Raw genomic sequence first — 70,308 nt, 5'->3', positions numbered from 1 at the left:
GGTGGGGCGTACTCTGTGAGCAGAGAGATGCCAGCAGCGTGGCTGGGGCTCAGCCTGGGCAGGTGTCGCTGGCACAGCGTGGACTATGGGAGAGACTAAACCCCTGAGAACAGCAGGCTTGGGCCACCACAGGGGACGATGGGCACGGGGTGACACTCACCAGGAAGTCTTCCTCACAGAACACTTTGCCGTTGACAAAATAGAAGGCTTTTCCTCGCAGCTTCCGGCCTAGGGCAGAAGCACAAAGGTGGGCTGTCAGGAGGACTGTGGACCAAAGGGCAGGATCGGCGTGCGGAGCCAGCACACGGACACAGCAGGTGCAGGGGCCGGTGTGCGAAGCCCCCACCTGCGGTGCCATGCCCACTCCAGTCCCAGCTGCTCCACTTCCCACTCAGCTCCCTGCTAACGCCCTGGAAGGCAGCTGAGGATGGCTCAGAGAGACTCCGAAAAACTTCTCACCCCTGGCTTCAGCCCTGCCTACCTCTGGTGTGGAAGCTATTTAGTTACTTACTTATTTATTTATTGATTGGAAAGGCAGATGTACAGAGAGGAAGATCTTCCATCCGATGATTCACTTCCCAAGCAGCCACATAGGCCAGAGCTGAGCCAATCCGAAGCCAGGAGCCAGGAGCTTCTTCCAGGGGCACAGTCCCAAGGCTTTGGGCCATGCTCAACTGCTTTTGCAGGCCACAGGCAAGGAGCTAGATGGGAAGCAGGGCTGCTGGGATTAGAACCGGCGCCCATATGGGATCCCGGTGTGTTCAAGGTGAGGACTTAAACAGCTACGCTATTGCGCCGGGCCCAGTTGCAGCTATTTAAGAAGTGAACCAGTGGATGGAAGTTCGCTCCCCCCGCATCCCCCTCTCATTCTCTGTCACTCAGCCTTTTAAATCAATTTATCTTTAAAAAAGAAAAAAGGAAAAGAAGGCAACATGCCGAGACAGAGGAGGATCTGCCGCCGTCCGTCCTGCAAGGTGATGAGGGCACAACCAGCCCCCTCGCTAAGAGCAGCAGCGGGGCGGCCTAGTCCAGCCTGGGGGTGCAGTGCCCTGGACCCCAAGCTCCAGATGTGAAGCCGGGCTGCACCTGCAGATGCGGCCAGCAGAGGGCGCGAGAGGCCGCAGCGGCGGCAGGGGTTCCCGGGCACAGGAGGGCAGGGGCTCCATGCTGGGTCCACAGCCCCAGTACCAGTCCCAGCCCAGGCTCCAGCTCCACCAAGCAGGTGCAGGGAGTTCTCAGACATCCCAACCGGAGAGCAGCTTTTTTCTTTTAACGGGAGAGGTGGAGCAGGTCACCTCTAAACCAAACACGCCAGAGGGGAAGCCTTAAACACGCCAACATACTGAACCTTCCGGTACTTGGTCACCTGTGAGCTCCTCATGGCTGTGCAGCACGCCTGTCCGCGCACAGTGTGGAAGGATAAACGCTCCCTGGAGCAGACACTTGCCCCATCAACCTCGAACGCATTGGGCCCTCTAGGAGTCAGCGTTGGGAAGGAATTACAAGATGCGCGTAAATACAGACTCAGGTCCCACTTGGCAGCCTGGGAGGAGCGATACAAACGCCCGTGCCAGCTGCTGGGATGCCACGCAGCCATTCAGACGGCACTTCCTTGAGGGACTGGAAGATACTGCACTACCCAGAGATATCCAGGGTATATTAGGAAGGGAAAAAAGCAAGCCAGATAACTGCAAAATAGCAAAATTGCATTTCAGTAACTTCTCCCCCACAACATGTACACACACACACACACACACGTGCGGGCGAGCGCACACACATAAAATGGTCATGTAAAGGGTAAAAGTGGGGTCTGATGCAGTAGCCTAGTGGATGAATCCTCGCCTTGCACGCACCAGCATCCCATATGGGCACCGGTTCATATCCCAGCTGCTCCACTTCCCTTCCGGCTCCCAGTTTGTGGCCTGGGAAAGCAGTCGAGGATGGCCGAAAGCCTTGGGACCCTGCACCCGCATGGGAGACCTGGAAGAAGCTCCTGGCTCCTAGTCTAGGATCGGCTCGGCTCCAGCTATTGGGGCCACTTAAGGAGTGAACCAGTGGACATAAGATCTTTCTCTCTGTCTCTCCTTCTTCTACAAATCTGCCTTTCTAATAAAAAAAGAACTAAGGCTTTTAAAAGGGAGGTAAAAGTGAATAGTGGCTAGCACTTGCAGAACAACAAGATGATTTGAGTTATAAAAAACAAATTTCGTCTATTTAAGAGGAAGAGATCACATCTCCTGATTTGCTTCCCCAACGCCCCCAACAGTCAGCACTGGGCCAGGACCTGGACCTCCATCTAGGTCTCCCCCATGAGTGGTGGGGGCCCCAAATCACTGAGCCAGCACCTGCTGCCTCCCACAGCATCTACACTGCAGGAAGCTCGGATCAGGAGACATGAACCGTCGCCCCTATGGGATCCTGTGCATGCAAGGGGAGGATTTAGCCACTGAGCCATCATGCCAGTCCCATAAAAAAAATCATTTTTAAATTTTAGCAGGAAATGTGACAATATGAAAAGTAGAAGAAAATGGCTTAAATATTATTTATCTTGGGAAAGGCAGTCTGGCCCGGCAGGTTGAGCTGCTGCCAAGACACGGAGGCTCAGCAAGGCCCACTCAGGTGTGTCTGACCACAGCGTGAGCCACAGAATGCAATGCCATTCAGTTCCCTGGAGAATGTGCATCCCCCAGAGGACAAATCTAGCTCCTCACATCCCAGCAGGGAGGGAGATTTTCGCCCTTGCCGTGCTCTGGACATCTTAATCACAGTCTGTCTTGCTAGCATGCAAAGGGACCAGCCACCTATGAACCAGCTCAGAGGTGTGTAACAGAGGACATGGAGGGAGGAGGGAAGAGGCCCAGCAGGAAAGAGCCAGCACCTGGTGTTGAAAAGCAGGAAGGCAGAAACGAAGGTGTTCCCCGATCAATCCCTGCACACCCTACCAGCTAAGCAGACACCAACCAGCCCGCAAGCTTCAGGCATTCGTCATCCCAGGGCGCATGCAGTCGTCTTCACCGCCACCGGGTGGCGCCAGACCACAGCCAGGACTGGGCGGCAGGCTGGCTGCGGCCATTTCGCCACCTCGTCCAGAAGGTGGCGCTGCACTTCCAGGCAGTGAACCCTCACCTCGCCTAGGTAAGGATTCTGACTAGGTCAAGTATGTGAATCAGATGAGAAGAACACTAAAATTCATTTGCAGCGCTCGACAAGCACCTGCTGGCCACTTGTGAGGACAACAGCTCCAGAACATGAGGCACCACTGCACAAAGTTCTGCCTTCCAACAGCACTGGCAGCACTGGTAAAAGGCACCGCTGATGACAAAGGCATAGCGGGGAAACCTGTCAGACTGGCTGGGCTCAGAGGACAGACTCTGCAGCTCAGAGCCTCAGGAAGGGGCAGGACGGAGGGTAGGCAGTCAGGCTTGCTGTCCCAGAGAGGCCTCGGCACTTCCTCCACCTGACGCCTTCAGGGGCCTTAGCAGCGCTGAGGACAACACTGGGGGGTCGCTTCTGGAGACCCAGCACCGTGTGGCCCAGCAGAATGCTAATCACTTAGGAGAGTACTGAGTACTTAGGGTACTGAGTACTCAGTAGAGTACTGAGCACTTAGGAGAGTACTGAACACTTGCAGCACTAAGCAGTTCATACACGGGAGGAAAGTACCCCAGATTGGGGCCACACCTTAGAGGCGCCAATGAGGACAGCGCCTGGCATTCACTAGGGCTGGCCACTGCTCCTGCTCCCAGCAGCCCCAACGCTTAGCTGCTGCACCTAGCTCTGCTCAGAATCCACTAACCAACCACAAAGGCCGCCCTGCAGAGGAAGAGTAACAAAGTATCCAGGACCTAAGGTGGCCAGACTTAGAGTGCCTGGCAGCCAACTGGAGATCTGCTGTTAGGAGGCCCATGGCGAGGACAGCACAGCTCTGCCCCAGGGGTACAGCTCCTGCATTCCAGGTGCCCAGGATGGTAAAGAGCCACAAGGTGGAAAGCGGCTGGAATGGCAAGCACAGCCTGGGAGTGCCAGCAGCTCACCCAGGACAGAGCAGTTCAGAATCCACTGTCGGCGGCCGCACACCCAAGATCACACCTTGTGTGCGTACATTTCTACGAAATACCAAGAGGCTAGCAAGTGGCTCAGCAGGGACTCAGGACTGGTGGGAGGGGGGAGTGGGTGGTAACAGCTGATGAATACCTCCTCACAGGCAAGCGCCCACCTGAACTATTCCAGTACCTCTTGAGAGTTCAATAGGTGTCCAGAAACTACCCCGAAGGCACAAAAGGCCAGTGGAGGGTAAACCAGTGAGATGTGGGCCCCGCCTTCCTGAAACAGACAGCCCAAGAGGAGAAAGTTTCAATCGCGTCCTTTCTTAAATCCCCAAAGACAGGCAGGGGCCCAAGGTGTCACAGCACTGTGGGCGAAGCCGCCCCCCAGGACACCTGCGTCCCACAGCACAGAAGTTAAGACACCAGGGAGGGACACTGGCGGTGACAAAAGGCGCAGGGAACGGAGGTGTGGCTAGGGCACGCCAGGGTGGAAGACAGGAGGCGCAGGGTGTTATGGCACAGTGAGTCAATCACCACTGTGACAGACATCCTACATGGGTTCAAATCCCAGCTGCTCCACTTGCAGTCCAGCTCCCCTCTCATTCACCCGTGATGGCAGCAGCAGCTGGCCCCAGGGCTCGGACTCCCGCCGCCTGTACGGAGCACCTGGGTGGAGTTTCAAGCTTCTGGCTTCAGCTTAACCTGGATTTGGCTGTTGCAGTCATTTGGAGAGTAATCCCACAGATGGCAGAATGCCACCCTTGGTAACCACGGCAGGGGCTGCTGCAGCTGGCACGCAGAGGCCCAGCTGTTTCTCCACCTTGCGTGGAATTCACCAGATGCACTGGGCACCACCAGGGGTCGCTGTGGCCTGGAATTACTTCGGGGTGGGAGGAGCTGAAGGAACTTTCCAACCAAGACCAAGGGCAAAATCAGGAGCACCAAACGTAAACAGGGGGCCAAGGATGTAGATGCGAGAGTTCCTCTGCCAGGCTGCTTGAACACTGCCCTCCCCCCAGGCTCTAAACCCACGATGGGCACAGGGAAGCTGATGCATGTGGCTGTCAAAAAACAGCACAGTCTGAAGGGGGAGACCAAGTCGGGTCCCCATCCCAGCCACCACAGACCACGGCTCCCACCCCCTGAGACGCTGGCCATGGAAAGCCACCACCCTGCCCTCGTCCAGCCTGCAGCTCCCAGCCCGGCTCTGGCCCTGTCTTCCCTTCCTAGCTCCTTCAGCTGCAGCACCTTCCTCACACTCCGCCTGACTCACTCAGCTCACACACAGACATCAGGAAACACGGGGGCCGCTGCACAGCTCAGACCCCACCCACCCCGTGGCCTGGTGCAGCGGCCCCCGCTACTGAATCTGCCTCCCCGTTCCAAGCCCAAGGCCACTCTGCTGTACTGACAACCCAGGGAGAGCAGCGGGAGGAGAGGGACAGAAGTGCCCAGTCTTGCTGACACCCGGTCCCAAGGCATGGCTAAAGCCAGGAAGTCGGAGCAAGCTCCCACACTGACAGCCCCTTCCCTCCTCCTGCCTGGATCCTAAGGGATTAGACCATGGTGACCAAGTGACATCCAAGTGATGCGAGATTAAGAGGCAGGAAGTCAGTTTAGGCCTGCTGAGCTGCAAGTCACAAACCCCCATGTGGGACGGTACCCTCCTACTAGTCGTCCAAAGCCCCCTTTTCCCAGCATGCATCTGTTTCATGAAGAAGACCAACTGGTGCTGGTGCTTTGGCACAGCAGGTAAGCCGAGCTGTCTGCGACACCCCTGGCATCCCACATGGGAACCAGTCTGAGTGCCGGCTGCTGCATTTCCAGTCCAGCTCCCTGCTCATGCATCTGGGACAAGCAGCAGAGGGTGGACGGGCTAGTTCCTGGGCTCCTGCAGCATGTGGGAAACCTGGAGGAATACCCGGATTCATACTGGCCACTGCAGCCGTCTGGGGAGTGAACAGTGGATGGAAGAACCCTCCCTGTGCAACTCCTTCCAAAAAAATCCAACAGCAGGGGGCGGGGGCCCTCCCCTCCACAGAAGACCACCGCTGGAAGGGCTGCCACACGCCCTGAGCACCCTCCCACGTCCAGTCTGCTATCCCACACCCGAAATGTCCTCTCTCGCACCCCCCACCACGGCAGGTATTTCAGACTGGCGGGGCAACCCACATCTGTGCGTGTTTGTATGTGTATGTTCCCTTTTCCAGCTTTTAGCAATTCCTCTTTTTAAAGATTTACTTATTTTTACTGGAAAGTCATGTGTACAGAGAGAAGGAGAGACAGAGAAAAATCTTCCATCTGCTGGTTCATTCCCCAAGTGGCCACAATGGCCAGAGCTAAGCCAACCTGAAACCAGGAGCCAGGAGCCTCTTCTGGGTCTCCCAATGTGGGTATAGGGTCACAAGGTGTTGCGCCATCTTCTACTGCTTTCCCAGGTCACAAACAGGGAACTGGATGGAAAGTGGGCCAGCTGGGATGCAAACCCATGCTCATATGGGATTCTAGCACATGCAAGGCGAGGAGTTCAGCCACTAGGCAACCACGCCGGGCCCTTTTAAATAATTCTCACTCTATACACTTTCCTGGAGTCAGCACTTAGAATGTAGATGTTTGTGTTACGTTGCACTCCCCCAGGTAGGTAGGACTGCAAAGGGCAGGGGGGTGTGGCTTCCGGCTGGTGGCCCCCATCCTGCCGCTGGCTCATCCGGCACCACCTGCATCTCCGGAATGCGTGGACCCGGGCTGCTTACAGGATCTCAGAGGCAATGTTCAGGAAAACGGAAGAGCTGGCAGGGCCCTTGGCCGCCTCACAGTGGAACCGCCTCGTGAGTGAATGGGCCACCAAGCACTTACAGAGTCGTCGAGAACTGTGGTGGCAGAGCAGGTTCAGTTCTAATTGTTTCATTTACCTGGAAGGCCCCCCACTGTGTCCCATCAGTAACATGGATGTCTGGGTCTGACCCCTCCTCGCTCTTCATCCCCACCCACCGTCCCACCGGGGACAAGTACCAGCTCACTACACTAGCTGGCTTCCCATCAACCCAGGGGTGACTGTCGTCTGAGCCCCAGCCCTAAGGCCTGGGCGCCCACCTGTGCCTCCAGCTCCTGGGAGGATGGAGTGAGCTGGCCCCACCAGCCCAGGTTCTCTGCTCACACGGCTGCAGGGGACAGAGGCCAAGGACCCGGACATTGCTGACAGAGGCCACCTGACCTTGCCTGTTCCCTGCCTCATGGTCTGTTCTGGAAGGTGCTACAGAGGAAACTCCAGGGGACCTCACAAGCCTTTTTCCGCCTCTTCGTCCCATCTCTCTTGAGCCACAGGCAGGAGCCAGCTCCTCCTCAAACAAGCCATTTGACATACAAGGGTGTGATGGCCACTTGCCAAGGGTACTCCTGCCACCTCCGGGCACCTCCCCTACCCTCCAGGGTGTGCCAACAGCACGACCACTTCAGATGGGTGCAGCCTGCAGGGAGTGGAGCTTCCTGCACCCATGCCCACAGCCACCCAGCACAGGGTCCAAGGAGCAAGTCAAGAACACAGGACCTCAATAAACCTCACAGACGCCCACACGCGGCCTCCCCTGTGCAGGTGCCAAGGGCATGACTCAGCAAAGGGAGCAAAAGACGCAGCACAGAGACCTGCAGCCCGTCCCAGCTCCACTTCCAACTCCAGCTTCCTGTTCAGGTGCACTGTGGGAGGCGGCAGGAGCGATGGTTCACGTAACCAGGGACCTGCCAGCCACATGGGAGACCTGGGGCGAGTTCCTGACCAGCAGCTTCAACCACCCAAGCCTTCTGACCATACGGAGGGTGGTGAAGCAGTGAATGGAAAAAATCTCTCTTTGCCTTTCAAATACATCTCCACACACAAAATATGACCACTCATTTGGGGAGTGAACCAACAGATGGAAGAACTTTCTGTCTCTCCTCTCTGAATCTGCTTTTCCAATAAAACAAGTAAATCTTAAAAGAGAGAGAGAGAAGAAAAAGGAGGAGAAGAAAATGAGCAGACAGCTCAGGTTCATGTGTCTATTGTGTTTAAATAAAACCTTGAAATTTTTGAAACGAAAAAGAAAGAAATCCCAAACTCCACCAAAGTTGACTCTAGTGGGAGGCGGGCCATTTGGGAAGTCAGGTATGAGAGGGTGGCCTTCATGGACAGGGCTAGTGGCCTTACAGAAGCCAGCAAGTGGCACAGTGAGCTGAGCCGCCTTTGTCACTTACATCTCATACGGGCACTGGTTCAAGTCCCGGCTGCTCTACGTCTTATTCAGCTCCCTGCCAATGCGCCCAGTAGGCATCAGGTTCAGGCTCAACACATGGGAGACCAGGATGGAGTTCCAGGTTCAGCCTGGCCCAACCTCATCTGTGTGGCCAGTGGGAGAGTGAAGATCTGTCTCTGCCTTTCTCACTCTGTCTCTCCTTCTCTCTCTGTATACGTCTTTCAAATGGAAGGGAGAGGGAGGAAGCAAGGAGCTTGCTTCTGCAGGGTGGGGCTGTTTTTGAAGTCTGCCTCCACGCATCTAAGGAGTGGTCAGGACCAGGAACTGTGGTGTCAGATAGTGACAAAGACCTTCCCGCTGCCCTGACACTCCTGGGTTTGTCACATTATCCTGGAGAACATCAAGTGAGACCCTTCCCAAAAATGCACCTACACAATCCACTCCTCTGCGGGGCAGCAGCCATCAACCCCATCCGAGTCAGAGTGTGAGGTCGCTCACAGAGGTGTGTCAGAAGTGCATCCGTGCAAGCATGCATGCGCACACTCAAACTGCAGCCTCCAGAACAAAGACTGGCAGAGCTCACTGATGAACGGCCTCTAGGGTGCTCCCTGCAGCGGTCAGCTCATGGACCCTGGGGTGAACCTCAGGGCAGAGCACCCAGGATGCTACCAGCAATGGCCTTGAACCCTGCTCAAGTCTCCAGTACGTTCATGGCAATCCTTGGTACTTAGTGACAGAATACCTCATCCTGACAGGCCTTGTCGCAGAGATGCGACACCCCCACCCTCACAGCTCCCTGTGCGTCTGCCCCCTCCCACACACACCCACACCTGTTCCCATACTTACTGCAGGCCGCACAGGTGAAGCACGCGTCATGATAGAGGTTCCCCATGGCCTGGCAGGCCTGGCCGGCCCCAAACACGCCTTTGTTGCATTTCACACATGCTCCTGCAAGGCAACAACACACCATGAAGCAGGGGTGCTGTGTATCACCTGAGGTGCCCAGGGGTTCCCACTCCACAATGTCCCTGTCACCAAGTCAGGCAGGTGGCTCTCTCCCCTACCCACCCCCCTCCCACAGCCTCTCCAGGATCTCCCAATGACAGAAACAGCTGCCAGTTGGACCACCTGTCCCCACCCTGCCAGGCCAATGCCCACATCTGGCCCTAGTCAAACTACTCCCTCTGCCCTGAGAATTTATAAGACAAAGTCCAAGAAATGGCATTCTGATCAGGACACGCCAAGCAACCAGGTCTGACTATTTCAGCTGAATGATCTTCCCTCATTCTCAGTGGGGACCACCAATGGGACTCAGCAGCCGCACTCCGCAAAAAAATATCAGGTCCCAAGGCCCAGGCTTGCCTGGCTGCACCTTCCCAACCAGGCCCTTTGTCCCCAACAAACCCCAGGAGCCTCACCTCCCAGGATACCCTACTTGTGTCTGCTGGAACCAAGGCCTTCTCTGTGGTATCTTCCACAACCCCTCTCACTTTCTGGCTCTCTAGGGCAGAAATGCAGACAGCAGGCCTCCAATCTTGGGCTTCCCACCCAAGATAAGCTATGCTGTCTTCTAGCTAGCTTCTGCCGGCATCTAACTGAATTAGGAAGTGGAGATCAGCTCCACCTGCTTTGCTTGCAGCCACCAGAAAGTTCTAAAAAATGCACCTGCCTCACCCATGGCATGCCTACACAACCAGGACAGATGATACCAACTCTCTGTGCCGGGCTCTGTGACACGGGGATGCCAGGGTGGGCCTGCACGTGTTTGGCATCATCATACTGCACCAGGCCCTCTGAGAGCCTTCCCTCCCACCATCATGGCTGAATCACCTCACAGCCGCTCCCCAGCAGACATCTGTTTCCCCTTCTCGCTGTAGGAGACAGAAACGAACGAGACACAGAAAGCTCCATCTGCGGGTTCACTCCCCGACAGCCGTGCTGGGCCAGCAGCTAGGGGTTCAGGCGGTGCAGACCAAGGGAAGGATGGACAAACCTGCGACAAGGAACAGCCTCAAGACAGTTCCTACAGAGTGGAGGCGAGCAGGCGTGATGTTGCTGGTCTGCGCTGAGCGGGGACTTAGGGCTCGGGGCATAAAACCGGACAGCCTCTCCCAGCTCTGCTCCTAAAGCCACGACAGGGCAGACAGCACCTGGACACCAATCACGCCCCGGCCGCCCTGTACTTCCTGCCCCGTTATCTCTCCAAGCAGGCCTTCCTCCCCGTCGCTGGCCCCTGCCAGGCATCCCTCTTTGCTGGTTTCCTCCCTGCGGGGGGCCTGTGACCTGCTGCTTTCAGCCCCCGCCCCCGTCATGCCCCCGTCCTCCAGCGCCTGAGTCGCTGTGGTCTCTGACACCCTTCTCAGCATTCCGATCCCGAGTGCAGACACAAAGCAAGGAAGGAAACTGCTTGTGCTGCACACGGCGGGAGTAACGAAGACCCCATCAGGAGCCACGTCGGCCGCAGCACGGACAGAAAAGAGCTCCATGGCTGACGTGGGCTGTGGCCACCTCCATTCTAAAACCAGGCTCTGGTTCAGGGAAAGTTAGGAGGTTGCTGACGGCCTCACAGCTGAGACGTGGGCTCGGAGCCCAGGCTCTGACTCAAAGCTTCTGCTCCCCACACCTGGCTGGCAGCTGTGGATGCCCCTGCCACACCCAAGGTCCCCCATTCCAACCCGGGGCTCCCCCGTCAACTCCAACTGCCCACCCCAACCCTCCTCCTGTTCTGTTTCGCCTGCGCTTTTTCCCTCCACAAAGCCGCCTTCCTGACTGGGAGCTCAAACCACACACAAACAGGCAACCCTCGGTTCCCCTGTCCTTCTGCCAGGCCACTGCAGCTGACTGCCCTGGGATGGGTCAGCAGACAGTTCGTTCCCATACCAAGCCCTCCTCTGTCCCTCAAAGAGACCCAGGCTCTTTCCAAACATGAGCAGTGGGATGGCAAGTGAGGGGGACTGTCCTTGGGCCCTGCACCTGCAGGTGACCTGTCCCATGTGTCGCCGGTGCATCGGGCTCCACCCGCAGAGGCTCAGGTTGGGAGCAACCTCTGCACCCACAAGGTTAAAAAGCCTGCCCCAGCAGAGGAAAGCAGGAAGGCACCCCCACACGGGATGATGCCAACTCCAAGCCCAGGAGGAGAGTGGGAATTAGGATAAACCCAAAGGTGAAGAGCGATCTTCCTCCCTGCAGCCTCACTGCTCTTGAACCCGTTCCCTAACCTACACGCCAGAGTGATGGTTCCAAAAACCACGAAGCTGGGGTGTAACTGACATGCACAGATTTGACAGGTGCAATCAGCCGTGTCCTGGCGTGGGTACATACACCTGTGGGATCGCCGCCATAAGCTCGAGACTAAACCCACCACCCCAAAGGCTGGGCATCCTGGGGCTGCCTGCCCTCCTTCCCTCCCCCGGGGCAAGCAGCACCCATCTGCTTTCTGTCACCACGGATTAGTGCGTGTTTTCTAGCGTTTATACAAATGGAATCTCAAGCATGAACTCTTGTTCATCTGGTTTCTTTCACTCAGTATAATTATTTTGAGACTGCTCCGCGTCCTCACATGGGTCGAGGGTTTGTTCTTTTTTACTGCTGCAGGGCACCCCGCTGTTTCCAGTTTCTGGATATTACAACTACAGCGAGTGTCAGCATTTGCATACAATGTGCACACCTTCTTTTGAGTAAAGACCAATGAGTTGGCATGAAAGTGTCTCATGATTAATTTTTCCATTTAATTCAACCCTCTTTTAAAAAAATCATTTATTTTATTGGAAAGGCAGATTTCCAGAAAGAAGGGCAGACAGATCTTCCATCCGCTGGTTCACTCCCCGATCAAGAAGCAGAGCTGAGCCGATCCAAAGCCGGGAGCCAGGTGTAGATGGGTCTCCCACATGGTTACAGGGTCCCAAGGCTCTGGGGCATCCTGCACGGTTTTCCCAGGCCCTAAGCAGAGAACTGCTTACATGGAGCAACCAGGACATGAACCAGTGCCCATACGGAATGCCAGCATTTGCAGGCAGAGGATTAACCAAGAGCCATCGTGCTGGCCCAGCTCAAACCCTCTCTTTTCTCTCACTTGCCATCCCCACCCACATCATTATCAGTGCTTGGTTTGGACGATCTTCTCAACATCACCACTTCTAACAGGTGCATTCTGTAGCGCTATCTCACTGTGGTTTTCACTTGCATTTCTCATGTTATGCAACAGCATCTTCCCAATGCTTGTTTGCCACATGTATTGTCTAAACATTTTCTTCTTGTTCATTTTCCTTTAAAGATATATTTATTTACTTGAAAGAGTGAAAAAGAGAGATCTTCCATTGGCTGGTTCACTCCTTAAATGGGTCAAGCCCCACCCATGGGTGGCAGGGATTTGAATGCAGGAGCCCTTCGCCTGCTGCCTCCCAGGATGTGCAGCTGGGAGGCAGGGAGCTCTGCAGGCTCCACGGTTGCCACGGACAGACCCAAGCCCAGGTCTGCTGGGCAGCACAACTTCTGGGCAGACCCTCCCTCACACTGAGCGCACCTGCTGGGGAGGGCCAAAGGTCTTGGGCCGTTATCAGGTGCCTTCTGTAAAGTCTTCCCCAAGACAGAGAAGAAAAAGCAGGCAAGGAAACCAAACACAACAAACACTGTGATCTGTTGCGGGACAATGTCACGGGCTTCCCTGAGAGCCTACCACTCACTGGAGGCGGATCAGCTTTATCATGAGGGTTGCTGTCACTGTCATCGTCATTACTGTTTCACTTCCATAGCAGGGGTGACCGTGAACTCTTGGTCAGGCCAACCTAACTCTTCTTTGTGCGCAGACGTGGTTTTCAAAGGCTTTAGATGGGCAGACGCATGTCTAAAAATAAGTTGTCAGTGGGACCTCAAATATATGTAACAGAAGGAAGGGAAACCACTATGGTTTAGGGTGGGACGGAGCCCACTCCGCTTCCTGGAATGTTCTGGCCCACTACAGCGGTTCCGGGAAAATGACTGGGAACCCCAGTGACACAGTGCTGCGGTGCATCAAGTGCCTGGCCGGGACAGTGTTCCACACGTTTCAAATGATCTCCTGCGCACCCCAAAAATCCAAGCCCAGGCCTTTTCCACCCTCCTCCCACCCTGCAGAGGCAGGCTCCGCAGACAGACAAAGAGGCTGGAAAAGCAACCGTGGCATGAGAGCACAGACTTCCTGCCCAGGCCGTGGACCCCGGAGACCCTGCCCCACGCGTGTGCACAGCTAACCGTGGGGATGACCATGCCAAGCGGCGTCTGCTGTGTTGAGACGGTGTCACAGGCAAGGCTGCCAGGAGGCGCCAGTGAGTGTGGCCCCCTGCAGCTGCCCTCCAGCACCCCTGCTGACATCACACTGGATCACGCAGTCAGGAGCCACCCCAGTGGGCTGAAAGGGGGCTGAGACAAGGGCCAGGACACTTGGTCAAGGTTTGCGGTCAGGAGCAGGTGTTTGGTGTGGTGGCTTTGATGCCAGCATGGATAAACCCTAACCCTACAGCATGCTAGGGTTCAAGTCCCAGCTCCCCTTCTGGTCCTAGGTCCTGCCCCTGCTCACCCTGGGAAGTAGCAGGTGGCGACTCCAACTCAGGTCCCTGCCAACTATGTGGGAGACCCAGATGGAATTCTGGGCTCCTGTTTCTGTGGATGAAAGATATCTGAGGGCCCGGCGCTATAGCTTAGCGATTAAAGTCCTCGCCTTGAACGCGCTGGGATCCCATATGGGCACCAGTTCTAATCCTGGCAGCTCCACTTCCCATCCAACTCCCTGCTTGTAGCCTGGCAAGGCAGTTGAGGACGGCCCAAGGCCTTGGGACCCTGCACCCGTGTGGGAGACCCGGAAGAAGTTCCCAGCTCCTGGCTTCAGATTGGCTCAGCTCCAGCCATTGTGCCTACTTGGGGAGAGAATTATTGGACAGAAGATCTTCCTCTCCTCCTCTCTGCATATCTGTGTTAAGAAAAAAAAGATGTCTCAGTGTTTGTCTCTGCCCTTCAAATAAACAAAAATAAATAATTTCCAAATACTTTAAAATATAAAAGGAAGCAGGTGGGCCCACCTGGAGCACACGGGCATGAGTTATGACGGGCACAGCCTGGGCAGGGCTCCTCAGCTGACAGCAGCAGCCTGCAGCCCTGGACAGTTTCGGCTAGCTCTAGGCATCAGCAGGTTATAAAACAGGGCCCACAGCTGGACCAGGAGTCCTGGCAACAGTCCTCCCCCGGGCTACCCTTTAAGCTAACTAAAGTCCCCAGGAGGGGCCGGCACTGCAGCACAGAAAGCTAAGCTGCCGCTTGCAATTCCAGCATCCTAATTCAGAGTGCCAGTCCCAGTCCTGGCTGCTCCACTTCTGATCCAGCTCCCTGCTAATGCATCTAGGAAAGCAGAAAAAGATGGCCCAAGTCCTTGAGTCCCTGCAGCCAGGAGGGAAACATGGATGAAGTTCCAGGCTCCTGGCTGCAGCCCACCTCGGTCCCAGCTGTGCAGGTTATTTAAGGAGTGAAACAGCTCATGCAAGGTCCTTTTCTCTTTATTCTCCGTCTGTCCTTCTCTGTATCACTCTACTTTTCAAATAAAATTAATCTTCTCTTTCTTTCTCCCTCTCTCTCTGGTACTGTCCTCCTAACACCCAGGACCCATCAGTACTGCTCAAGTCTGGGCGCCTGAAAACAAGGCCAGGCCGGCATTGGGTGTGGGGCTGCAGCTCCCGGGGGCGGGGTGTGGGGGGTGTCAGCCGAGGAGCACAGGTGCAGAGGACACAGCACGTGTCCTCTGGGTGAAGCTGTCCTCAGGCCACAAAGGAAGTACTTCAGGCCCTTCAGAGCGCTGGGGCCATTTCGCCAGCCGACTTCCTTCAAGGCTGCCACTAACAAGCACCGTTTCAAAGGCAGCTACGGCCTCATTCATGCCAGTGGGGGAGGAAGTCCCAATCGCTGTAAACTTGAGCTTCCACTGCCAGGTACATTTTCTTAGGATCTGAAGGACAGATGGACAGAGCAAGAGAGACAGAATTCTTCCATCTGCTGGTCCATTTCCCAAACGTCCACAAAGGCCAGGCCTGGTCAAGCCAAAGTCAAGAGCCCAGAACTCAATCCAGCTGCTCCATACAGGTGGACCCAATGGCTTGAGCCATCCCCAGCTGCCTCCCAGGGTGAACAGCAGCAAGAAGCTGGAACTGGAAGCGAGACAAAACTCAAACTCAGGTACTCGAACGTAGATGGGCAGGATCCAAGTGACATCCTAACCACTGGGCCAAACATACACCACCCCCATCTCCACTCCCCCAAAAGCAAGAAGGACGTGAGGCATCCACAAGCAAGCCCTGCACCCAACTCCAAGTCCCACCCTCTGCTGTCCTGCAGCCAGCTTCCTCCTGCCGCAGGTCCTAGGCATGCCCATCTCTATGGGTGCCCTCCACACTTCCCTCCTCTCTCCACACAGAGCCCCCCCCCCGAGTTTTCTCAACTCCCATCTGCACAAGAATTGCCCATCAGCACATCAACCACATGTTCTACTGCACTAGATGCCAAGCGCCAGGAGGCGATGCCACTTGCCACCAGCTCGATTGACAAGCACTAAAAATAACATGTGTCCCAGAGGTGTACACTGCTAGTGGAAACATAACTCTAGAAGAGCTTTATTTTTAAATGCTTAGCTATTTTCATTTATTTGAAAGGCAGACAGACCCAGAGAACAAGAAATATCTTCCATCCACTGATTCACTCCCCCATTGCCTGCAATAGAGAGCGCAGGGCCCAGATAAAGCTCGAAACCAGGAATTCAGCTCTCTCTCATCCCTGCCTCTCCCTCTGTCATTCTGCCTTTCAAATACATACATAAATCTTACTATACAAAAAGAATGTGTAAGTGCATTCGCTGTAACAGTAAGCTGCTGATATATGGAAAACTGGCAGCAATACAAACACTCCAATGCAGAGGTGAATCAACAATTTTTCAACGTTCCGTTCTGCAGCAGCACTGCCCGCAGAAATTCTTCAAATGATGCTGAACAGGTTCTGTGTTGCAGCAGCCTCTGAACCAGTGAGTGCTGAGCCATCCCACTGCTGGCAGGTCTGTGACAGCCTCAGCTTGCATCCTCTGATCAGTAAATGCCCTTGTTTTTTGGTCATGTTTCCATTTCAAGAGGCTTACTTTTTAAGACGTATCACTCCTCCAAAATGACCACAATGCCCAGGGCTGGGCTTGGCCTGGCTTGTCCAAAGCTGGGAATCAGGAACTTCTTCCCAGTCTCCCATGTGGGTTCAAGGAACAAGGACTTGGGCCACCCTCTGTTGCTTTCCCAGGTAATTACCATGAAGTTGGATTGAAAGTGAAGCAGCTGGGGCCCGGCGCCATGGCCTAGCAACTAAAGTCCTCACCTTGAACGCACCTGGATGCCACATGGGTGCTGGTTCTAACCCCAGCAGCCCCTCTTCCCATCCAGTTCCCTGCTTGTGGTTTGGGGAAGCAGTCGAGGACGGCCCAAAGCTTTGGGATCCTGCACCTGTATGGAAGACCTGGAAGAGGCTCCGGCTCCTGGCTTCGGATCAGCCGTTGCAGTCACTTGGGGAGTGAATCATCAGACGTAAAATATTTCTCTCTGTCTCTCCTCCTCTCTGTATATATCTGACTTTGCAATAAAGATAAATAAATCTTAAAAAAAATAGAAGATGAAGCAGCTGAGCTTTCAACCAATGAACATATGGGATGCTGGCACCATGGGCTGAGGCTTAGCCTGACATTGGTGTCCTAAACATGCTTATTAACATATATCACTGATCTATTACATCCTCAGTCAAGGATGCTGGAACTCAATCCTGAACAAACCCATGGCAGCCATTAGGGTACAGTTTCGTGGCCACTTTTACACAGTGAAACACCAACAAAAACCGCAGAAATGCATAAGGCACAGCAAAAAGCAGACCCCAGGGAGGACACCTGTGTACCATAGGGACCTGAGAGAAGACACAGGTCACCTCGTCTGACCACAGCTGGGAAGTGCAGTTCAGGGGACTCAACTTTATGGCCAATCATAACAGTGCACTGAGTATCGATTTAGGGGTCACAAAAAGGTTTCAGCAAGCAGGCAGACTCGCAGAACCCACAGAGAAACTCAACTGCATATGCATACGGTACAAAGCCATTTGTAGCACGTTCTACAGGCAAAGTTAACAAATGCAGACCCAGAGCAGTGGTTGAGTAGTCCTCCTGGGGACAGAATTTTCTGTATCTTCACACGAGTGACAGGGTCACACAGACCTGCTCATTTGTCAAAACCACTCGGTGCTGTGTGTGCATCTAACGTTTTTAAGAACACAACCACAAGTTCTTACACTCCTCCTATCCAGAAGTAGGCATGTGCAGGGGCTTATGACCAGTCAGAGCCCCGGATCAGGGCAGAAATGACCCCACGTGGCTCTCAGGGCTGGGTGGGAAGAGGCTGGACAAATGAAGGCCCTGGGCCTGCCTGCCCTTGACCATTCAACTCAGGAACTGACGACCCAGTGCCCCAGCTCTGCTGGTCTCCTCCTCACTTCATTGTCTTTTGCTTTCTGGCTGTCAACTTGGGCAGAGCCACCTCTCCCGACCCCTAACATGCCCAGAGAGCTGGCAGCTGGGGCCGCAGGCAGGGCAGGGGCTGCCTGCTCGGATCTGCTCCCAGCTTCTAAGATTGACCTCCATAGCCAGCAACAAAGGGGCTTTGTTCTGTTTAAGCTGCTCCAGGGAGAGCAAAGCCAGGCCTGCCAAGCAAACCCTGGACAAACAGATCTCCGGCAGCCCCCTCCCAGCCTGCTTGCCCTTCCCCCACCCACTGTGGGGCCACCCTGCCTGCAGGCCCTGAGGGAGGCCCACACCCAGGCAGAGGCTGAAGAGGCCACCAGAGGGGCCCGCCTCTCTGGACAGGAAGGAGTAGTGTCTCTCGCTTCTCTAACCACCCCCAGGGCCCAGGCTATCTCTTGGGATGCTCTGCCCATACTGGCTAAAGCCCCAGGGTATTTTTAAGGCTCCAGACCAAGGGCTCAGTTCAGCTCCCCACCGCGCGCATATAGTCCTGAAGACTCCCACAAGTGCCTGTCCTGCTCCCCCTTACCCCCGCCCCTGGCTCTACCATCACTGGCAGCAGGCACAGGAGAGGAGGGGGTCTTCCATGGTGGCAATCTCGTGACATCAGTCTCCCCTGAACAAAATACAGCCTTTTGGTCGAACCACGCGTGGTTCTAAACAAACCCACGGGACACAGCTTTCAGACAGGGCAAGGCGAAGACGCTGGGGTACTTTCTTTTTTTTTTTTTATTTATTATTTAACTTCAGTAATTACATTGTATTATGTGACACAATTACATAGATACTTGGGTTCTCCCCACCCCTCCCCAAACCCTCCCACCATGGGACGCTGGGGTACTTTCACAGCAGCGACAGACTGCACAGCCATGGCCGCCGTCCACACTCGGCTCCAAGCACCTCCAGGCTGCACAGTCCCATCCCGCAGGCCGCTGCAGCAGCCACACTTACACAGTCAAAACAAGTGGAACTCATTTGACAAGCATAGTTTTACTCAGCCAAAATAGCCTCCTTTCAGCTTAGCACTGACAGAAATATATACTAAGGAGTTGTTTTACATTCTCGTTTTTCCATGTCAGGCCTTCAAAACCCAGGGTGGATTTTGTACCTAAAGCACATGTCGGTTCAGACCAGTCTCCCTCTGAAGCACGGACAGGTGCAGCAGGAGGCCAGTTCCCTGCATCTGTAAGAGCCGCTTCTACCACAGAGAACAGACATATGGTGCAGCCACATCAGGGCGCCCAGTGCCAGACCTGGCTCCTCTGCTCCTGTGCCTGGCAAGCTGCAGATAACGGCTGAAGCAGGGCCACGGTCACTAACCAGGGCGATCTGGATGGAAGTTTCTGGTTCCTGGCTTCAGCCTGGCCCTGCCTATTGTGGATGTTGGAGAGTGAGAAATCAGAAGATGGACGAGGCCTCCCTCTGTCTCTACCTGCCACTCTGCCTTTCAAGAAATCAAATACATGAATCTTTTTTTGTAAAGAGAAAAAAACCACCATGTGCATGCCATATTGATGTGGAAACTGAGACATGGATACCCCAGAGTTGCACAGCTACCCCAGACCCAAGGCTGGGAGATCCAAAGCCCACATGCTCAAGACGCTTCTTAATGCACTGGACTTCGCACAACAGGAACATCTTCCCCCAAGGTCTACCTGCAGCTAAGCTGCACCTGACCTCTGCCCAGGGCTCAGGCAGTACCTGAGACCCACACACCTCTTGCTGGACGTCCTCAAGCCTGGGTCCAGCTCCCTGACTCCCTCAGCAGGAGGTCTGACCACAGGTACATTGTTGCTCCAAACACTCACATCCCATACCACAGCACTCAGTGGAGTCCCAGCTTTTCTGTTCCCAATCTAGCTTCCCTGCTAATGGAGACAGCAGCAGCTTTCGGCTCAAATACCTGGGTCCCTGCCACCCACCTGGGAGCCCGGGGTTGATTCACGGCTCTTCACCCTGCTGGCCCAGCCCTGGCTGTCCCGAGCAAAGAGGAGTGAAGTGCAGGTGGGAGAAATAGATCTCTCTTCTTTTGCTCATTCCGCCTTTCTGTCTGCCTTTCAGATGGTTTTCATTCTGGTGTCTGTGTCCAAGGAGTAAGCCCCGCCCCCCTACACACACACACACACACACACAGGGCCTCAGGAACACCACAGTTGGCAGTCTGAAGCCCTGCACCTGCTCCCTGGCTGTGCAACTCCTGCCCTGCCTTGCCAGCGCTCTGAGAGGCAAGCTCTTCTGGCGGGTCACGTCAGCTTCCCTGATGATACAGCCAGGGGTGAAGGTACACCCAGGGGTGGTTCCTTGTGTTCCAGGGACAGAAGCCCACTCAGCTGGCATCCCTGGAGCCAACACACAGCCTGACCCAGGGACAAACCCTCCATAAACACACAATGGGGCAAACATGGGCGGGGCGCTGGCCAGCTCACTGTGTGACCTCACTTGTTTCTAAGAAAACTTGGTTCCTGCACACGTGTTTTCAACACCCACCCCACCCGGGTTTCCCTACTCAGCTGCTGGCTTCCCTACAAGCAACGGGAAAGTTTCCAAGTTCAACTAATGCATGTGTGGTGCCTGCTTCCACTCCCTGCACACACACACACACACATACACACACACTCACGCACGCAGAGTCAGCTCCAACCACCACCCAGCTCAAGGCCAAGAGTTGTCTGTCAGTCTACAGCCCCAACTTCACAATTCGCTCTGAGGCTCACAGCATGAGAATGGAAATAATTAAAAATAAGCACCGGCCAGCCAGTCCTCAGGAGACCAAAAGCAAAAGAGAGAAGCAAGGTGCTCAAGCTAGCACAGGCAGCCGGACCTCGGCACCCTCACACCCGCAGCCCACACGCGTGACATGGAGACAATGGCACGCAAACAGCCCGGAGCGTCCCCCAGTCACCTGTAAACCTTACGGCATCGGCAGAAAGCAATCAAAGGGGGTGGGAGACAGGCAACAATGCAACAAAAACCTCAGAAGAGCCCTGAACAACGACTGAGCAAGCATGGCCGCAACCTGCCCCGCCCTACTGGAGGAAATCCCCAAACTCAGCTGACGGAAGGCTCTGCTGAACTGGGAAGGCCCCGTTATCGGAGCGGCTGAGGACCACAGACAACAAATCTACCCCTGGATGTCTTTCCTTCTTTCCAAAGCTCCCTTTTGAACTTGACTTTGTTTGCAAGGTGGAGAGAGAGTCAGTTCTTCCTTCTGCCCGCTCACTCCCCACATGCCAGGGCTGGCTAAAGCTGAAGCCAGGAGGCCAAAACTCAGCCTGGGTCTCCCACATGGAGCAGCAGGGAGACAAGGACATGGAGTCATCACTGGCTACCTCCGTGGGAACACACTAAACTGGAATCAGGAACAGGGCTGGGACTCGAACTCAAGCACTCTGTTATGGGATACAAGCAGTCCAAACAGCATCCTCATCACTGCCAAACACATACCCTTTGACCTATCTCCCCAAATGACCATCATGTGCTGTCCAGCCCCAGAGCCTGCTAGGCCACGTGTCCACCCTTGACTCAAGAGTCTGCATCATAAACGGGGCTTTGCCCACTGGGTCCTCTGAGACCTTGCTCACTGCACCTCCCAGAGCTGGCTGGCAGGGCTGACTCTTGCTAAACGTCCATTCCCTCACCGGGAGTGACAGCGAGGCTTCCAGAACTTTCTGTGTGTAATGTTGGAGTAGGAAGGGGAGAGGGAAGTCGTGGCCTCTGACATCCTCCCGGGCAGCTTCCAGGATCCGGGAGTCACCCGTCCCCGCTCTCCTGGGACGCAGCGATGAGTCACAGAACAAGAAAGATGAGGAAGGAACTCGGCCAAGTCTCTACTCAACAGCTCACAGAACTTAAAAATAACCTGGCTGTGGCTCTCCCTCCCCTCGACAGGCTCGAGCAGAAAGGCCCCACCTTCCAGCGAGTGACCCTGAGGCTGTGTCCATCCAGCAGCTTCCCCTGGAGGGGGAGGGGGTGGATATAAATACCTGCTGCCTGGCGCAGCCCCACCTCAACATGTGCCCTTGGCCATGGGGCTGACTTGTTCCATCTCACGGCAATGTTTCTGCTGCCAGCCTGATCCACTGACTCTAAGCATCACCTCTGAGGTCCCTGTGGTCTGCCAGGGGGCAGAGGGGACACTGACAACAGCATTCGCAGGCCTGCTCTAAAATGATCGCATTTCTAGCCCCACCTGAGGTTGCCGTGACAAAGCCTCAAGACCAAACGATTTGTAGAGACCCCGGCCCCCAGATGAGGCATCGTCCAGTTGTTTTCAGTGCTGCAGCACTGGGGGGCGGGTAACAGGCAAGCCCTTTCCACAGGCCTGGACTTCTCCCCCCTAACCCTCACAGCAATGTGTGCGACCAGGGACAGGGCCACTGAGTAGCCCATGTCCCACAGAGCCTGGGCAGGAGGGCATCTCTGGACACAGGGTCCTGCACGGAGAGGAAGCTGGCTGCCACCCAGGTTTATCAGAGTTGGATGTAGCTTCTCTTGTGGGCTGGAGCAGGGACCCTCCACCCCTTGCCTCTTTATTGATCCCCCTGGGGCTCCCAGCTCCAGCAGGGAAGAACGGAGACCCCAGCTCTGCTTTCCCCGTCTGCCCTGCAGGAACCTTGGTCAGAAAGTCACAGCACATCCAGGCACTGAGAGGCAGCCCAGCAAGGCAGCCAAGATCTCCCATGCAGCAAAGCGACTTCACCCGTGCATTGGGCAGGCAGACAAGTCTGTGTGGCTCCAGCTTTCCTGTCTGTGAAATGGGAATAACAAAAAAGGTTGACAGGGAGGACTTAAGTGATTAATACATGTGGGGGTGCCGAGCAAAGCTGAGCAATCTTGCCAAACTATCTCTAAGTCACAGTCTCAGCTAAAAGCCCTTCTTGGGGACAAGAGGAATGGGGATGGCAGTGGCACAGTCACTGCCAATTCAAATCCTGGCTTCTCCAACTTCTGATCCAACTTCCTGCTAATGTGGCAATCCAGGTAAACCACAGAGGACCCAGATGAGGCTCCTGGCTCCTAGCTTCAGCCTGACCCAGGCCTGACTGTTGCAGCCATTTGGAGAATGAACCAACAGATGGAAGATCTCGATCTCTCTCTCTCTCTCTCTCTCTCTCTCTCTCTCTAACTCTGCCTTTCAAATAAATAGATCTACAGACCTTTCATACCTTTCATACGCAGACTGGGAGACAGCAGTGAGGGCTCGTGGTCGGCTGCTCGTCCTCCCTCGCGGGACAATCCCATGGAGTTTCAAATTGCTGGCTTCAACCTGTCCAACCTCAGGCCTTTGTGACCAGTAAGCCAGTGGGGGAGAGGGCTCTCTGTCTTGGCCTCTCAAATAAAAAATATACTACAAAAAAGAAAACACAGCAAGTACCACAAACCAGGGGTCCTGGCTGTGTCATCATCATGGATGCCAAACCCACGTAGAACAGGCAGCCTCCAATGGTAACCTTGGAAACACCAGCGACTCACCCCACCGGCTCTTCTCTCAGGGGTGGGAGTGTAGGCTGGAGTCTTTTCTAATCTCACTTTAATTAGAATGTCTTCTAGCACAGAGGATGATTCTCCACGTAGCCAGGAGCTTCATCCAGGTCTCCCATGTGGGTGGCAGGGGCCTCAGCACTTGGCATCATCTGCTGCTTTCCCAGGCACATGAGCCGAAGCTAGATCGGAAGTGGAACAGCCAGGACTTGAACCATAGGCGCCCACATAGGAGGCGCTGCAGAACAAAGGTCCAAGCTATTGCACCACAGTGCCAGCCCCAGTCACGATGATTTCAAAGGTTGGCAGGCATGTGAGATGGCACAGCATCTCCCAGAATATCTAAAGGAAGACTGACTCTCACGTGCTCTGATAATGTAACCGCAACTAACAACCAAGGTTGCCAGGAGCAGATGGGACACTAGGCTACTGTCCAACCCACTTAGTCATCTACAGCCCAGGTACCCAATGAGGTCCAAGGCCACATTCACAGGACCCTCAGAGGTCATCTAGACTCAGAATAGGGCAACAGGTCACCTGTTCTTAGGCCAGGACACCCAGCTTCCTGACACCCAAACACATCCCTGTGTGAACACCATAAATCAACAGATGTCAAAAAACAGAACTTTGTTCAAACTTCTGGCGAGAACAGCCACATCACAAGGCTGATTCCACTCTCTGCCTTCTTAATAGGAAGAGCAGGAACAACGGATGGAAACAACCAGGCATCCTTTCCTGGTCACAGAGGCAAAGCACACAACCATCCTCTCACCCAAGGAGCAGGACCCCCGGCACTGAGGGGAGGGGGAACAAACCAGGACAGGCAGACACTGTGGGACCCTGGACGTCCAGGGGGACGCTGGCGGGATCAGTACACGAGGCAGCACCAAGCAGCCCAGCAGGTGGGACAGGGTCCAGAGCCCAGGGAGAGAGAAGGGAGGACCCGAACACATGGCCGAGGGGACAGCGGGGGCACTAGCCTGCGAGGCCATGCCCCTCTCTGAAGGCTGGGGCTGACTCAACACCTCCCCTTGTAGAGACGGATGGTGCCGAGGAGGGAGGGGCCTGAAGCTGGGGACCAAGTCACAGCCCTTCAGGGCAGGGACACAGAGGACCAAGCTTAGACCACGCGGGAGCTGCCACTGTGATGAGGAAAAGCCTGAGCACACCCAGAGCCCCAGGGGGTGCACCCGCAGAGCTGGGCTGGCAGACTGCATCTGGTCCTGGGCCTCCAGGGGGAGTCCACTCACTCTAAAAAGGTTCCATTTTCTGATCACAGTTGGAACGGATTCTCATGCTGATGGGAGTAGGACAAGAGGTCATGAGAAGAAAAGGGGAAGGAGGTACATCTTCTAAGAGAGAGAGAGCCAGCGGAGAAGGAGGGGAGGATGGTCACACACCCTGCTGGACTGCTCCCTGCATCGCCTACAAAATGATGTCAGCTGGTTCAGCCCCCGAGGCTCCTGGAAGTGGGGCTGGGATGGGAGTAGCAGCAAAGCCGCTCCCAGGAAGTGCCTTGCCCATTTCCATTAGCTCGGCCACTGCTGTTTTCCATTGCACAGGAATGTCCACCATCGCTTCTTGGCCATTGGGCCAAGATCAAGTTCAGGAATGACCACCAAAGACAGGCAGGAACAAGACAGCCGGCCACCTCTTCCTTTCCCCTGTGGGGTGGGGAGGGGCCCAGACAGCACCCTGTTGGGTCAAGCAAACCCTGTCACCCACTTATTCCTGCCTTCCCAGACTAACAGGTCCACTGGAGCACCCTGCCCAGTGGAGGAGGGCCCACCTCTCCAGCAGGCAGCGACCACCCAGCCCCACCTACAGCCATGCAGGCATGGCACACAGGCCCCCAAACATGGTGGGGTGAAGGCCCAGGAAGGGCTGGGTTGAGTCTACGCCTGGAGGAGCACACATGGGGTATTCACTCAGACCAAGAATACCATTCACTTGCAGCATGCCAGGTCAGAGCAGAAGGAAGTCTGTGTGTCCCTCAGCAAGCCACTAACCTCTCTGGTCTTGCCTTCTCAGGGATAAACAGAGCTTACCAAGGTAGCTGTGCAGTTACATGGGAACACCTACCATGTACCAAAAACCCAATGTCAGGTGTAACAGCTACCACCAGAACCCAGTGCGGCACCCCAGACTCTAGCCTGCTTGAGACAGGAACCCGGGGCAGCCCTCCGCTGCAGGGCCCAGCTGTCACTGGGGTGCAGCTAGCAGTGGGCTTCACCTGTCAGACCCCAACACACAAGGCAGCCTTGCTGAGGTCACCACCTTCCCCATGCAGCCTGGGGCTGATGGCCGAGCCACAGGGTGTGGAGGCCAGCTTGGGGGACTTCAAACGGTGTTTCTGGCCTAACTACCTGCACAGTCAGGCCCCTTCCCGAAACTCCCCTTTCCTCCAGCTACCCCTGCACTTCTACCGAACCCCACTGAGGGGACCCCAACAGCGTTCTGTACATCAAAGTGATCCAGGCAGGGTTGGCTTCCCAGGAAGCCCAGTCTGTGACAGGGGCTCCTCCAGGTCTTTTTTCCTTACAAAGAGATAAAGACAGGCAGACACCACGGAGTAGGGCAGGCATGATAATCCAGAGCCAAGGGCACGCCAATGGCAGACAGAAGTCACAGTGCATTAAGCAGTCCATGAGCGGCATCCAGCCAGGCCAGGAGCCCCACAGCACCAGCCCGGCAGCATGCACAGCCTGTCCTTCACACTCTGCTCCCGCAGCAGCAGAGATGGTGGCGGAATGTGCCAGACGACTTGATCAAAGAACTGGAAACCAGGCAAGCGCCAGACCCTGAGGACTTGTACAGGCTCGACAAAATATGCATGGTTCTTCAAATCACATGGATGGGAATCACGGGGAAGAGCCGAATGGGTACCCTGCAACTGCACCTGACCGCAGTCACACAGACCTCAGTGAGGATGGCCAACAGTCTTTCCTGGACTTGCTGCGGATTCCCCTTCTCCTTTAGCCTCCTCCCTGCCCCCAGGAAGGCAAAGGTTATCATCTAAGCTGTTCACTGGGTATCCCCAAGGCCTGGCACACAGCACAGCCAAGGTAAGACACTCAGAAACAGATGTGGAAGGAATGCCGTCAGCTAATGCCGTTACTCTGACTGTAAACTTGCATTCCCAGAGAAATAAAACTGCCATTCTGTTGCTCGGTAAGCCTGAGATGGAAAACTAAACACAAGCCTGGGGCTGGTGGTGCACTGCAGTGACTTAAGGCACTGCTTGGGATGCAGGCCTGCCTCCACTTCCAGCTCAGGTTCCTGCTGACGCAGCTGGGAGGCAGGAGATGCTGGCCAAGCGCTTGGGCTCCTGCCACCCACACAGGAGGCCAAGATGGAGTTCCTGGCTCCTGGATGCAGCCTGGGCTAGATCTGACAGTCATGACCATTTAGGAAGTAAAACCCAGCAGACGGAAGATCTCTCTGTCACTCGGCCTTTCAAAGAATATAAAGAACAAATTGGATAACGTTACTCATAAACACTTCTAGACCCTTCCAAGGCCAGCTTTCTAGTTAGCTCTCCTGTGCGACAGCTAAGTCACCTCTCAATAGAGGGATGCACCCAGCATTTTCTGCCACCTCTTAGACTCAAGCAGAGAAAAACAGAAAAAACACAACTGAAGCCAGCAGTCTCCAAGAGCTTGCGGTTTTTAAAAAGTAAATTAAAAAAAAACAAAAACCTACAAGTTTGAGTTAAGCCAGCAAGAAGTATCTTGCAGCCTATTTTGAGCCACAACTATGGGCACAACCTTGCATCCAGCAGGAGCCTGGGGTGCATGGGGGTCGAATGAGGAGACGCCTCATCCCACAGGGCTCAAATTGCCCAACACATCTGCATCACCGCGCTGGCTGGTAAAACTGCAGCTGGCTGGCTCCCACCCCAGTGTCTGATTCTGCAGGTTTAAGGTAGAGCCCAAGAGGCCCAAATTCCAACTATTTCCCAGCAAAAGGGCCCTGGTTTAGAGATCGTACTTGAAGAACTAGCACTCTAAGACAATCTTCCACAGCAGTAGCCACCTGCCTTAACTGCACGGGATCACCTTCAAGCAGGTGTGTATACGTGCACACGCACACACAGCAGCCAACAGCCCCCAACCCAGCTACTGCTCCTCAAATAGCCAGACCCGCCCAGACACCCACAGAATGAACCTGCAAGCCACGCCTCCTCAGATCCAGTGTGAGCCCCTCACAGCAAGCAGGGGCCAGTGTCACACCCAGCAACTCTGGAATTCAAAGCCCCTCATTTCCCTCTCCCAAGAACAGCCACAAGAGCCTGGTGTGGGAGCCTAGTGGCTAAAGTCTTCGCCTATGGGTTTCCAGCTTCCTGCTTCTGGCCTGGGATAGTGCAGTATGGCCCAAGGCCTTAGAACACTGCACCCACGTGGGAGACCTGGAAGAGGCTCCTGGCTCCAGGTTTCAGATCAGCTCAGCTCAGCTCTGGCCATTATGGCCACCTGGGGAGTGAACCAGTGGATGGAGGATCTTCTTTGTATATCTGACTTTCCAATGAAAATAAATAAATAAATAAATAAATAAATAAATCAGCCACAAGCAATGCCACACTGCTTCACTGTTCACACCCACACCAAGGTCCACTTTCTGTCCAAGGAGGCTCTCAAGTTTCTGCATTCACAGAAATACCTGGAAAAGGAGCCTCCCCCGCCGCACCACCCCAATACCATTCACCAGTAGGGGCAGGACCCCCTACACACACCCAGAGAAGGGACCCCATCGCTCCCTAACTGGTCACCAACCGTGCCAGCCTTCCACTCACCAAAATAATCGGCCTTCGGGTGGGCATCCATCTCTCGCTCCAGGCGCTGGGTGAGGGCTTCCAATTTTAACTCAGCGGCTGATGGGCCTAGCTCTGGGCCTGGCACCAGGGTCTGGCAGGGCAGCCTCACCCGGGAGGAGTTCTCTGGGAACTCAGGACCCACACTACCTTCAGAGGACCACCCAAGGGGACTCTCCTTGGGAGGCAGTTCAGGCGGAGTGGACATCACAGGTTGGATAAGGCTGGCAGGGTTGAGCTTGGGAGCTGGGCTGAAATCTGCACAGCCTGATGTGACAGTGCCCGGCTGGGAACTGTCCTTGCTGGCTGTTGCTGACAACGAAGAAGATGGGATAGAACTGGACAGGTAAGACTTGGGCCCCTCCTGGAACCAGGGCTGAGGGTCCACAGCAGGTTTGCACGTCATGCCTGAGACCTCACTCCCCAGCTGTGAATCTGTTCTGGGAAGCGCCCCCGAACCAGAGCAGCCTAGGGCCTGGGATGCTGAGACAGAGGAGGGGGTCCTGGATTGCATGGGCCCCAAGCCTAGGACCCCATTCTCCAAGCCTGGAGAAGACAGAGCAGGGCTCAGCCGCTGGGAGGAGGCCGTGGCCCAAAGGCCTGTGGGCTTCTCAGCTCTGCGGCTGCCAATGCCAGCATCCTGGCCACCAAGAGCATGCTCAGGAGACCTGCTCAGGCTGAGAGAGGGCTGCAGCTGGTACAGGCGGTGGTCCCCGCAGGGTCTGGGCAACGACGGGTCACTCGCTGAGGGACCAGACCACGCACCACCTACACCCAGGCTGATGCTGTTGGCCACTGGGGGTGCATCACCCCACTGTGTGCCTGCGAGGGACACATTGTCATAATAGTCTCCGTGAGTGAGGCACGAAGGGTCCTCGCAGATGCTGGGCCGCTGCAGGGCGGACCTTTCCGAACCGGCAGGGCCTTCCCTGGAGCCACAGTCCTGGCTGCCCGGCTTGGTGCTCTGGGCACAGGGCCTGGCCCTCAGCTCTGATGCAGTGTACGAGGGCTGCACTGAGGTGGCTGCCACTGTGGGGGAAGCCAGAGGGGGACGGGCAGCAGCCTCTCCAAGTAGCCTGCCAGCCCCAGCAGCTTCATGGTGGGCCTGCGGGCCATTGACAAAGCCTCTGCTGCCCCTGGCCAGGGCCTCCTCCTGCAAGAGCTGCTGCTGCTGCTGCAGGTGGATTTTGGCCATCTTGGTGGCAAATACCCTGCGAGTCTCCTCAAATTCAGGGTTGTTGCTGGCACCCTTGTCCACGCGGAAGAGCCCGTCCTTGGAAGCCTCGTACATGTTCAGGTCCTCGATGAATTTGCTGGCCTCCAGGCCCAGGTCATCGTACTTATCCATGTTGCCGGCAGGCGTCCGGGCCCAGCCCAGGTGCCCGGTGCTGGGTGCTGAGTGCGTGGCGGAGTAGAGACACTGGAGGGCAGGGCAGGGATTCAAGTCCTGAGCAGGACAGGTAAACAATCGCACTTGCCAGGTGTGGGGGTCATGACCCCGGGGACTTTGAGTCCAGCGGAAGTTGAGGTCTCCAAGCCATCCGGGACCAAATTTGTTTGCAACTTCTCTATCCCCTCAGGGTCGTCCACGTGGGGGCGGCTGGTGGCGCTCAGCAGTTCCCAGCCCACTCAGAAACTCTCTCTTTTTTTAAATCATAAAATAGGCTAAAGAAGAATGAAATCACATCCACCTCAGGCAACCAACTTCGGAAACCGCCAACAAGTCAGCGGCTGGGGCCGGCCGGCCGCGGAGGAGGCGCAGGCGCGTCCCGGGGTGGCTGGAGTTCCCGCGGCTTTCCTCCCGCGCGGGCTGCGATCCCCGGCGGTGCGGGCTGTACGAGAGGCCCGGGCAGCTGCAGGAAGTTCACGAGAGCCGGGGCGGGCGGCCCATTGTCCGATGGCGGCGGCGGGACGCGGAAGTGAGTGCACCGGGAGCAGTCCCCGCCGCTCGCTAGCCGGTCGCGCACGTCCCCGGCCGCTGGAGAAGGCGGGGAGCCGGGAAGGGGGCGGCCGAAGGGGTGGGGTCGACGGGCGGGCGGGCGCCCCGGGGCAGGCCTAGCCTGGCCCTGCCCGGCGGCGGCGGCGTGGCGCGCGCCCCTGGCTTGAGGATCCCCGAGGTGTGCCCACCGAGGCCGCCCCGTGTGCTGCCACGGGTTGAGCGGGAGTTCTTCGCCGCTGCCGCCGTTCGGCTGTGAGTCCCGGACGGGATCGGGTCTCCGGCTTCCCTTCCAGTCCCGGGCACCCGGCCCCGCCCCGCCCCTGGCTGCGCTGGGCGGGGTCCTGCGCTCGGAGACGGCCGGGGCCGGGGCGGCCCGGGGAGACTTCTCCCACCCGGGAGACCCGCCGCCGCCGCCGCCGGGTGGGGGGAGTCCGCGGGCAGGGTCCACGGCACGCTCCTCGGCCCCTCTCCACCCCCCCAACCCCGTGCCTCGGTCTCCCGGCTGGAAAAGCAATCCGCAGAGGGACAACTGGAGATCTGGGGAGTCACCTGCGGCTGGATCAGAGTCCAATTTAACAAGGAGACTGAGGGAAACAGGGGAAAGGCCACAGTGTTACAGTGTCCAGCCGAACAGAACGGGTAGTCCGGTGCGGTGGGGCGAGCGCGCCCTACTAGGGGCGGGTTACTTTCTGGAGTCGGCTGGCCCCCCGAGGCGATCCGGGACCGCTAGACCTGACTCCTGGGCGCCCCCGCATGGCCCAGCGCGCCCTGCTCGGAGGTGACCCTGAAGAGGTTTCATTTCCCATAGGGCAGCCAGTGGGAGATGAAGAATGAGGTACTGCTGCCGAGGTCCACTTCCCTGGCTGCAACCGGATTTGGGATGGTCTAACTCTTCCCTGCGCTCCTCGCGTCTGCTGACACCCCCCCACCCCCAGGCTCTCCAGCAGCGGGACCTGCTGTTATTTTTCAATTCCCTTCTCGTTTCCTGCTTACGTCTGACCAGAGCGAGTTTCAGAAAGTTCTTGCATCCTTGTGGTGCACTGAATTAAGCCTCCATCGAGACACTGACATCCCATGTCCCAGTGCCAGGTCGTAGGCTTGGCTGGATGTTCCGCTTCAGTCCAGCTCCCTGCTAAAGCGCCTGGGAAAGCAGCAGCAGATGGCCCAGGTACTTGGACCCCTGCCACCCACGTGGGAGACCTGGATGGAGTTCGTGGCTCCTGATGTTTGTCCGGGCCAGCCCAAGCTGCTGACACTGGGGTGTAAACCGGCAGATGGAAGATTTCTCCCCCTTTCTTTCAACTAATTTTTTTTTAATTGAGTTTATTTTGGTTCAAAACAACTTTAAAACCCATGCATTGTTTTTTCTAATAATGGACAGCTTTTTACATTATTTTAAGGATTAATTGTATTTATTATTTAATAAGGCCGAGTTAGAGAAAGTCTTTCATCTGCTGGTTCACTCCCCAAAAGGCCACAGGCGCTGGGGCTGGACCAGAAGTTTGTTAAAGGTCTCCCATGTGGGTGCAGGGGCCCAAGCACTTGTGCCACCTTCTGCTGCTTTCCCAGGCCACTAGCAGGGAGCTATATCAGCAACAGAGCAGCCGGGACTCGAACCAGTGGGTGGCTTACCCCACTGCACCATAGCATCAGCCTGTAGATTTTTCATACTTCCTGTTTTCCACGTATGTTTTTGGCACATAAGCAAACTCATGCTTTGGATTTCATTTTGCTGTGAATGTTGTGAAATCCCCTTACAGAGCCAGCCTGTGGTATCTGTGGGGGACTTGATGGCAAGACTCAGGTGGCCTCCAGATTCCCAGGATGTTGGAGTCATCTAGATTTGCAGGCAGTCTACCTACACAGATGCTATGGAATACTGTTACCTACGAGGTATGTCAGTGTGTTAGATTAAGGCAGAAATGGCAAGGAGATGCATCCTTGTTCCATGAATATTTTCCATATGCTCTTGGTAGAATCTGAAGATGTGGAGGGCTGGCTGTCATGATTTGTCTGTTTGTGTTTACATGTGTCTCTGGGTTTGATCTTTGGTTTTCCACTCCCATGTACTTGACATCCATAGGCCCAGGGCCTGGTATGCTGTAGTACCTTTTGGCTGAGTCTATGTTAGGGACACTGTGTCTGCAGGGCCAGGACGGAGGACAAAGACCACGATACAAGGAAGCTGCCCCTTAGCCTGTAATCCTGGAGTGCTGTTCAGGGACTAACAGATTCTGAGAACCTCCAGGGAGTTTGTTGAGAATGTACAATCTCAAGCTCCACCCCATCTCATGCTGAATTGAATCTGCATTTTAACTAGATCCCTTGGAGAGGCTGTTTGTACAATAAAGTTGGACAGCCTGCTGCAAAGCACAATAATAGAATGAAGTAGGTTCATTCTATTGGTTCCCTCGTCAAATGCCTGCCAGAGCCAGGGCCAGCTAGGCTGAAGCCAGGAGCCTGGAACTCCACCCGGGTCTCCCGTGTCAGTGGCAGGGGGGCCTCTCAGGGTATACTCGCAGGAAGCCAGATCAGAAGTGTGCAGTTCAACCAGACGTACAATAGGAGATATGGACAGCCCAAGCAGTGGCTTAAGGTGCGGTGGGGCGCACCTTTTTTCTGCAAAAGTAATATGCATTTATAACAACTTAGAACAAAATTATCATTAAATAGGCTCTAGGACCTTGTTCAATCTAATTTACTAATTAGTAACTGGACTTACAGACACTCAGTGGGTCGCTTATGAAATCTGCTAGAACCAGGTTTCTCAAAGTATGTTCCCAGAATGAACCGAATCAACATCTCTCTTGGACAAATAAATGGTTCCCAGAACCGCACGTGCATTAGAATTCTTGGAGGTGTTTATTAAGACTCACTGTTAGGAGCCAGTATTGTGGCATAGCAGGTAAAGCTACCATTTGTGGCATCCCATACAGGTGTCAGCTGCAATGCTCGCTGCTCCACAGGGCCAAGCCAGGAATCTTGATTTCCATCCAGGTCTCCCACACGGGTGTTAGAGGCCCACTTGGGGGTCAGCTTCCACTGTTTTCCCATTGCCCCACAATGCTAGCCGCAAGGTACCACCTTCTGCTACCATCACCTTAGGGGAAGGATTTCAACTTCTGGCAGGAGTGAGAGGGGTGTGTAAGCATGAAGTCTGTAGCAAGCAGGAAAGCAGGGAGCCAGCCACTCCACACGGTGCCTATTCCCTCCCACCACCCACTCACACAGCAGGGCCCATCATCAAGCCCCCAGCTCTCCTTTAGTCCTGGGGTCTATCTTCATGAGCACATAGGTGCAAAGCTGCCTGCCACACAGATACATCCACAACATGTGCAATGGTGGACTTGACCTCTCCGGAATCCCAGTAGCATCTGTGAGACCGTATCCCTCCCTAGCTCCAAGTCCCCCTGTACCACACTTTGGAATGAGCTCCAGGAAGAGTGGATAGCCTAGTCATCAAAGCAGCACTTAGGGAGCTGGTCCTGAGATGCAGGGGGCGTTAAGGCTGTATCCTGTATAGGTGCCAGTTCAAATCCTGGCTACTCTGCTCCCAATCCAGATGGGGGAGGGAGGCAGGTGGCAAGGGCCTCTGCAGGCATAAAGCCACTTTTCGGAAGTATCATCAAATTCCACATGCATCCTAATATACACATTTTCATGATGTCTTTCTCCAGGGCCCAAACGAAGCAGTTCTATCCCAGGAAAACTGCTGTTCTGACTGACAGGTGGAAGGATAGACTTACACCAGCTAGGATTCGGACCCGGGCACTGACATGGGATTCAGGCATCCCAGGAAATGACCTAACTTCTGTCCTAAACACCTGTCTCATCTTGTAATTTCATAAGTCCCGGCACATCTACAGCTCTGGATTGCCCTGTTGCCAAAATTTCATCCAAATCCTATTTATTGACTATCAATGATCACAGTTGAAATTATCATCACTCTATATAGATACATGTGTATGTGTGTCTGCACAAAAGATATCGGACTTAGGAATATCTATCTGCAGGCATACATTTAGGTTTTTCCTATTGGTTGTATAAAGAATTATTGGCTAAAGGGCATTTGCAAAATCCCAGTCCCACAGCTTGTCCACAGTGGAGGCAGCCTGCTGTCCACATAGGGCAGCCTATGAATGGCCAGGCAGCCCCCGTGGCAATGGGCCCCTGTCTAGGGACAGAGCCCTACTTATTTTGCAGCCAACTGAAAGAGCCTTTCTGTCGCTTTTTCTTGGCTATAGGAAAAGTCCCAGCACACACACACACACACACACACACACACACACAATGGCCTGTGTGTTCCAAAGCTGAGGGCCACTTCAGGCAGAGTTCTGAAAAGGATCCTTCTATTGGGCTGAGAAGAGGATGGTGAATTCACAAGCCAAGCTCCCTTTGCAACCCACTGAGACCCAGGGCAAGCCAGGAAACCCCGGCCCCTCTGGCCCAGCTTCCTGGACCCTGGGCTTCTCCGGCCCTCGGGCTTGCTGTGGATCCTCCGTGAATGGAGAAAGGCAGCTGCAGGAAGGCCCTTCCTGGTCACTTGGAAAGAGCCTTTGTTTTGTGATTTTCAGCCCTGGAAACTTGGCCGCACCATGCCCAGATCTTGGGCCCACGACCTTGATGTGTGTGTGTGTGGCCCTGGCCAGCTGCTGGTACCCATTCTTAGCCTGTCTCAGTCCTGCTGCACCCAGCCCTTTAGCCACAAGCAGTCATGTGGCCTCCCACATACCCACAGGGGAGAGAGGCTGCTGGGGTCCCAGCCCAACCCCTCCCAAAACCTCCACAGATGCTCAGCAGGACACCAGCAGCTGATGGCTTATTCCTGAACTAGCCCCAGGCTCTGATTATGCTGTAAAACACACACACACAGACTTAAAAACACAACAAAAGTAAAAATGGAAGTTTAAAAATAAGCATATTTTGATTTAAAAACATCACTGAAGGGCAGGTGTTGTGCAGTGGGTTAAGCTGCCACTTGGGATGTCCACATGCTGGCTGGAGTCCCAGCTGCTCTGATCCAACCAGCTTCCTGCTACGTGTCTAGGAGGCAGCAAACTCTGACCTCACCAGCTAATCAAATGCTACAGCTGTGCCCGGGAATACCCAGGGCCAGTGCTGTGAGTGATAGCAAAACTCTGCAAACCGGGCCCAGTGCCAGAGCCTAGCGGCTAAAGTCCTCACCTTGAACACACCAGGATACCACATGGGTGGCGGTTCTAATCCCAGCAGCCCCGCTTCCCATCCAGCTCCCTGCTTGTGGCCTGGGAAAGCAGTAGAGTATGGCCCAAAGCCTTGGGACCCTGCATCTACATGGGAGACCCAGAAGAAATTCCTGGTTCCTGGCATCAGGTTGGTTCAGCTCTGGCTGTTGTAGCCACTTGGGAAGCAAACCAACAGATGGAAGATCTTTGTCTCTCTTCCTCTCTATAAATCTGCCTTTCCAATAAAAACAAATAAATATTAAAACAAAACAAAACAAAAAAACACTGCAAACTACCCCCAAAGCCCTCCAATGATAGAATGGATTAGAAAAGAAAGGAAGGGGCCTGGCGCCATGGCCTAGCGGCTAAAGTCCTTGCCTTGAACACACTGGGATACCATATGGGCGCCGGTTCTAATCCCGGCAGCTCTACTTCCCATCCTCCCTGCTTGTGGCCTGGGAAAGCAGTTGAGGACGGCCCAAAGCCTTGGGACCCTGCACCTGCATGGGAGACCTGGAAGAGGTTCCTGGTTCCCAGCTTTGGATTGGTGCAGCACCGGCCGTTGCGGCTCACTTGGGGAGTGAATCATTGGACAGAAGATCTTCCTCTCTGTCTCTCCTCTTCTCTGAATATCTGACTTTGTAATAAAAATTAAATAAATCTTTAAAAAAAAGAAAGGAAGAATATGCATATACACACACATACACACATTCATACATACAACTCTATGGATTACTGAGGATACTTCATGTGGTCCAGAAGTCAACATACAGGGCAAGAGTTGGGGACACCTGCATCCCATGTCAGAGTGCTGGGGTTCAAGTCTCCCCTCTACTTCTAAATCCATTCCCTTGTTACGCCACACCCTGGGAGGCCCAGATGGAGTTCCCGGACTGTGGCTTTAGCCTGACCCAGCACTGGTTATTGTAGGCATTTGGGGAGCGAAGCAGTGGAGATCAGATCTCTCTGTGTTACTCCACCTTTCAAAGAAATAAAACTTAAGAAGACTACTTACAGCAAGAGACTTTTTAGACTTTTAGAGACTGTTACACTCCTCAAGTAGCCAAATGGCCAAATGACCAGGGTTAGGCCAAGCAAAAGCTAGAAGCTAAGAGTTTTATCCTGCTCTCCTGTGTGGGTGCAGGAGCACAAGGGCTTGGGCCATGTTCCACTGCCCTCCCAGGGGCATCCGCAGGGAGCTGGATTGGAAAAGGAGTACCTAGGGCTCAAATAGGTACACATATGGGGTGCCAGTATTTTAGGCTGTGGCTTTGTGCCACAATGTGGATCCAAGAGATTGTTTTTACAAAGTGCAGGAGCAGTCAAAAGTACAGGAAAATATAAGGATATGGTAAAAAAAAATTTTAAATTTCAGGTATTGGTGAGTTTCCTGTGTTACAGAGGAGGGACATGGACTTTCGTGGGGCATATAGTTTTTGACTAGATGGTGCATTCACGGACACAATTCCTATTATGCGTCACAAGTAACTAATTATTTAGGTGTGTCTGGCATTCAAATTTCAAAATCATTAACTGTCGTGTAGAAGGAGCATATGCTAAACTATGGAAAGTATCATTTACTTTCCATAGTATCATTTACATCTTTTAGAATAACCATGTAATAGTTTCTACTGGGGGTATGGGAGAAGCAAAAGCATTTATGACAGAAAAAGAAAGGAAGAATAAACTAGCCAGCGAGGGGTGATGGTGCTGTGCCCTAGCAAGTAAAGCCTCTGCCTGCAGTGCAGGCAGCCCATAGGGGAGCAGGTTCTAGCTACGGCTGCTCCACTTCTGATCCCGCTCCCTGCTAACGTGCCTGGGAAAGCAGTGGAGGATGGCTCGAGTGCTTGGTCCTGACTTTGGACTGGCCCAACTCTGGCTGTTGTGGTGTTTATCTTGGATATCCTGTGGCCATTTATTTGGGGAGTGAACCAGTAGATGGAAGATCTCTCTCTCTGACTCTACCTTTCAAATAAATAAGTCTTTAAAAAAAAAAAAAGTAAGCTAGCCCAGAGCAGATGGGGTTTCTCTAAGGAGCTTCTGCCCGCACCTAGAGACCTAGGTTTCCTAAATCTCAGAATCTCTGTGATGATTCCCTTGGAACAAATTCCTGCAAGAACAATACTACATCTCATGCTGTCACCTGGGAACCATGACTTTTGGTAAGAAAAGAAAAGAAAAGAAAGAAAAGAAAAGAAAAGAAAAGAAAAGAAAAGAAAAGAAAAGAAAAGAAAAGAAAAGAAAAGAAAAGAAAAGAAAAGAAAAGAAAAGAAAAGAAAATAACCCTGGGCCCCCTGTGACGTTTGGTCAGAGGTAAATACATAAATATCATAACGCTGGGCCGCTTGGCAGCTAAAAGCTAAAGGTTTTTATTCCATTATCTTCTGCAGAGTACTGCTGGGTGATACTACTCCCGTGCTGCTGAGGAACACACAGAAACTCGGAGAGGGAACGGACACGTCCCAGGACATTACCAGGCCCAAGATGAGACTCCAACTCTGGTTCCTAAGAGGACCGACTAGAAAGGAGCCTTTCCATAGAGAGCACCTGTGATTTCACCATCCACAAGGTGCGTCTTCAGATACGTCCCTTCTGTCTTTCTGCTCCTTATACCTATGAGAGCCCCGGCCCATCTCAGCCTGGCTTAGGGAAACAAGAAGTGATGGGAGCATATGTCCATAGGTCATGATGCACAGGACTAAGAGAGCAGCTGGCCCCAGGTGTGTGCAGCGAGGTGCTCTGTAGGATGCCCTGCCTTACCCACCTCCTCTCTGCTCACCTCGTTGGCCCTCTCAACTTCTCCTCCCTGCTGGACATCTAGTTCTGACACTGCCTGGTCTTCCTGGCCGCAGTCCCCCTGCTCCCTGGGAGTCATCTCCAGGGGCCTTTTAGGCACAACAAAGGACACTTCCAGCACTCAGGAAATTCCAGGGGTGTTAGGAGTTCTGGGTCAGGAACCAGGGACAAAGAGCAAGTGGGAGTTTCCTGTTATCCCACACTGGGAGGCAACTGGGAGTATGCTGTTGTAGTGCCCAGGCAGAGAGGCTGATGGGCTGGATGGGGGCGGAATGCAGTGAACTGACCTTAGTCACACTGTGGGGGCTAGTAGATGGGGTCATGGAGTGAGATGATGGCAGAGCAAGAGCAAAGAGAATTCCTGTTTCCTGTTTGAGCACCTGGGGCAGATGTGGGGAGAAATGTTGTAATGACAGGGGCAGGAGAAGTGGATGCTGTGGCTAGTAGCTAGCTGACAGAAAGAAGAAGGGGGCTGGCACGGTGGTAAAGAGGTTACGTTGCTGCCTGCATGGGTACCAGTTTGAGTCCTGGCTGCTCCACTTCTAATGCAGTTCCCTACTAGTGCACCTGGGAAACCAGGTGGTCCAAGGACGTGGGCCCCTGCACCCACACAAGAGTCCTGGAAGAAGCTCTTGCTCTTGGCTTTGCCCTGGCCCAGCCCTGGCTAATGTCACCATCTGGGGAGTGAACAGTAGATGGAAGAGTTCTCTGTCTCTCCTTTTATCTCTGTAATTTGTCTTTCAAGTCCACCCCCTCATGGACTTAAATGTGTGCTTTGGTCTAGATCAATCTTCTGTTTCTACTTTACCTCTATCCGTGTCTCTTCCTTGAATTCCCTCTCGTGTGGAGATGAGATCAGCTAGGTTGAGACCAGGCTGAAGCTAGGAGCCAGAAACCCCATATGGGTGTCAGGGGATCAAGTACTTGGGCCATCTTCTGCTGCTTTCCTAGGCAGACCAGCAGGGAGTTGGGTTGGAAGGGGAGTAGCCAGGACTCAAACTGGCACTCTGAAGATGACAGTGTTGCCAAGTGGCAGCTTAACCCTGCTGCCCCACCAAGGCCGACTCCTGGCTGGAATCTCCAAGGGGGTTACGTAGTCTTGGGTTGACATGCTTCCAAGGTTAATGCAAAAAGCACATCAATTCCCTTCAGGAGGAAAGTAGTTGCAACTTATGTGCTTAAGACTCCTAGAGCTGAAGCTTAGCTGATTATGAGCTCATGATTAAAATCCACACACATAACCTTGCATGCACAGACACACACACACACAATCACACACACAATCACAAGCACCTCGGTGAAAGTCCACTGGGAGAGAGGCAGAAAAATAGGAAGCAACAGCTTTTTTTCCTTTTTTGCCATGAAACCTCATTTATAACGACAACTTTTGTGTTCCTAAGCACTACAGGCATGCTTTTCCTTTTACATTTGCTGGATTCTTGTGCAGGACTTGCCTGTGGCCACCGGTTCCTCTTGTCACACAGGTCACTAGGGCTTAACTGGCTTCTGGAGATGAAGGAAAGCTTTATCACAAATTAGGAAGTCCGGACCAGCATTGTGGTATAGATCTGTGAGCTGCTGTCTGTAATGTTGGCATCCATTTAGACACCAGTTCAAGTCCTAGATCCTCTACTTCACCTGAAGAATAGTGAAGGATGGACCCAAGTGCTTGCCTTGAGCTCCTGCACACACATGGGAGAACTAGAAGTTCCTGGCTCTTGGCTCTGACTTGGCCCAGCCCTTGCTGTCACACAGTCATTTGGGGAGTTAACCAGTGGATTGAAAAATCTCATTCTTTCTCTCCCTCTAACTTTGCCTTTCAAATAAATCAGTTTATTTTAAAAAAAAGGAAGGAAGGGAAGAAAGAAAGAAATGCAGTCTCCCGGTCCCATCCCAGACCTACAGTGTGGGAATCTGCATTCTAAGATGACCTCTGAGTGAACAGTGCTGCCTGCAGGGCCTTTGGAATCCGTGGGCAAACCCTTCCCTCCATCCCTCCTTGGGCTTCAGCACTGGCAGACACTAGTGGCTACAGAAGATGGTCCCAGTGCTTGGGCTCCTGCCACCCACGGGGAGGCCTGCGTGCAGTTCCAGCACCCCACTTCAGCCTGGCCCAGCCCCAGACTTTGGGAAATGAATCATTACACAGGAGACTCTCTAACTCTGCCTTTCAAATAAATTTTTACCAAAAGAAAATATAAACAAATGATCACACAGATCTATCCGCGCAATGAGCTCCCTGGGCAGTCACCCCATGAGCATCTACCACATGCTAAGGATGGCCTTTGGAGCCAGGGGTCACACAGGACCTCTGCTTTCTGGCTCCTGCCTGGGTCTTGGTCAAGTGTTGACTCTGCGCCCACCCAGCCTGCTTGGGGAGGGCAGTCCTAGGCCCAGACTGTGGCTCAGAATGTCTAGCTCTGTCTTGGCTGCATGTGGGCCTCTGTCTCTTGCCCCCTGTGCCGGGCAGTCCCTGTTGGTGAGGTCCTCTTTGACAGGCAGTGGCCTCCAGGGCTCCCTGAGCCTCATTCTGAGCTGGGATTTCCCCCTATGGGCTAGCTTGGCCTTTGTCAGTCGTGGTTAAGCCTGGCCATGGTCTGTGGGACACCTCCCGGGCTAGCCCCAAGTCAGGAACGGGCTAGAGGAACCTACTATTGACTGTTGGTGAATCTGGACCTGCGTGGGCTGGCTCTGTCCCTCCCCAGGTTCACTATGGGTGATTGTGGACCTGCGTGGGCTGGCAATGTCCCTCCCCAGGTTCACTGTGGGTGATTGTGGACCTGCGTGGGCTGGCAATGTCCCTCCCCAGGTTCACTGTGGGTGATTGTGGACCTGCGTGGGCTGGCTCTGTCCCTCCCCAGGTTCACTGTGGGTGATTGTGGACCTGCGTGAGCTGGCTTTGTCCCTCCCCAGGTTCACTATGGGTGACTGTGGACCAGCGTGGGCTGGCTTTGTCCCTCCCCAGCCTCACTGTGGGTGACTGTGCACCTGTGTGGGCTGGCTCTCTCCCCAGCCTCATTCTAGATCAGGGAGTGTGACCCCACCTTCTGGAGACACGAACCCTCCCTCCCTCCAAGTTACCTTCTGTTCTGTCTTGACTTTGGCATTGTAGGAGATGGAATCAGGGCCCTCGGGCATGACGGTCTGCTGCAGTTGGGTCAACTTGTCCTGCTCATCTTCTCCCTGTGGGAGAACCAACCCATCCTCACTCCCAAGTCAGCAGCCACACTGGCATGGCCCATCATCGCCCTCAGGGGAGTCACTAGCTGGGATCTGACACCCTTCAGGCCCTTGCCTATCAACATCCTCAGGAAGACCTGGAGCTCCCCCTTCCTGGACCCCTAAGGAGACATCTGTACCTGCCTGGGCAGTTGTGGGAGCTCACAGGAGGCCAGGGGCACCACCTGTCACCCAAGCTGCTCACCAGAGATGCGATCCTGCCAGAGGGCATCATACCCTGCCAGATGTTGCCACCCAGCTTCAGTGCCAGATGCACGTCCACAGGGATGACAAAGGACTCGTTGTACCAGATGTCAAACTCTACAAGGAGGCAGAGGGACAGCCCTGTGAGGCATGAGGGAGGCCTGAGGGCACAGGTGAAGACACTACAAGTCCCTTGCCCTGGTCCCCTGTAGGTCTGGAAACCACACATCTCAACCCCTTGCCCTGCCTCTGCTTCTGCCAGGGAGGACCTCCAAGGCCACCTCTGGAACCCAGGAGCCATGTCTTGCCCTCTGCAGCAGGCACACCTGTGAGCAGGCGGTGGCGACACTGGTCCACCAGGCGCTGGCAGTACTGGATCTCGGCCCGGAGGTCGAGCAGGTCCTTGTACTCGCTGCGGTACTGCTTCTTGAGGTCTTTGAGCCTCAGGATCAGCTGGAACTCCTCCTCGTCCACCACCAGCACTCCTTCGGCCTTGTACTCACCTGCCGGGGAGACAGCGCAGGTCGGGGGGGCCAATGGGAGGGGGAGGTGGAAGGGAACGTATTTTGAACCTGACCTGCATCAGCAACAGATATTTAGCAAGCACCCCTATTATCTTCCTTGTGGGTTGTCTACAGGAGCTGCCATTCCTGGCTGGCATCCACGAGGATGCAAATCCACCACTCAGGTGGTCTCTGCTGACTTTCTTGCTAGAGATGAGCAGATGTGTGCACCAGGGCAGGTGGCTCTCAGCAGGCTCAGCCATGGCACTGTGTATGGACTTCTCAAAGTCCACCTGTGCATACAGAGCTACTGGTTTAAGACAAAACAAGGCAGTCTACATAGTCACCCACTCAGCTCTGTGAATTTAGCAGAGACGTCACACCAAGCCATCTTCCTAGGTGTGGGACAAGCGTGTTATGCCTGTGACCTGAGGGGCGTGGCAGGTGCAAGAGGCAGAGCCTGAGTGCTGGAGGATAGCACTGGTACCCCCACTGATGTTGACTGGAGAAACGGAAGATGTGTTATGTCACCGGGTCCATTATCCATTCCAACTCTAAGATCTGGCATCAGGTTGGGGTGGGGGATTCAGAGTCCCCCTTGCCAGATCCCTCTACTTCAATGTGATGCGTGGCCTAGGTGCTACAGGACATCCTTGAGCTGGTTGTTGTTTTGGGCTGGCAAAGTGGCATAGTGAGCTTTGCCTCTGTCTGTGGTGCAGGCATCCCATATGACTGCTGGTTTGTGTCCTGGCTGCTCCATTTCTGATTCAGCTCCCTGTGTATGGCCTGGAAAAGCAGTACAAGATGGCCCAAGGCTGGGCCCGGCGGCGTGGCCTAGCGGCTAAAGTCCTCGCCTTGAAAGCCCCGGGATCCCATATGGGCGCCGGTTCTAATCCCGGCAGCTCTACTTCCCATCCAGCTCCCTGCTTGTGGCCTGGGAAAGCAGTTGAGGACGGCCCAATGCATTGGGACCCTGCACCCGCGTGGGAGACCCGGAAGAGGTTCCAGGTTCCCGGCTTCGGATCGGCGCGCATCGGCCCGTTGCGGCTCACTTGGGGAGTGAAACATCGGACGGAAGATCTTCCTCTCTGTCTCTCCTCCTCTGTGTATATCTGGCTGTAATAAAAATGAATAAAATCTTTAAAAAAAAAAAAAAAAAAAAGATGGCCCAAGGCCTTGGGACCCTGCACCCATGAGGGAGAGCAGGAAGGGCTCCTGGCTTTGGATTGACTCAGCTCTGGCTACTGTGAAGTAGAGGATGGAGGATCTCCCCTGCTCTCTCTCTCCTCCTTTCTGTCACTCTGCCTCTCAAATGAAGACACAGCAAGAGGGGGAGAGAGAGAGAAAGACAAAGAGAAGGCTCAGCATGCAAGTCAGAAGTCAGGCAGCTATGGGGACTCCAGGCAGAGGCTGGCTGACAGCAAGGGACTTACTTGGCTATGTGAAAGGACCCACATCCAGCAGCTCCCTGAAGTTCCCATGCTTTCTCAATCCGCTAGGGCCCAAGGCTGCCCCACTTGGAGCAGGAGGACCTGAGTCACTCCCCAGCCCCTCTAGCTCCTGGCCATTTCCCGGCCCTGCCTACCTTGCTTCTCCCCTAGTGATTTCTGGAACTCGAGCACCTCCTCGGTCTCGTCGATCTCCTTCTTGATGGCGTTGATGCGCTGTGTCACCTCGCTGGCTCTCCTGCTCCGCTCGTTCAGGATGGCCTTGTTCTCTTTGAAGATGCGGTTGATCACGCTCCCTCGCTCCTTCTTAAAGTCCTCAAAGGCCACAGCCTTGGAGGGTGGGGTGCTGGGTCTGGAGACAGAGGGGGGAGGAGGGGCGAGGAGGAGAGAGAGCTGGAGCCATGGAAAGCAAAGCAAAAACCACTTGATCTCTCCCGTCAATAATACTTTCGTGCAGTTCCTTCCAGAATTTCTTTGACACACCTTTTTTTTTTAAAGATTTATTTATTTTTATTGGAAAGGCAAAGTCACAGAAAAAAGGAAAGACGGAGAAAGATCTTCCATCCACTGGTTCACTCCCCAAGTGGCCGCAATGGCCAGCGCTGAGCCGTTCCAAAGCCAGGAGCTTCTCATATGGGTACAGGGGCTGAAGGCCTTAGGCCATCGGCCATCCTCTGCTACTTTCCCAGGCCATAATGGGAAGTGGAGCAGCTAGGACACAAACTGGTGCCCATATGGGATGCTGGTGCTTGCCAGGGGAGAATTAGCTGATACAACCATCACGTTTGGCCCTCTGACGTACATCTAAACGCTTAAGGCCACACAGAACATAGTGGTTTGGTATCTTAACTCTTCCCCACCCCTGAGTGCTGGTGCAGGGGACAATGGAAGCAGTGGGGAAGGGGACAGATGCTGCAGCTGACTTTGAAACACATCAAAACAAGATGACACCACCCGCAGCGAGCACAGTGACAAACTGGACAGTGAGAGGGTGCACAGTGCAGGCGGACTCGTACCACCTGCCTGCTTGCTCTCGCTCTCACCGTCTGGAGGCACCTGTGGCTGCAGAGGAACCTTCCGGCGCCAGCATGAGCCGAGGGCAGAGAAGTTAGTTCACACAGTGCTCTTTCTCTGATGCTGCCTGCCTCTGAAGGTTTTTCCTCCAAGTTTTTTTTTTTGCATGAATCTTTTGCATGTTTCTACTTCCTAGGATCTCCCTCACAGAGGGGTGGAGGAAGGGGAGGGACCTCGGTTCTCTCAGGCCTTTGAGAGTATGCTGTTCACACCAAAGGCATATCCCCCACGGATTTCAGGAACGGCTATCTGCAGGTTCTCAGATGGTTCCATGTGTAAGGCCGGGTCTTAGGGTTGCTACAGAGGTTGGGTCATGTCCTTGTCTTTGTGAGGCTGTGTCCCATGTCACTGCCCATTGTCTCCTGATTTTTTTTTCCTTCTTTTCTCTGCAGCCACTCTTTACATACAGAGGAGTGCACCCTGCTTTGGACGGACCTGGCGGCGGAGCTCATGTCCCTCAGTTACCTGGGTGGGCGTAACTCCTCCTTTGGGGAGTCTGAGGGAAGGCGCTCCATGCTGGGGGTCTCCTGGTCCCGCAAAACCATGTCTTTGCCATCCCCTGGGACCACCTGGGTCTTGGAGGGGGAGACATCCAGTTCCTTGCCACTCACGGAGTTGCTGGTACCCTTCTTTCTTGCTGAGGTCCTGGGGAGAGACAAAGCGTCAGGGCTTAGCCATGGGCAGCGAGGATCCTCCAGCCTCTTCCCTCCGTTTGCCTCACCTTTCTTGTACTTTCAGCAAGTGTGGGTTGGGGAATCCCAGGCCTCAACCTATCTGGTCTTGCCCTGACTGCCCCAGAGGCCGGGAAGAGAGGACCGGGAGATGACTGTCTTGCCTCCAGAGGGCAGAGGCAGCCGGAGTCCTGGGTGTCCCCTGACTCCTGTTCCAAGGTTCTGGCCTGCAGGCAGGGACTGCTTTCATGCACTCATCCTTGCGGAAACCCAGTGGCTTTGGTGGAGGCAGAGAGGCTCCTGTGTCCATGCAAGGTGACCCCTTGGGGCAGGAAGCACAGAAGCATGCAGGCCTTACCTCTGGAGCCTGCGCCTTGCTTCCTGCTAACAGCAGCCCTCAGGGCAGGGGTATGTGAGATGCTCAGCAAGCGACCTTGGGCACCCTTCCCTTGCCACTACCCATCCCACCACCTGCCTTACCCCGTGCCCAGAGGGGAGCTGGGGTTTCAGGTGACCTGACCCAGCCTGCAGAAGACCTTGGTAAAGCCAGGGGACCACATGCTGTGCACACTGGCCCTGCAGATTTACTCTTGTTGGCAGTAGTGACGCCATTGTGACCACACAGGAGCTGACACTGGGGCAGGCGGGTGAGGGTACAGGACCGCTCATGACCTCCTGTTTCTCTACAAAGGAAGGCCAGGTGCTGATAGGGAGAACTCACCTGGGCTGTGCTTTGAACATCTTCTTGAACCTGGATCTCTTTCCGGGTTTGGTAGAGAGAGGGGCAATCCCAAGTCCAAAGCCTTCTCCATCCAGCTCACCTACCAGCTGAGTGTCAGCAGTCCCGGGCCCTGACTGGAGGGTCAGGGAGGAGAGAGACACCAGCTGCAGGCTTCTGGGTTTGGGCTCCTGAGGCTCAGGGTGGGCATGGCGTCCTCCACAGACTAAGACTTGGCTGCAGCCAACCAGCTCCAGGCTGTACCCTAAAAGCTTACTGGGGTGTGTAAACACCACTGTTTAGATGCACAATACTGCTTCCTCTGCAGAGGTGTGGCAGTGCAAACTCTGGGTGGGGGGCAGGTAGTCAGGAACTAACATGCTTACCTTCTGGACAGTGGAGATGGCGGTACTGTCGCTCTTGTCTGTGAGGGTGAACTTCCTGCGCAGAGCCGATTCTACTTCCTGTTCCTGTTGGCTTGGGAGAGAGAGAGCAGGAACGCCCTGTACTGAGGGCTATGCAGAATCCACTGGGGCAAGAATCACATCCTGGGGTTCGAAGTCATTCAGGTGGGGCTGTTTACCCCAAACTGCTTGGGGAAGACCCTGACCCACATCCCCACCTGGCCATCCCTTACATCTGCACATGCCCAGTGCGCCTGCTCCAAGCTGACATTTCTCAAGGACTGTAGGTCTAACTTGGAACTGTGAGCCCTTACCTAGGTGCTGTCTCCTCCAGGCCCCTGGGAAGCAGGTGGCTACACCTCAGCCCCTCCTCACGCCCCCATCTACAACCCACACAGAGCTCTCGGGTTGTTGTGTCTGCACCCAAATAAAAACCACAAATGTGCCCAGACAAGGGGTAGGGCACCTACAGGGCTGGCACTCCATAAATACCTTCTGCCTGATGAATGAACTCAGGAAATCTCCACTGCTCGGCCCCCGCCCCACCCCCAACGGAGGACCCTGCTAAGGCGGAGCCCTGGGAAACAAGAGCCCTGGCCGTGGGCATGGAGGATGGCACTGTGGCGTGGGGTGTGGAGGGGTGTGCAAGCGCCTCACCTCAGAACCACCCGGAACTGGTTGAAGACCTCCTGGATCTGTCTGAGGTTGATGATCTGGAGAGGGGGCAGGGAGGTGGTCAGACCCTGGGCACCCAGGACCACGCTGCGTCCACGTCTGTGGGGGATCAGGCCCAACTGATGCCGAGCGTGCCATCTCAAGAAGGTGACATCTGGGATCAGGGCAGCCTCCCCTGGTTCATGGGCAGTTTTGATGCAGAGCTCACCGAAGCGTGAAGCCTTTTTTTTTTTCTAAGGGGACACTTCCTTAAAAGGGAAATAAATGGCTTTTACTCTTGAAAATCAAAGAGCCTTCCTGGGTCCAGGGTCCAGCGTGATGGCTTAATTGACTAACCCTCCCCCTTCAAGCACTACGATCCAAAATGGACGCCTGTTCGGGTCCCAGCTGTTACACTCCCAGTCCAGCTCCCTGCTTATGGCCTGGGGGACAGCCCAAAGCCTTGGGACCTTACATCCATATGGGAACCCAGTAGAAGTTCTTGGCTCCTGGCTCCTGACTTCAGATCAGCTCAGTTCTGGCCATTACGGCCATTTAGAGAGTGAACTGAGTTATGGAGAATCTTTTTCTCTGTCTCTTCTCTCTGTAAATCTGCCTTTCCAATATAAATAAATAAATAAGTTGTCCAGTTTTTTCTGTTCTCCTATGACACCAAATGAGCTGCCATGTTCTCCTTTTACAACAGGGCCTGTTTAGCCTTTTTCACTAAGTAGGACATTTTCTTGCAGGTGAGCTCAAGGACCAGGGCCAGGCAACCAAAGCCCTGCCAGATCCCCCATGCCTGAGACTCACAAACCGGACATCCACTAGTAAGCAGGTTCCAGGCCCCGGGCCAGGGGATCCAAGCCCCACCAGGTCTCCCACTGCTGGGACTCATAAATCCGGCACCCACCTTGAGGAAGGACCCAGGACCCAGGACAGGTAATCCGAGCCCCATCAGATCCCCCACCCCTGGGGCTCACAGACCCAACACTTATCTAGAAGGTGGGCTCCGGGACTTGGGCCAGATGACCCAAGCCCCACTGGATCCCCCATCCCCAGGGCTCACAAATCCAGCTGCCATCATTCAGATGACCTCTAGGACCTGAGCCAAGCTACCCGAGCCCTGTCAGATCCCCTGTCCCTGGGTCCAGGCTGGCATGACTCACCTCACCTCAGCATCCATAATCTTATTGCACAGAATGGCCTGGTCAAACCTGCTTCCTGTTACAACTCCTGTTGGTGGATGCTGCAGCCCAGCCCAGTCTGATTGCTATTCTGGCCCTAATGTGAACTGGCTGATGTTGTGGCCCGATCTGGTTCCTCCTGCCCCCTGTCCTGGTTCTCAGATCTGCCAGTGGGTGTTACACGCTGGCCCAGACTGGTCTGGCCCCAGACCTGACCCACATGTATGCCGGTGAGTACGTTAACCTGGTGTGGCCTGGGCTGCTCCTTTCCTTGCTTGTTGCATTCACCTGCATTGACTGTGTCCCAATGAAGGAGTTTCCCAAGTTCCTCCATCAAGACTCCTCCTAGTTGCAGTTCTCACACACACTAGTGGGTCCTTGGCCCAGGCTGACTTTGTCCATATCCTGTCCTGGCAAGAACAGTGGTCTTGCTCAACTGGCCCCCACCCATTCTGGTTCTTGCTGTTGGGTGTTGCAGCCTAGCGATACCTGGTCCATGCCCAGACATAGTTTTCATGTGGTTCAGCGGGAGTCAAGATCTAGCCCACCCTGTTCTACATGCAATCTGGTTCTCATGAGTACCAGTGTGGGCTGGAGCCTAGCCCAATCTGTTGCTTCCCAGACTCAGTGCACAACCATGCTGGTGGAGGCTGAAGCCATGTCCAGCCCAGCTTCCTGCCCCCATTCCTACTCTCAGCATTACCAGTGGGAATGCCGTCTCAGCTGGGGCATACCCTTAGCTCCCCAGCAGGGCCTGTTCCCATCCACAGTTCTTGGGCCCTAATGCCAGGAGCCTAGAACTCCATGTAGGTTTCCCGCATGGGTGGCAGGGACTCATGTACTTTAGCCATCACCTGCTGCCTCCCAGGGAGCATATCAACAGGAAGCTGGAACTGGAAACAAAGCCAGGACTGGAGCCCAGGCACTCCGAGAGGGGATGCTGGGGTCCCCGCAAACATCTTAGCCACTGAACTGAGGCCTCCGCTGCCCACCTGCTCTCTAAGACTAAAGTTCTAAGTGAATCTATCTCCTCGGCTCTCTGCTGCTCCCCAGACATCGTGCCGTCTACACAGGGAGCCCATTTCTGAGCCTTTCTGGTAGGACACAGACACACACAGCAACTGTGACTGCAGCAAGTTTGTCAACATCCCTTGTGGCCCCCAGTCGTCACACAAGCCCCAACCCACCCTCACCGGGCAGGCCTGAAGAGCCCACTCCCCAGGAGTGCAGGCCTGCCTTGTGCAGCTGCCTGGTGGCCTTCATGGTACAAACAGGATGCATCTGTCCCCAAGGGTCCCCTTCCTGATCCATGTGGGCCCAGGACCTGCCCTGCAGTCAAGCAAGGCAGCCGCCAACCCCTAACAGCCTCTTGTCGCATGTGTGGGAGGGACAGTCGTCAGTAAGCCTTGCTCACTGCTCCTCACGCACAGCTGTCGGACATGAGGTGAGCATGGTGCCTGTGGCCACTCAGTGAGGATGGTGAGGTCACAGCTCAGGTGGGTGGCCTTGAGCTCTCAAGACTGACCACCTCCTGTACCACATGTTCTCAAGGCCACCAGCCTCTGTCCAACCCCACATCCTTGTAACCCTTAGGCCTCATGTAACATGAGGCCGTGGTGGACTGAAGGCCCCTGACCCCCAGTTCCCCTCTCCGCACCGTGCCCACATGTAGAAAGTGTCCCCAGGACAGGGAGGCCCAGGCTGGCTGAGCGTGGGGTTCCTGTGGAGGGGCTCCTTACGTCGATCTCGTCCAGTGTTCCCTCCAGGTACCTCCGCACCTGGGAGTTGATCTCGGCGATCTGCATTTCATTCATGGGGTCGTAGGTCACGAGCGTGCGGTTAGCCTTGAATGAGAATGGAGAACGAGTGGCTGAGCAATGGGGACCTGAGCCCAGGTGGGAGCAGCATGTGGGGAGGTTGGGCACAGGCCTGAGCTGGCTCTGTTCCTTCCCCATCCGCCCCATCCAGTCCTGACCCCCAGGTCGGGGGCTTAAAGACTTAAATCCATGTTGCTGGCCCCAGGTCCTCTAGTCTTCCCCTATTCTGGGTGTCTTACCAGGCTGTCATGGATGGCCAACTCTTGCTTTAGCAGCTCCACTTCCTTCCCCAGGTTCTTGACCATTCGCTGCCAGAAAACCATGCCGAGGGGACAGGGGATGAGGGAAAGGGTCATCAGAGAAGCCACCTGCCTCTTCCACATCAAGTGTACAACTCTTCAGTCTGTGCCCCAGCATCCTGGCACGCCTCTGGTACCTCATAGGCTATGCCCTCAGCTTCTGGGGTGTCCCCCCAACTGGGGTGAGTGTGGGCTCTCAGCAGCCCCTCATTCTTGGCTTCTTCCAGCAGGGAGACACTAGCCTCTGGGATCCGGGTTCCTCCCACTCTGCCAGGACAGTGGCCACTTCTAGATGGTTCCCGTGGTCCCCGGGGTGCAGCCATGGTGTAGGCCACTTACCCCACCCCAAACCATCCCAGTATCCCCGCTGATGCCTGCTGCTTGCTCGCAGCATAGCAAGCACATATCTGCACTCACACCTGCGCGTCCCCAGGGGCGTCTACAGGAGAACGCATGGTCTCGGGCCTCTGTCCCCACCACCTCCTCTCTATTGCTCTCCTGGGTGCAGCCCTTGTCCACCAGGCTGGGAGATTCCCCCCACCAAGCCTACCTGTCCCCTGTGCCTCTGGCTGCATCTCTCAGGCACATGCATGGCTCTTGGCTCAAATCTCATTACATCTTGGTCCACAGCCTTCTGACCTAACTGTGACTCCCCACCCAGCATCTTTCATAAAAACCTTGCTCTCCCCTATTTCTTGGTAATGTCTCACCTTCTAACTTGCTCTAGCCCAAGGCTATGTACTAGAACTCTCTATGGGGATGGAAGTGCTCTGTATGTATGCTGTCCAGTTAGGGCAGGCACAAAAGCCATCCCTCAGTCTTCTGCAGGTAATACTTCACAGGATCGCAGGTTGAGGGCGGGGGGGGGGGGCGGGCGAGGCATCTCCTCAGTCAACTTTGGCCCAGCGCGGACAGCTAGTCAGACAGCTACAGATCTGGTGGCAGAGGCAGACTGGGAGGGTCTTGTCCCTTGCATGCTGCCAGTCCCACCAGACAGGTTCACTCTGCAGGAGTGACGACCACTCACTGAGAACAGGCTGAAGACGGAGACGACCATGCAGACAACCTGGGGACATGGGCCAGCAGTCTGGGGACAGTGGCTGCCAAAACAGCACCCCACTTCTCTCTCAAGAGAGCTTGTGGTTATGGAGAAGAGTGCTGATCAGCAAGATCACCACCACATGCATGCTGAGTGATGCATGGACATGGCTGTCGGGGACCAGCCAAGGCACCAAAGGTCAGATACACCAGGTCCACCCCACTGGGTGCAAAGGTCCTGTGCTCAAGTAGGACACACACCAAGGATAACAGGACCTTCAGAATCCGGGACTGCAGGGGCCCGTGCCAGGCTGGCTCTAGGCGTGCCTCCTGTTAAAGGAGTGATCCGAGCAACCTGCCCCCCATGCCTGGCCCTTTCCTACCTCGGCATCGTACTTTTCGTTGATGGCGGGCTCCGTGGTGACTAGCTTCATCCTGCTGGCGAAGCGCAGCGAGGACAGCTGAAACACAGAGCTGGTGGCCGTCACAGGGCTCTGCAAAGCGGGGAGACCTCCCCATCCATACGCACTCCCCAGGGACCTGCCTGCCTGGTGCAGGGATACAGTTAAGAAGGACACCTGACCTTGTGTCTAGCTCTTCACTTGACACCGATAGTCACCCAGTTCTGGGCTTCCAATCCAGGGCTCCCCATGGGAAAGGCGGCCACCTTTCCCAGCATGGCAGCCTGAAGGCTCCTACTTGGTTATGAGTTGAGACCAGGAGTCTCCCAAGGCCATCCCTGGGGAGGCTGCTGACATGTCATTGGCTGGCGCCCCAAGGCCCCAGGGGGCTGAGGGCAGGAACAGACCACTGGGCACACAACTAGAAGGCCATTTCCTGCCCTGGCAAGGACGCAGTTCCCCAAACAGCACTGTGCAGATGGTTGGCCTGGTTATGTGCCTTAAACCACCACACCTGAGGTAGGCAGTCATGTGACCACTCTCCTCGCCTGTTCACAAAACAGCCTCTGTGCCTCCGAGCGCTCCCCTCCCCAGGCCCTCTGGGACCAGCTGCCCACTGTACACTTACTGCTGAGAACCACACCCTGGGCCACAGTTTTGCCTTTCTTCAGCCACCTGCAGGAGGCCAGCTGGGGCCTCGCCTGCCCTTAACTGCCCTGGGCCCATCCTGATATTTCCTTCCTTCTTCTTCCCCGAGTCCCTTTGGGTGGCAACAAGATGTCCCTAGCAGGGTCACACCTTGTCCATATCACTTGTGCTGGGAAAACCTCTGCTGGCCCCATCGCTCCACTCCTGAGCTGACCCAAGGCTCCTCTAGACCGTGGCTTCCATTTGGGCTCTTTCTTCCTAGGCTGGGGACACTAGGGCCCAAGGCCATGTGCATCCTGGCTCTTCTGAGCCACTCCCCTCCCCTACCATCACCTGGTGCATGGCAGGTGCCTAGCACTTATCTCCTTGGATAGTCCAGAGCCATGCCCTGGACACTGCATGATGTTTCCAAGATGTTGGGATATGTGTGGTCAGAACAAAGACTTGACTTGTGTTCTCTATCCCACATCAGGGGAACAGCCCCTGCCCCCAGCAAGCTGGCTCCCAGTCCACCTGCCTCCTGCCTGGCTCGTTGCCCCGCAGCACAACTTGGGCTTGGGGCTTTGCATCCTGGCTCTGGATGTCTTCAGCTTGGACTCATCCCCTGGCACCGCTCCCTGACTCCAGACAGTGCCTGTGGCCAGTGTGAAGCTTGGTCAACCCTGGCGCCCGGGTGCAATGGGGGAATTTCAGCCACTGCCACAGCCTTCACACACCGTTTCTTCCAACTGGGCAGCTTCTCCGTGGATGTTTGCCACCAAGACCATGTTGCAGTTTCCCCCTGTGGGGTGCAGGACACAGAAGGGCCATGAACCATGTGGAGTTTCTGCTAGCAACTCCTGTGGAGCTGGTGGGGTCTGGTAAGGTATGAATGTTCAACCCCACAAAACCCACATATCAAGGCCCTGCTCCCCAGTGTGATGGCATTCCAGGGCAGGGCTTTGGGAGGTAAGGAGGCATAGAGAGGGTCATGAGGGTGGGCTCTCATGATGGGATCTACGTCTTTTATGCAAGGAGAGAGATAGGAGCCTTCTCTCACTTTCCATGTGATGTTACAGTGAGAAGGTGCTGTCTGCCAGGTGGGAAGAGGGTTCGTACCAGCAACTGAACCTGCTGCCCCCTTGCCCTTGATCTTCCCACCTCCACAACTTTAAGAAAGAAGTGTCTGCTGTGAAAGTGACCAGCTCTAAGACAGGGTTAGCAGGAACATGGTCAAGTCTGTGGAGGCTGGGAAGACGGAGTGAAGAGGGCATGACCACTGGATGTTCCTAAAAGGAGTTGGGAGAGGACACTCTGCTAACAGTAAGATCCAGTGACCGTATGGTCAGGTCCAACGCGGAGGCTTGGGATGTCTGTTCAGGAGCCAGCACAGAAAAAGCCCTGCCCCCAGGTCTCCAGTGTCAGGCAGGATTCGTCCAGCTGTTTGGGCATGAGAGGGGAGGGCAGGTGAACATTCCAATGGAGGCTGGGAGGAGAGACCAGCCCCTGCGTGTCAGGGGTGTGAGAAAAGGGCCTGCAGTGCTGGATTCAGCCTCTTCAAGAGTGGCTGCAGGGGAGTCCACAGCATGGAGAGGGAGTGGTTCTGGGGGCCCCAGGATTGAGGTGTGTGTTTGTGTTTTCCAGGTCTGTCCCTCCTGCCCCATGGCATCGCACAGACCACACCCTCACCTAACGAGTCCTTCAGGGCATGGGTGAGCTTGCACTGTCGAAAGGGGATGTAATCCCGCTTCTGGTCCCCTAGGGCGATGATGGCCTGCTCCAGGAACGACAGTGACTTGTTGATATAGGTGGCTTCCTTTAGGACTTGGCCATCGGACTAGAAACCAAAGAACAGCTGTGCTCACTCCATACCAGCCTGGTGAGCAGGGTGGTACTCTCCTGCTCCCGATGATGCTGCAGGGCCTTCCAAGAGCCCTCTGCATCTTCCCGCCAAATCAGGGGATTGCATTCCCTGGTGGGTTCTGCTGAAACTCAGAGGAACACTCAGGAAGTTTGTGTGAGGGTGAATCTCACACACAAGGGTAAATATGCGTCACCAAACAGACACCTGAGCATCACACCCTGCACACACACGTGCTGACACCTTCATATGGCTGCACACACTCCTGAGACTACTTGTATGAGCACGCACACACAGATTGTCCTTGACAATGCCACGTTCGTGTACACACACTGAGATGTATTCAACTAGCTCCAAGCACCCCCTCGGGCACCCACCGAGTGCCAGGCACCCCTCTGAGAATTTAGGTGGCATCATCTCCCTCCATGTTTACCAAAGTCCTGTGAGGTAGGACCTGCCGCTGCTGCACCAGTGCTCACTCTGTCCCTGCAGCGAGCCCACATGCTCCACTTGGCTTGCTCAGGCCTGTGCTCAAAGACACCTGAGCAGGGACAGTCCACGTGTGCAGGCAGCATGGACTCCAGGCTGGAGACAGAACCTGCACTTGCTGAGAAAGAATCCCAAGCTCCCCTCACTTACCCCAGACTTGCCCAGCCTCTCGGAGCCTGCCAGGTCCACCAGGTTGATTTTGGAAGTGATGTACTTTTCATCTGATAAGGTCCAAGAACGAGCCTACAAAACACGCAAAGCAAAATGAGACTGTCAGGAAAGGTGGCTGGGAGATGCTCAGACCCCAGCTCGGAGTGTCTGGGTTTGAGTTCTGGCCCCAGTCCTCTTCCAGCCTCCTCCTAATGCACACCCTGGGAGGCAGCGGTGGTGATGCCTTCAGTACCTGGGTCCCTTATGCCCAGGGAGTTCCTGGCTTCTGGCCCAGTTCTGGCTGTTGTGGGCTTTTGGGGAAGGAACCAGTGGACAGGAGGTCTCTGTCATTACAACAGCTAGACATTAAAAAGAAGCACCCACAGGAATCAACCTCTTGGTCCAGTCTGATCGTAGAACTTACACCCACCTCCACGTAGATGGTGAAAATGCAATGCGACCTGGATGAGTTTTTGTTCATCATGTGGGAGGCTACCATCCTGTTGGTTTCTCCCTGAAGAAGAAGGGAAATGTGGTTAACCGTTGGAAAGATTAAATGACAAGCCATTTGGGTCATTTTTTAAAGACATTACTGAGTCTTCCAGGCAACCCCCCATTACAAAACTATGAGGAAGGCTCTCTGCATTTTAAGTAAATGAAAATAAACACATAATAAAACACATTTTAAGAAGTAGAGAGGGGGACTGGCATTGCAGGGGAGTGGGTTAAGCTGCCACCTGCAATTCCAGCATCCTAAATGGCACAGATTTGAATTCCACCAATCCCTGGGGTTTAAGAGGTGAACCAGTGGGTGGGAGATCTCTGTCTCTTCCTCTCTATCTGGGATTCTGTGTTTCAGATAAATAAGTTAACTTCAAAAAGAGAGGTTCTGGATTAGTAACATCCTCTAGGTTCCTGACGGGAAAACAAAGGCCAGCGGAAGTGATACATTCCTAATGACACAGCCTGAAGCGAACAGAGCATCTGGACACAGCACGAAACTCCTGGAAGCCAGGTGCCCTCAGCCAGGCACAGAACCTCACAGTGGCAGGAAGTTGAGCCTGCTTAATACGTTTAAGGAAGAAAAATCAAGATAAGAGGAATGAGTAAAATTCTATTTCTATCAAATGACTGAATTTTAAGAGGCGATGACAGGTTCATCTGTTGGAAAGGGAAATGGGAAACTAGAAATTAAAATCAAAAGGTTCCCTAGGGAGGTAGGTAACATGAACAAGTAGTTAAAAGACCTGGAAGACAGAGTGAAAAGACAGAAGTATGTCTAAACAAACACTCAAGGGGAGATACATGAACTGGTGCCTGAATGGGACGCCAGCACTGCAGGCTGAGGGTTAGCTTGCCACAGCACTGTGCTGCACTTACCCACCCCACCCCATGCCTTTTTAATCACTAATGTTTTTCCATGGCCTGCATGTATTCCATTTGGGTTCTCTGTTCATTAATCAACAGGTTTTCGGTTACTTCCTGGTTTTGGCTGTGATGAATAATGCTGCCTTTGCTTGTATAGATGTATACCTTCATTTCTCATTGGTAGATACTTAAGAGTAAAACTGCTAGGGCCTATGATGAATTTTTTAAGATTTATTTATTTTTATTGGAAAATCAAACCTACAGAGAGAAAGACCCTCCATCTGCTGGCTCCCTCCTCAACGGTTGGAGCTGAGCTGATCCAAAGCCAGGAGCCAGGAGCTTCCTCAGGGCCTTCCCCACAGGTACAGGGATGAGACTCTTAACTTTTCAGCAAGCTGCCAACATGGTTACACCATTTTACATTCATACCTGCAGTATATGAACACCTGCCTATGCCTTATTTTTTCTCATAATTTACAGGAGCTTTTATAAACCAATGATATCGTGTTCACTTTTCATGAATATAACAAAATACCTGGGGCTACTCCTAACTCCGCAAGGACAAAGGGATTATTTAGATCTTTATTTTGGAGCTTCAAGGCCATAGCTGGGCAGCCCCATTGGATTTTTTTTTAAGATTTATTTTTTTATTTTTATTACAAAGTCAGATATACTGAGAGGAGGAGAGATGGAGAGGAAGTGGAGCCACCGGGATTAGAACCAGCGGCCATATGGGATCAAGGCGAGGACCTTAGCCACTAGGCCACGCTGCCGAGCCCCCCATTGGATTTTTATCCAGTGAGGACAACAGATAGTGGAGCTAGAGTGTGTGTGGAGGGAGGATCATGCGGTATGCCAGGAACCTACAGTCAGGGTTTGTAACAACCTTCTTGGGAGAGCTACCTTCGGAGGACCTACCCCCATGGCCTAAAGACCTCCTACTGTCCCCAGCTTTGCACCACTTCCCAATAGTGCCACCTTGATGACCCAGCCTTTAATACAGGGGTCTTTGGGGGGCATATTAACCATCCACACACCAGCTTATAAAAGGAAGAAGTGTATATTGGTAAATGGCCCTGCGTTCACGGTGCTGGCTGGCCCCTGAAGAGTCCTGAGGTGGCCCAGGGGCACGTAGAAAGAAAAAAGGAACAAGCATGTTTGTCTGCCTCGGTGAGGTCATCAGGATTCAAGGATAGGTCATTCACCAGGATGACGTAAGCCAACCTAATTGCTCTCAGAAGTCCACACCTCCACATAGCAGAACTGGACTAAGTGTCTGCTATCTTAACACCAATAACACAAGACTTTTGGGATTAAACTGCACATAGCCGAGTCCAAACCATAGCAGGTATTAATCCTTTTTTTCTGTAGCAAACGTATTCATGATTTCATGTGAACTAACAAAAAAGGGGTCATAAGAATGACCTTCATTATGCAAACAAATAACTGCCCAGGGGAAAAGAGACAGGAAGGAAATAAGTTAAAATATGTATTGTTGATATCCTGTGTAAAGACAATATTATGAAATATTTTTGATACTGTGTATCTTTACAATCTGAGCTTGCTAAGAAGGCATATGCAGTTCTCACTCTGTTTATCACAGTACATAACCAATGAAGGAGGGAAGGGGAAGGAATGGGGGGTCCCTTAGAATCGGTCATCTCACCTCAAACAGGCAGCTGAGTGCGTCCTCCTCCTGACTGGTGAGGTGGACTGACAAGCCCTTAATGAAGACTCCTTGAGGCTTTTCCACGATGGTCATTGGTGTGACAGAAGGCTCCACGTAGGGCAGAGTGGACAACAGATCAAAGAGGTTCTCGTTATAGATTTCCAAGTAGGAAACACTCACGGTGATGGCATGTGTGGGGCGTTCTTTGATCATCCTAAAAACCTACAGGGAGGAAGGGACGGCAGTCAGCAGGAGCCAACTCGTGCTGGGGAAACTCTCACTTTAGGAAGGAATATGGAGAAGTGCAAGGAAATTCTTGACCTAAATGTATTTACAGCCCATCTATTGGTGTGACGTTCAGCATCTGTTAACTTCAGCAACTGTTACTGTGACTGGCCCAAAAGGTGACATCTGTCATTTGTGTGATGGGTTTTTGAGGCTCGACAGACTGTTCTGAAGATGTGCAGACAGGATGAGTATGAAGGACTCTCGGTGAACATCTCTTAGCTTACAGGGTCTCAGTATTTATTCGCCTCTCTTGTATCTGTTATTTAATTCTGTCCTCAGTGACTTCTGCAGCGCAGGGGCTATAACGGTGTGTGGAAGGTTCCATGCAGCCAAAACCTTTGTCTGTGACCACTTGGCTAGCAAGGGGAGAAGCCAAGCCAGAGCACAGTCTTTCAAATCCCAGCACCCTTTGGACTGGTCCTTCCCCCTCCCTAGACCTTCATTTCCTTATCTGGCAAACAGGGAATTGGCTGGACAATCCAGAGGTCCTACCTGCATCTGAGACTTGAGATCTGTGCTGTCTGAAACGGTGCCACAAGCCACAGATGCCTGCTGAGCACGTGAAATGTGGCCAGTGGCCCCGGAATGAGGCTTACATTTTTATGCTTAAAAGTTAAAGCACAGTCCAGTCATCGGTAAGTTTTTAAGTATGTCTGAGACCACTTGGGTATGTAAATCTACTTTATCACACTGAAGTCTAATATAACCTCAATTTGACTATGTGAGCAATATTAAAAACAAAATGAAATTTTAAAAAACCCCTCAATGCGGATCAAATATTTTTAAGGAGTATTTGGTGTCTAAGTTGAGATGTGCTCCAAGGATTAACATTAAATTTCAAAGACACTATAAGAAAAAAAAATGATAAAATACCTCACTAGCTTTTATATTGATTGCATATGGAAATTATATGTAAATGTTGGGTCTGCTGATTTAAAATACATTGTTAAGATCAATTTCCCCTATTTTTCTTTTTACAATGCAGTCTGCAATAGGCCATCCATTGTATTTCTACTTGAGTGCCAGTGGGTGAGAAAACCCAGGTCTAAGACGCTGAGATGCTGCAGCTCTGGTAAAGGGAGGACACTGTTACCGACTCCGCATGGCCGGCTGACATCCTACTGGACTACTAATGCTTCTAACGGGACAGTGCCGTCAAGACAGGGACACTCACCAGGAACAGGCCTTTTGCCTTCTACCTCCGACCAGAAGGTCCTCACAGAACCCAAGCCACCCTGTCTTCAGTTGTATTTCCAAGGACCCCAGGGCTGACAGTCCTGCTGTTGGCCTTTGCTGATTCAGGGGCTGTGCTAGTGAAAGAAGCCAGAGCAACCCAATATAGAAGCTCTGTAGAGTCCTTACTCCCTCTGAGGGTCCCCAAGTCCTTAATTACAGGCTCACATACTAACATGAGAAAAACAGGATCAGGACACACATGGGTCTGAACCAGAAACTCAACTTCCTGAGGCCTCTGGTTCTACCACCTCCACTACCACTAATATCCAGCCATGTGTATCATATCTTTGGTACCAACACCAGCTGCAAATCCTTTGAGGGCTGGACCCCACTATTCTAGTAGCTGGCCTTAGGTGGGCAGTATTTATTGCAGACAGGGGACCAACGTGCCATCCCTCCCGTGAGCCCCTTCTCTACCTGCTGCAGGGCACGAGGGAGGATCCCCCGGTGCTTGTAATTCTTAGCTGCCCCCGTCATGGTGTAAGTCTTGCCAGCTCCTGTCTGCCCATAACACATGATGGTGCCTGCAAAATGTTTCAAAACATGTCTCCATGACACTCAGGAAAATAATTCCAAGGATAGTTACCCCATCCCCCAGCATGCCCGGGGCCAGCCAGGACCCATGGTGTGTGTGGGGGGCAGTGTGAGCAGCCAGGCACATTAAGAATTCCACAATGGAGGAGTTTGGGTGGACAGGGAACAGGAACCTCACTGGTTACAACAGACATCTGCCCAGAATCTATGGTCTACACAATGCCCTAATGTCCCCATTGCCAAGAGATGTGCTGGCCTCAGGACTTCTATTTTATTTTATTTTTCAGAACTTATTCATTTAAAAGAGTTAAGAGAAAGGATCCTTTGCTTGCTAGTTCTCCCCCAAATGGCCATAACAGCCAGGCTGGGCCAAGTGAAATCAGGAACTCCATTTGGGTCCCTCACAGGGGTGGTATGGCCCAAGCACTTGGGCCACCTTCCCAGGAGCACTAACAGGGAGTTATATGGGAAGTAGAGTAGCCAGAACTTGAACCACAACTTATGTGGGATGTGGTGTCACAGGCAGCGACTTAACCCACTGTACCATAATGCTGGCCCCTGACCCTGGGACTTTGGAGAGCATGGAATCACAGGAAACAGAAGAACTGGAACTTTTCCTAAAATGATGAAGTGGGAAAAGGGTGCATCAGCCCTTTTCTAGCAATACCATGAGCTGCCAGGATCTCAAGGCTGGAAGAAGGCACCAACTTGCACAGAGAGGCAAAAAGGGCTTTCAAACCTCCAGGAGATGGTGTGGCAAGGGCACTTCATGCCAGGGGTGAAAATTCTCCGTAGACTCTAAGTTGGGTCTTCTGGTATCAGGTACCACAGTACCCAACGGGGCTCCAGGCCCATAAATGGACTACCATGACCAGACCATGAGCTGGCACCATTGCCCATACTTTCATTTGTTCGTCTTACACCGTTATGTCTACCACCCCCACCCTGGGGTCCACCTGCTCTTCCTCTTGGCTTAGGCAGCTTGAGCTGGATCCCATCTCAAAGGTTGCTGCTAGGCATTGACATAGCAGACCTGGAGAGGCAACCGGGGGCTGTGGGAGCCACATTTGCCTTTGTCCCACACATGCTTTGGTTCCTGTAATTGGCCAGTTTGACACAAGGGTCCCAAACTCAGCATTGGAATTGGAGCCAGAAACAATTTCTAATGGAGTCCCATGTGATGGCTGCCCATGGTACTGGAGGGGAGAGGCTGGATCCTGACAAGTTGCTCAGACTTCAGCCCGGAACAGGGAGTGACCACAGGAGCCAGTTATGTCACTGGCCTGGCAGGATTCCAGCCGACCAATGACACACCTGAATGGACATTCCTTACCTAACGAGGGCACAGGCAACACCTTTGCCAGCCCCCATGTCCAGAGGGGTATGAGATTCCCCAACACATTTCTCAGCCCACCTTTTTCACTTCATTCCTCTTCCCTCTGCACTGAGCGAAGGTGGCCCAGAGCAGATTTTCCAGTAAAGCTTTCATTACAACTTTGGACAACTTGCTGGTATTGTTCCACTAGCGGGCAGTTGGTGGTCATCATCCAACCCATGTTCCTCTGGTTCCTGGATGTCTGTATCTTGGGAATGTTTTCAGCTGTTATTTCATCAAATGGATTTTCTATGACTTCTCAGTCTTCTTCATCTTTAGGGTGGCCACCAAACTTTAGGTGTTTAGTGGTATGACAAAGGTCTGGGAGGCTGCCATCATTCTTGGCTCAGCCAGGAGTATTTCCTAAGATCAGTGTTCAATTTCACTTTCTTCTGCTTGACCAGTTTCTTATTGAGGTTTAACTTGCTGAGTTCTTCCTTTCCAAGACCTGCTTGGTTGTTTCATAAAGATCTCTCTGCTGAATTTCTCATTGCTTTCCTAATTTCTTTGAACTGTGTTCTCTTATATGTCTGAATTTTCAAAACAATCCTTCTTTTGAATTATTTATCTGGCATTTTGTCAATCTCATTTGGAGTGTGCTGATAGTTACTGAGTTCTTTGGAGGCAACACACACTTTCATTTATTTAATTTAAAGATTTATTTATTTTTATTGGAAAGGAAGATTTACAGAGAGAAGAGACAGAAATATCTTCCATCTGCTGGTTCACACCCTAAGTGGCCATAAGGCTGGAGCTGAGCCACTCTGAAGCCAGGCGCCAGTTTTTTCTGGGTCTCCCATGTGGGTGCAGGGTCCCAAATCTTTGGGTCATACTTCCACTGCTTTCCCATGCCATAATCAGGGAGGTGGATGGGAAGTGGAATAGCTGGGACACAAACTGGTGCCCATATGGGATTCCTGAGCCTGTAAGGTAGGGGATTAGCCAAACAAACACCAGCTGGGCCCATGCTTTTTTCCCCCTAAACTTCTTATGTCCCTGCATTGATATTTCTGCATACGATGAATATGTTCTCTTTCTGAAGTTGTTAATAACATTTATTTGAACAGCTGACATGGACACAGAAGGTGAGAATGTGCAACAGTCTCTACCACTTGTGTAAGTTGTCTTTCATAGTAAATGGCTTTCTCTTGAGGGTGCCTCCCCTAGCTGTGCTCCAAGCCTGTGACATCTGCGGGAGTCTCGAGTCACTAGGGTGCCAGCATCTGTGGCTATGGGGTCCACTGGGTGCTCCTGTCACAGTTTTCCTCTGTAACAGGGCGCCTCAGCAGCCAGGCAGTCATGGTTGCAGGTGTCTGCTGCCCTTTATTCCACTCTAGGCATCCATGTCTCGTTAGAGTTCCCCACTCTCACTTGCCCCCTGCAAGGGGAGAGTTCTGGTGCCATTCACCTTGTTCACCTGGTTCTTCTTTATGGAGGGGGCGGTGGCTAGTGCGGAGGCCTCTACTTGGCCGTCCTGCCAGTCCTCTGACACAGCCTGTCAGCCCAACTTGAGGAGCAGGAAGGAGGTGCTTCTACTGAGTCTAGACTTGGGGCCCATGTGGTGCTGGGGCTCCTGAGACCCACCCTGACTGTCCCGGGGCATCGCTTCCCGTTTTCACCTGCCCAGGGCTACATCCCCAAGTCGGTGAGAATATCACACCAACAGACACAGCAAGGGCAAATCACAACATGAAATCTACTCTTGCTGGCTGTCAAGCACAAAACTTCAAACGTCCCAAACGGGGAACGGTCCAGTCAGCAGTCACAACATGGCAAAGTCTACAAACTGAGATAAGAGTCTTTTAAAGGACTCCTAACACTTCCAAGATTTTAAAAGAACCTTAAATAAAGTTAAAACCAACAAGCCTGCCTGTATTACTTTCCCTATAAAGAAGCTAATTTTAAAAAATTACTTGAAACGTAGAGAGAGATGTCAACACCTTCTGTCCAATGGCTTATACTGGCATTCAATCCAGGTTTTCCACATGGATGGCAGGGACCCAAGAGCTTGAGCTATTGCCTGCTGCTAAAGTATACTCCTAGGGTGCACTTTAGTGGGAAGCTGGAATTGGGAGAGGAGCCGGGAGTTTAACCCAGGCACTTGAATATAGGGCATGGAAGTCCCAAAGGTGTCTTAACTACTTGTCTCCATTTTTCAATTTATTAAGAAAATTAAATATTGTTTAAGCTTTTTGGCAATAATGTAAATAATCCCATGTGACAATGTGAAGAGTACATTGGTTGTGCTGTTAGAATAACAGAAAAAGCTCCTAGTGGGTAGCTGAGAGAAAAAAGTTTGGGCTTCGGGCCCAGCGGCGTGGCCTAGCGGCTAAAGTACTCACCTTGAATGCCCCGGGATCCCATATGGGCACCGGTTCTAATCTCAGCAGCTCCACTTCCCATCCAGCTCCCTGCTGGTGGCCTGGGAAAGCAGTGGAGGACAGCCCAAGGCTTTGGGACACTGCACCCGCGTGGGAGACCTGGAAGAGGCTCCTGGTTCCCGGCATCGGATCGGCGCCCATCGGCCCATTGCAGCTCACTTGGGGAGTGAATCATCGGACGGAAGATCTTCCTCTCTGTCTCTCCTCCTCTCTCTGTATATCTGACTTCGTAATAAAAAAAAAAAAAAATCTTTAAAAAATAAAAAAAGTTTGGGCTTCTATCAAATGCATCAGAAAAATTTACATTCCAAACTAGTACCTGTGAGATCTTTAACAGAAAAATGCCAAATCCCTGGGAGCTATAAAAAGCCAAGTCTTTCAAAGTTCTGATGAGGGTGAGACCTCAGGGCACTAGATCAAGCCATGTCCACGTCACCAAAAAAAAAGTCCGTTTTCTATCACACCATGATGGAGACAGACAAATCAGCAAACCAATGGTAGGTTAGCAAGGGAGGTTGTATTTTATTTTATTCACCATAAAATCCTGGCACTTTTCCCTCAGGTGCTCAGTTAGATCACCAGTGAACCAACTACGTTACCATTATAGCCGTCGAGGGCCTGGGAAACCACCTCCTGGGCGACTGTCTCGTAGACCAGGTCCTGGGAGGCATCATGGAGAACGCCGTCCAGCTTGAACAACCAGTCTGTCTGCTGGTGGTTGACAACTTCTCTCCTTGTGCCTTTCTTAAAGTGAATACCGATGGTCTGAGGAGACATGGAGAGTGGGGGTGAGGGACTGCAGAGGAGACACAGAGGTATGGGTTTGTCAGGCAGGGACTTCCTGGTATGGGCAGATTCTTGCGGTAGCCTCTGGGATGGGAGAGGGGAACCCACGGGGAAAGGCCACAGGACCCCATGCTGCAAACATCAGGGTGCTGCAGCACCTACCAGTTTCACCCTAGTGTACAGGGTGCTATGTGGCTTGACACCCCCATCGAAGACATGGGCCAAACCAAGTTACCATGTTCTTATTAAACAAGAGTTTGATATGTTTCATAAGGAACAGTGAGCTATGACATGCCTGGGCATAAGCCCCACCCCTCCGGTCATCAGCATGAGGCCTCCCCAGCCACGCCTGTGGGGAGCACTTACTTCCACACACATGCTAGGGGCCAGGGCAATGAGACAGCCACTGCAGACAAGTTTCTCAACTGCCCAGACATACTCGGGCAAATGGAGGGAGTGCAACCTGCTGGGTATCAAGTGGGTACTCGAGGGCATGCCTCCTGATAGTCACTGAGCCAGCAGCTGAATGAGGGACATGCTGGGGAAGGCCAATTCCTCTAACAGTCCAAGGTTCCTGATGGAGACTTCTAATGCAAACAGATTTCTTGCTGAGACCTTATGCTGGCTGCTCGAACCCAGGAGCCAAGGCATGGCCACAACAGGCCCCCCGTGTGTTTGCCAGATGGCACTGCCTAATGCCTACGCTAGCTGAGGGCTCCTGGGATGGAAATGAGGGTGCAGGGTTGGGACAAATCTTTCCATTCTGCATCCAAGTTTCCTCCTCTGCTGTGATGAGCCTAATAGCAATAACTCAAGATGTTCTTACTATCCAACTCCACCCGCCGGGGAAAATGAAATGACAACACAAAGTTGTATAAGCATGGGAAAATGTCCATTTCCATGTCTGGAAAAAAAATGAAGGCAAACTTATTAAACTTCTAAAAAGACAGTGAAAGATGGCAGCCTCATCCATCTTGTTACCGGGCTCGTGAGGGAGTGGTCTTGGCCTCTGGGGTCCATCTGAAGTTTCATCAACTGTGTCTTGGTCCCTGGTGGGCGTGTGGAAACAGGGTCACGCTGCAGCGGCCCGGGCAGCTGAAGGCAGATACACAGCACTTACCTTGTTGTCATCTCCATATGTGATCATCTCATGAGCAAAGTCATCGGTGGGTTTGACACGGACATATGCGTGAACTTTCTTCTTATTATCCATCACGGCTAGAGACAACAGGACCGTGTAAGCACCAGAAGACCGGAAGGGTACCTGCAGCCCTTGTTTTCCCATCCCAGGGAGCATCTTCCTGTCCACCCCTCAGCACTGCAGGGCTCTGCAGGGGACACTGCTCAGCAAGGACCTGTACGGCCCACTCTACGGGCTGCATCACCTGCTGTTACCAACGACCTCAGGGACCTGAACACAGAACAAACAGAACACTCCCGAGTGGCCTAGCCTAAGAGGCTGTTTCTACAAATGTTCCATCTAAGATGTGAATCTAGGTATGTTTTGCTCGACTTACTACACTTTCTTCTAAAAAAAATGACGACTTACTTTAGGACTGATTCTCCTGCAGTAACACATTTGGCTTATGCCTCCTCCTAGGGTACACTTTAACAGGAAGCGGGGCCCCTCTTGCACCACACGGGCTCAGATACAGACGCCCCATGATGTGTTTCATCTAGCCTGTAACTGAGCGTGCTCTCCTCTCATTCTAATGACAGGAAACAGATCACAGCCCTCGCGTCTGGAGCTGTACTACGGTTTCATTATTTCCTTTCCGCTAGCCACAGGTACACCTGTCTTTCCCACTGACACCACTGTAGATAACTACCAAGTACACAAGTACAATAAAACACCAAAATAAATATATAGTGTGGTTTCATGGGATAGGATGGAAGTTTATAAACACAAGTGGTAGGGAGGTAAAATTAAAAAGAAAAAAGATTTTATTTCTTTGAAAGAGGGACAAAGTGAGAAGGGGAGAAACAGAGAAGGAAAGAAATTTTTTATGTGCTGGTTCATTTCCCAAAGGTCTGCAATGGCTGGAACTGGATCAGGCAGAAGCAAGGAGCTGGGAACTCCATCCAGGCTTCCCACAGGGGTGGCTTCCCACAGGGGTGGGAAACAATCTGCTGCTTTCCCAGGCGCATTAGCAGGAAGCTGGATTGAAGTGGAGAAGCTGGGACTCGAACCGTCACTCTGAGAAAGGATGTTGGCGTAAATGATTTTCCAATTCCATGGAGATGTCCCATGATGCAAGGACCCATCTCAAGGCAACAATGAGGCAGAGGCAAGCAGAGAAGGTACCAGAGGAATTAGTGATATGCATGTGGCACAGTGGTTAAGCTGGGTTAATGCCCAGATCGCAGTCAGCTGTCCAACTCCCTGCTCATGTGCCTGGGAAGGTGGTGGACGATGTCCCAAGTGCTTGGGCCTTTGTATCCACGTGAGAGACCTGCTGGCCTCTGCCTAGACCAGCCTGAGCCACGGCAGTCATTTAAGAGTAAACCAGCAGATGGAAGATCTCTCTCTCTCTGCTTTTCAAATAAAATAAATCTTAAAAAGAAAAAAAAAAAAGAGCATGTATTTCTCTTTCCAGGCTCTGGCTAATCCTGAGACACAACAGTGACAGCTCACGTGCTGGGTCCCGCCTATTTCCTTGGGGGACTTGGACTGTGCCCAGTGCTCTTGGCCTGGCCAGGCTGCTGTGGGTGTTTCGGGATGGGAGCCCTTTCTTTGCCTGTCTCTGCCTTTCAAGGGTGCCATGAGAGCAAGCCCATGAGGAATGTAGTTTGGGGGAGCAGGAGACCCATCTGTTTCCCCGAAGCCATCAACCCACAACAGCACGGAGTGGCACAACTGAGTGTCCAGCAACTGCCCTCCCCTCAGGACCTGCCAAATTGTCACCAGGCTCCTGCACACGCAGCCACCCCCAGGCCCCTCTCACACTCAGGCCAAGGCACTGGGCATGCCTGGAATTGTGCCCACCAACGCTGAGCCTTCTCCGTGAGCCACGTCCGCCCTCCTGGGGAACTGCCCCTCAGCTGGGAAGCCTGTGCCATCCTGCCCAGCCTCCCATACTGCTTGCTGGTGCCTCATTACAAGCTGTCGGGGGACAAGCACTGTGCCTTTTCTCTCCCTTTGAGTCCGCCAGCAGAACAATTCCCCGTACAGGGCAGATTCTTGGCTCAAGGTGGCCACTGGTGGGTCCCAAGGGCGCACAATGTCACCCTCCCCCCACGGCACCCCTCGCCCGGAGCCCACAGCCCTGCCCGATGACATCTGGTTTCCAGGTACAGGAAGCCTGCTCAGCCCCCTACCACACCTCCCGTTCGTTCGTACTGCTCTTCTCTTGCAGTAGCAGAGCCTGTGGGAACGTGCCCTCTCCTCCAGGGAATGGACAGAACTGCCGCCAAGCACCCCTGCCGGCTGGGAGGGCAGACTCAGTCCCCTCTGCCGCCGCTCCTGCTCGGATCAGAGGCCTTCCCGGGGAACCCTGCCAGGGACGCCGGCAACAACGCCGGAGGAAGCGGCGCTCGCGACCCCGTCTCCCTCCTCCCCACCCTCCCCGCCCCGGGGGCCTCCCTCGGCCGTCTCCCTCTCTCCACCTCACAAGCTCTCGAGGTGGCCGCGCTCCAGCAGCGCAAAGCTTGTAAACGCCGACAGCTCCGAGTCTCGCGCGCGACTCGGGCGCCCTGTGCACGTCTGCCGGGCTGTGTACGGTCGCCATGGCAACAGGCCGTTTCGAATGAATGCCGGAAGTCTACGAGGTAGCGGAAATGAGAGTCCGCGGTCCTCCATCCAGCATTTAAGGTGAGCTTAGGGCAGCATCTGGGAGACGGGAACAATTAATATGGAAAGGCTGCAAAAGCTGCGTGCGGGAAGCTAAAGTTGGCGTTGTGCACGCAGCCTACTAATCAGGAAACGGGGCGACGGGGTTTCCGGCGCAGAGCTTTTATGTTGCCTACGGCGGCCGCGCCGGGCCCATCAGTTACAGCTCCGCGCTCTGGCCGCCTGGGGCGTCAAGGAAGAGATCCTGAAGCAGGGAAAGCTCTGAGACGTGACTCAGGCTGGAGACGCTGCGGCCTGAGAGGAAAGAGGCCGAGAAGCGTGCTGAGGGGCGGGGGACCGGGCAGAGGGGTGGACGGGGAGTGAGCTGTGCCCGCCTCCCTCGCCCGTCACCCGGAGCGGCCAGGGTGCCCCTCTGTGCAGGAGGGGGTCGCTGAACCAGCCTCCCCGGCGGCGGCGACGTTGCTTTGTGCCCCTCGAGGGCTTCCCCTGGGAGGCATTCCCTGCGTTTGATGGGCAGATTGCGATCTTGTGTCTCGAGAGCTCTTACCCAGGCGGACCCTGGAGGTCTCTGTAGGGGTACCCTTTTTGTATCCTCCCCCACCACACCCCCCAGGTGCTGGAGCATGGCGGGTCGGCGGGGAGAGGCGAGCGCATTAGGCAGGTGGCGGGGGTCTCCCGCAGCTTGTCCTCTGCACGGCACGTGATGGCTAACATTAGGAAAGGATGTTAAAGGGAAAGACTTAGGCTGGGGCGCCCTCCCATGACAGCAGGTGCGGCTCAGGCCTGCCCCTTTCCCGCACCTTGCACGAGCTCATTTAGCAAAGCTGGCTTCTTGACTTTTGGGTCCCACCGACGGTGCCCAGAGGAGGCACTGTGGCCAGTGTCCGGCTCAGAGATCGCCCAGCCCTCGCCGCACGCCCTTCCCCCCTGTGCAGTGTGCGGAGAGCCAGCTTTTCCAGGCACGTGTGGGTTTGGTGGGTAGGGCTCTCAGAGCAGGATCTGGCACATAGTCCTCAGCTGAGCGGTACTGTGGTTGCCGGGAAGTCACAACTCGGTCCCTCTGCCTGGAGGCCCTACAGCCAGCACTGGAATTCAAGTTCAGGGCTTCAGGCGTGGGAAGATGAGTCATGGGTGTTGCGTTCCAGCAGGCCTGGTCACCACCTCCCCTCCAGGGGCTCATCTCTGAGCCCTCCTCTATCCCGTGGGAGAAACCCGGGTGAGGTCAGTTCTCCTGGAGGGTCACTGGTCACACCCTAGTCCTGGCTGCTGGGGGCTCCTTATCCACCCCCCAAAAAACTGATGACACCCACTCATCAGCCCCCAGGGCATTCCCGGTTTGCTCACTCCCAGATTCCATTCACCTAACTCAGAGAGCCTTTGGCTGCCCACACTGGCAGGCAGGCAGGGAGCCAGCCCGCAAAACAGCTGCTTTCTACAAGGCTCTGAGCAAACTCCTGGCCTTATGTCATCTTTTGACGTGGGGTATGGTGGGGCCCAGCAGGTAAGAGAAATTTTAACTTCAGAGCTAAATTTTGCCTGGGGGTGGGTGATGGGGCAGTGGCACCAGGCTGTTTGTATTGAATATTGGGAGGGCGTGCTCCAAGTAGAATGAGCCCAGATTGGGGGCGGGGGGTGGTCACTTACTGTCTGGTCCTCAGCAAGCCAGATGACCGTGTTGTTATCTTCCTGCTTGCTCCTGCCTGCCACCTTGAATCTGCCGGTTCTGTCTGTGGGGCTGCACTGGATACAGGATAAAGGAGCAGCTAAATGGGCAGTAAGATGTCTCCAATGGGGAGAAAGAAAAACCGAGGGGATAGGGCTCTTAGCATTCCTTGCCAGATTGCTGTTTTCCTATTATTACAGTATTTCCTGGTCAATAAAAATTAGAAAATGTGTAATCAGAAGGAAAAAATAACTTGTAGAGTTCTAATCAAATGAACTGTGGGTAAATTTCCTTTTCTTCATAAGGATTAGAATGTTAAAAGAATTATGAGTGGGATTATATGTATATTTTGCTTTACTCATTAAAAAATCCACTTGGCTTATTTTCTAAACAGTA

At 53.8% G+C, this 70,308-nt stretch overlaps 2 protein-coding genes across 2 annotated transcripts in view; both read right to left on the bottom strand.

Annotated features, from left to right (window-relative positions):
• The window catches only part of LIMD1 (LIM domain containing 1), a 39,760-nt gene extending 9,623 nt beyond the window's left edge, over positions 1-30,137 (bottom strand). Inside the window, exons 1-3 of the mRNA XM_004581399.2 lie at positions 28,102-30,137; positions 9,119-9,220; positions 161-228 (exon numbers count right to left, since the gene is read on the bottom strand). Coding sequence (XP_004581456.2) covers positions 161-228; positions 9,119-9,220; positions 28,102-29,467 — 1,536 coding nt within the window. The 5' untranslated portion in view covers positions 29,468-30,137. The remainder of the gene's footprint in view (positions 1-160; positions 229-9,118; positions 9,221-28,101) is intronic.
• A 9,269-nt stretch (positions 30,138-39,406) lies between these two features.
• LOC101527289 (kinesin-like protein KIF9) lies at positions 39,407-69,068 on the bottom strand. Its single transcript, XM_058678901.1, has 21 exons — positions 69,050-69,068; positions 65,580-65,677; positions 64,273-64,438; positions 59,801-59,907; positions 57,857-58,081; positions 55,253-55,336; positions 54,823-54,915; positions 54,012-54,159; positions 53,060-53,124; positions 51,678-51,755; positions 50,197-50,265; positions 49,880-49,984; positions 46,957-47,012; positions 46,282-46,372; positions 45,899-46,032; positions 44,972-45,151; positions 43,570-43,784; positions 41,808-41,984; positions 41,483-41,598; positions 41,140-41,241; positions 39,407-39,564 (listed from the first exon to the last, which is right to left on the bottom strand). Exons 2-21 carry the CDS (start codon positions 65,670-65,672, stop codon positions 39,547-39,549), a joined length of 2,322 nt encoding a protein of 773 aa, XP_058534884.1. The 5' UTR covers positions 65,673-65,677; positions 69,050-69,068; the 3' UTR covers positions 39,407-39,546.
• Positions 69,069-70,308: the final 1,240 nt, after the last annotated feature.

The sequence above is a fragment of the Ochotona princeps genome, chromosome 21 (assembly GCF_030435755.1).
Source record: "Ochotona princeps isolate mOchPri1 chromosome 21, mOchPri1.hap1, whole genome shotgun sequence".
Taxonomy (NCBI): domain Eukaryota; kingdom Metazoa; phylum Chordata; class Mammalia; order Lagomorpha; family Ochotonidae; genus Ochotona; species Ochotona princeps.
Note: the sequence above shows the minus strand (reverse complement) of the source record. Positions and strands in the feature narration are given on the sequence as shown.

What these genes read in the sequence shown, in the direction of transcription:
- LOC101527289 (XM_058678901.1), bottom strand. Translation starts at nt 65,672, where the DNA reads ATGGATAATAAGAAGAAAGTTCACGCATATGTCCGTGTCAAACCCACC. An exon ending in TCCCTCGTGCCCTGCAGCAG is followed by an intron (nt 58,082 to 59,800) that starts GTAGAGAAGGGG and finishes TCCTCCCTGTAG; the next exon opens with GTTTTTAGGATGATCAAAGA. An exon ending in TGCCCTGAAGGACTCGTTAG is followed by an intron (nt 53,125 to 54,011) that starts GTGAGGGTGTGG and finishes TGCACCCCACAG; the next exon opens with GGGGAAACTGCAACATGGTC.